The 72,089-nt window shown below is 41.6% G+C and overlaps 1 protein-coding gene and 2 long non-coding RNA genes across 4 annotated transcripts; 1 reads left to right on the forward strand and 2 right to left on the reverse strand.

Annotated features, from left to right (window-relative positions):
* Positions 1 to 30,920: 30,920 nt before the first annotated feature.
* Positions 30,921 to 41,827, reverse strand: LOC308335044. Of its 2 annotated transcripts, XR_013965962.1 has the most exons (5): positions 41,765 to 41,827; positions 31,607 to 31,668; positions 31,382 to 31,435; positions 31,171 to 31,225; positions 30,921 to 30,990 (listed from the first exon to the last, which is right to left on the reverse strand). It is a non-coding gene; the product is annotated as an uncharacterized lncRNA (long non-coding RNA). The 2 variants fall into 2 exon arrangements; XR_013965963.1 differs by lacking the exon at positions 31,382 to 31,435 and having other exon boundaries at positions 30,966 to 30,990.
* Positions 41,828 to 57,287: 15,460 nt separating this feature from the next.
* LOC308335563 lies at positions 57,288 to 59,244 on the reverse strand. Its single transcript, XR_013966045.1, has 3 exons — positions 59,209 to 59,244; positions 58,944 to 58,980; positions 57,288 to 57,345 (listed from the first exon to the last, which is right to left on the reverse strand). It is a non-coding gene; the product is annotated as an uncharacterized lncRNA (long non-coding RNA).
* Positions 59,245 to 67,205: 7,961 nt separating this feature from the next.
* On the forward strand, positions 67,206 to 67,508 carry LOC308335334 (vesicle-associated membrane protein 3-like; the record flags this gene model as incomplete). The annotated part of the gene is made up of 1 exon (XM_080792352.1): positions 67,206 to 67,508. The coding sequence occupies one exon, from the start codon at positions 67,206 to 67,208 to the stop codon at positions 67,506 to 67,508; it is 303 nt and encodes a 100-aa protein (XP_080648478.1).
* Between the last annotated feature and the right edge of the window lie 4,581 nt (positions 67,509 to 72,089).

Below are 72,089 nucleotides of genomic sequence, written 5' to 3' on the forward strand. Positions count from 1 at the left end.
CTTACTTTCTGTTATTTGAAAGTGTATTATTTTTGCCTGCGCAGTCAAATCCAGCGTGGGTCGTTCACTCTGTGTTTTGAGGTAAATAAAATACCAGAAAAGATCTACATTCTTGGACTGTCGATTCTTGGAGCCTTGGCCGGTTCGGGCAACTTTACATGGACCAATGCAGGATCGATACAATCGAATGCATAGCAGGGCTCGCAGTATAATTGAAAGAACTTTTGGCATTATGAAGGCACGCTGGCGGTCCACCTTATTCAAGGCACTGGAGGTCCGACCCGCCTTTGTGTCAGAGGTTGCCTTGGCCTGTGCGTTCCTCCATAACATTTGTTTGGCCAATGGAGATGTCCTGGAAGAAGAGCCAGAGGAGCCTGCTCCACTTGACATTGGGGACCACTTAAGAGCCCAAATGTGTGGCCAAATCTCAGCACCCAGGCAGCTCCACAGAGTATTGGGAGATACCACAAATATGATTTACAGTTTATAAATTAAGTTACATTTATTGACCATTTATGTTGTGGAAATAAAGCTCAAATGACATTGCAATGATATTACTGCCTTCTGTGATTTCATTTGTTTATGATACATACTATAAAAGTCTTCATACTCAACAGTGACCTTCAGACACATTTCTTTACCCACAATGACCTATAGTCCTATACTGTATAAAGCAAATACATATTCATGCTGGACATTTCAATTAAAGGAACAACAATCATATGAAATCAACTTAAATGTAGTGTTTAAATGAACAATATTAAAGGCCCGCTGACACGCCCCTCGGGAGCTAAGAACTGCTATCAAACAATGCTATCATGATTCTGACGTCAGAGTGGCGAGGGGCTTTCCCCAACGACTTCTATGCGGGCTCGCCGGGCTTGGTGGCCGTGGTAGCATAGCAACTTATGCTACTATTTTGGTGTCACATTTAGCTTGAATACTGGGTGAAAGTCTCATTCAAAAAAAAAAAAAATCGCTCGAAAATACACACACGGGGGGACGTATATGCTTGTTCATTGTAATAATCAATATCGCTATGATTATTTTATTTATCGCCGCGTCGCTCCGCATGACAACATACAGTCTAGCCCGTCTCAGATGCAGGCTGCACACACACGGGGGGACGGGAGGAACGACAGCAGTGAGTCAAATGTTACAGCATAATAAAAATACCTATACCTCTAATCCTCAACTCATACAGCCGCACGCACACACAGGCACTGTGTGTGTGTGTGTGTGTGTGTGTGTGTGTGTGTGTGTACACACATGCCCAGTCCCCCGTAGAGGCTCATGATCTCGTCCGCAAGACTATGCCTCGGCATAGCGATATTTATTATTACAATGAATACAAACATAAACACACTATAGTTCACTTGAACAATGTTGTGGTAACTAACTACGGTATTACAGAGTGAGAGCGAGGGTGTACATGTCAGCCTGCGGCTGAGAGGGGAAAAGAACAGTAGTCGCGCTGCGGGGCTGCTCTCACAGCGGCCAGACAACAGCAGACCGTCCGTAGTCGCGACTGTCGCGCTGCGGGGCTGAGAGGTCTCAGAGCGGGCAGACAGGGGTGTTGGCGACCGGGGGAACATGGGACTCAAGTCCAAAATTTGCGCTTGTGCTGCAGTTCCCCTAAAAAAACCCACGCCAACCTCAATTGCATTCAAACTAAGCATTTCTGGCGAAAAAATATTTTTTTTCAATTACATTTATAGCCAATATGACGCTAAATGTACCGTCAAAAACGCTAGCCTGACCTATAGCCACTTGTTGCTAGCGCCGTAGCCCCGTTTCAAACTGTTTCAAACTGTTTTCAGTCAGACCACGTGATGTGCTGTACCACCCATATTAATTTCGGGGCGTGTCAGCGGACCTTTAACAAAATCTAACCCATAGGGTGCAGCATAAACTTTCAAAAGAAAAAAAATAATAAAATTGGCATCTTTGCCAAATTGGCAGAGAACCTAATTTGGTTTCTCTGCCAACTTGGCAAAGATGTCGAGTTGTTTTTCTTTTTTCTTTTCCCTCTCTTCCTCCCTCTGATCAAACTCCCTCTGCCTCTTTTCCTGCCTGTCGGTGTATTCTTTCAAGAACTCAACCACTTCACTCTTTCTTTTGGTTGGGGCATTGGTGTGCCTGGGTCTGCAGTGGACTCGGATAATGAGCAACAGCCCGATGAGGTATCATCAGGCTGTTGTCCACTGCGGTGGAGATGATATTGAGCGGCTTGATAAGAGTCCTTGTGACCCCAATGCCTTGTGCATTTCATCAAAAAAGACCTTGTGTAATAGCAGGCCCTGTGTGTGGAGTATAAGAAAGACAAGGATAAATTACCACATTATTATATATTTTTGATGAACCTTAATTACTTATTGGTATTCACCACCAGTGTAAAGTAACCCACCCACATCCAAAATTATTTACCCTATATTTATTAGTTTCACTATAGAGTGTGTGTGTGTGTGTGTGTGTGTGTGTGTGTGTGTGTGCGTGCGTGCGTGCGTGCGTGTGTGTGTGTGTGCGTGCGTGGTGTGCGTGCGTGCGTGTGTGTGCTACCCCAACGAAATGTTGGGGTAGCAATCATAGTAATGAAACCATCTATACATTTAGTTTACTTACTCATATCCTTCCATGGAGGTATTTCTGTACCCCGTGAAATGGGAGTTGTACTGAACACGCAGTTGTATGAACTGCGTGGTTTGCGCATCGGTCCCTGTTGTTCGTACACATAACAGTAAAGTAATTGAATCAGGTCTGAGCAAAGTGCAATTGGGAATCATTTCAGCAGAGAACTAAAGTACATTTCTGCTTATTCTTATTCATCATAAGTGAGAGAGAGAGCATTCTACTTACATGTAAACTTCTTTTTAGTCATTGCCATTATTGCCATGATTGTCTTCTCCAAAACGTTTTAATCAATGCCGGCTACGCTACCCGTTCTTCTTCAAACTATTTATATTCCAACGGTGTCCGCTGTAGGCGCTGTTATTGGATAATTCCGAAGATTTCTCACAACGCTTTGCATTGTGGGCAATTCCTTTGACCAAGGTCAGCATCGACGCTGACTTTGGCAAAGGGCACATAAAGGGGCGGGGCTGAGCCCTCACTGACTTACCGATTTCAAATGGGACATCCCTCAAGCCCTCGCAGACTTCACATGAACGCGCAGCTAAGACAGTGAGGGCTCATTGAGTCAGCAAGGGAGTGGATTGGGATTGGGCCGTTAGTCCAGGAAGGAAGTGAGCCCAGTGTCCATGACATCATGCATGGACACTTTGAAATACTTTAATATCTAAAAACACATATTGCCCACATAAAAACCCCAGGAAAGTGTTTCTTGTCTCCCAAGCATCATTAAAATAAGATCTGGTTGCAAAAGGGGTGAAGTTACCCTTTAAGATTGGAAGGTAAACCACTGAACTGCTGCAGAGTATAGGAATTAAGCAATAATACACGAGAGGGTGTGGGTTAACGTGATTATTGCCACAACAGTGATGCGGTAAGGAATGAGACGAAGTCGAGTTCCTCAAGCATGAATGGTGAATGGTGCTGGTTTAACCCACGGCTAGAAGGCTGTTTCAACCAATCAGATTGCTTCCTCGAAACGACCTGTGGTGTGGTATGATGTTTTTTCCCCATGTTACTGTTAAAATGGCAGGACATTGGGAGGTGTGGCTTTTTGAACCTTCTTTGAGGGCTTCAGAAATGTTACTGGCGACGGTGTATATTTTGAATTGAACTCCCCTTCCTTCTTTTCCACTAAAAGCTTCTGCCTTCAAGTATACTGTTACATAAACACCATTATGGAAACTGAGAAACCAGACCAAAAGAAGAAGATGTGGAAAGAATTCAACCAGTTTTCCTTCCCCGTTCCGGCCCTTTAAACAGTCGTTAGGCACACAATATGACAGGGTTGAATGGGTTTTATTGGTTTCATTCGATATCGTGCAGCTCTGAGACATTGTGTGAAATTGTGTTTCGCAAGATGTCATTATATCTTCTCTGTCAGGTGGAAACCTCAAAAACCTTATGTCCAAAACTATAACTGTACAGGATTACAGACCTGCAAGCTCGGAATGCATTGCTTCGCTCCGCCTTTTGAGCTTGTGGATCTGCTACTTTTGCTGTTTTTTGTGTGCCGCTGTAGTGGGCGTACATTTACGGACAAACAAAACACAGAAAGTTATAATATGGTGATAGGCTATTGTTTAATAAAACAAACACAAACACAGGCTAGACTGAGAAGCAGCAAATATACTTGACCATTAGCTACATGGCTAATGTAATGTTTAGAGTGTTTAGAATTCACAGGACAATGCACACGTGGGCACTGGGCAGGGATCATATAGTCTTGTGTGGTTTGTGAAGGAGGTGTGAAATTAGCTTGATACCGCTAACATTTTCATCTGTCTGCTTTTAATAAGAGCCTGAGGCAGCACTATACAAAATCATATGATACTTGAGCACATTCCCTGAATGGCTGGGTATACTTCGATCTATACTTTTGTCACGGTGTGTCAGGTGAGGACCCAGAAGCAGAACCAAGCAGGCAAACTGATGCAGTCCAATATATTTATTAACATAAACTCACAGTAAAGTGTAGCAGGACAAACACAGTAACAATGAATTATAATCTGACAAGGGAACACTGAACACAGGGAGGTTTATAAAGACTAGACACAGGTGCAACAGAACAACAATCAACACTGGGATTGGCTGGGAGACTAACAGGACACAGGTGGAGAAAACTAGTAATCACAGGGAGGTGAGACAAGACAGGCAGAACAGTAACTAGGGAAAACAGGAAACACTAGGACAAGACTACATAATAAAAGTATACAACAGACTGATAACGTGACAACTTTACTTTTAAATCTATTCCCTAGTTTCATCACTGGCCTTGTGTCACTATATGTATTGTATTTCACCTACTGTATTTAATGTGTTTAAATACAGTGTTTTTAGGCTGATGAAATAAATGTCCTGGGACCATTTAGTTAGTCTTGGTTCTTTTGTATAGGTTGTACGTGTTACTGCACTCACCAGCTCAATTTCCTTGATTTGAGTGTCTGCCTTGAAACTGCAAGGTTTCGGTTTAAACCCCGGCCAACTCGTGGCAAATACTAGTAGTGTGTATACGTTGATAAGTAGTATTTGTAGTATAGGTGGTGTACACCAATCTGCCTCACGCTAAGGAGTCCTGGCTCTTGCCCTATAGTCAGAGAGTTGAAATATTGGTTGAAACATTGGTTCAACTTCTCATAGCTCCTTAATAAAAGGTTACTGTATAATGTCGTTTTTCATATCCAGATGTGTTAGTATTAAGTAATATCTGCTTAGTGTCTTGGCCACTATTCTCAGTAGCTCAGGATGTCCTCACATTATCTCCAGTATAGGCCTATGTCTGATTTTAGTACTTTATCTGACTTAAACTGAACTGTCAATTGCGGAACCTTTCTGCTAGGAAATTAGTTTTCAAAGTAGGAGAGTTGGTGTGATTAATAATTCTGTTTTCGCAATTACAAATAATGCACTTAAGGTGAATGACAGCATTCTCTCATTTTCCCATGTGCATTTTGTGTGGTTGGGTAGTGTGAGTGTCATCTTGATTTATTATACTTAATTCAAATTGATGCTGCTAAATCAAAATATTTGAAGTTTTCCCAGAAAGCTTAGGTCAGGATTTATAGGGCTTTTTTAGAATCGGCCTCAGTCCAAAATGAGTTCTCCTCAGTAATAACTCTTCTGAAAAGTGTGTGTGTCTGTCTGCCACTCGCTCGCTGCACACTGAGGCCTCGTTCACACGCACCAAACACCAATCAAGAAAATGTTTGGTCGTTTTTTTGGGCCACCCCACAATGCTTTTCCAATGGGAGTCACATGGTTTGATCAAACATTTGTGTTTGATTGCTGATTGCTGGTGGTGTTCTTGCCCCTCCCCCCTCATCAAACAAAAATGTTTGGTCAAACCATGTGACTCCCATTGGAAAAGCATTGTGGTGGCCTAAAAAAAAAAACAACAGAATGACCAAACATTTGTTTGATTGCGTTTGATATGTGTGAATGAGGCCTGATGGAAGCTGCTCTTCAGTGGCTCCTGGATCCTATAAGCTGCGCTGCTATTATAAATGTAGCCTATAAGTGTTTCAACTGGGCCTGGCCTGGCCCGGGCCAGCCCAGCCTGACCGGGCCGGGTCCCGGCGGGCTCAGGCTACTGGCTCTAATGAGGGGCACGTTCAACCGTACAACTCACCCTCCCTCGGCTCACCACCACATGGTTACCTGGACAGTGCTGTGTGCCATTAGCCAACCGTACCAGCCTCCACAACCAAGCCTGGCCTGACTTTCAGCATCTCTCAGGCCCCTTTTTTCCACCGGGGTTGAACCGGTTCGGTTCTTTCTTCCCGCCAAATATTGAACCAGTTCAAAGTGTTCCCACTGAAAATGAGTTGGTTCCGAACCATAAACGTTCGTTCCCAATGTGAACCACAAAACCGTGGTTCAGCTTTGTAATTAGCCCTTCACTAAATCCCACCCCAAAAAAGCGATTGTCCAATGCAAATCCAAATAGTTTAGCAACGGTTGCTATGCAGGTCAAGCTTTCTTCGCTGCTAACATGCCTATTGGACAAGGATGGGTTGGGGAGGGACTTAGTGAAGGGCTATAATTGCACGCAGCGCTTTGTGAACCGAGACGATATAAGTGGGTGTGTCAGTAGGTTGGAACTTGTCAGTGGGTTGGAACTTGGGAGGACGCAGACACAGTGACACACGCAACATAACATAACATAACAGATAACGATGCCGCAAAAAAAAAAAGGATCTTCAAAGAATGTGCAATGGTCTGATGAAGAAACGGGGTGTTTGTTGTCCGTATGGGCATCTCCTGAGTTTCAGGAGAAGTTGGAGAGTACTACGAGAAAGGCCAAATTATATTCGGAATTGGCAGAAGAGCTGGCGAAAGCTGGGTTCAGTCGAACGGCAGAGCAAATCATAAATAAACGAAATAAACAAAAGTCGGATTACCGCGATGCCAAAAAGGAGTTGTCCAAAAGCGGAGCGGGGTATGATAAGGCTGATGCCTTTCCCTATTATGACGTAATCGACGGGGCATTGGGACACGTATACAGTAGACCTGCAAACCAGCTGACAGGGTCGCTGAATTCAGCTACAGCATCGCTGGATGAGTCCAACTTTGCATCCTCATCCCCGTCTACTATTTCAACAGCAAATGATGATGGTAGGTTGGCGTTTTGTTTTTTTAGCAGTAGCCTATATATATTTGGACTTGGAGGTTGTATTGTATGTCGTTCATCATATAGGGCAGGCCTATGGGTATCCATCCACTATCCAGTGCCACAGTCTGAGTGGGAGTGTGGGTGTGTCTGAACCACCTGCATTCTATCCCCTGCAATCATGCCCACAGTATTTAAGACTCAGTCTCTCTGCAATCTCTGCCAGATTGTCTTGTGAACTTCCTAGCACCCAAGCCATATTCAAAGCCTTGTCTGACCTCTGTTTTTGCTTCTCCTAGACCACGGTTTTTGCCAAGCCCTTGCCGGTACTTCTGCCCTCGCTGACTGCCTTGGATTTTGACCTTTGCCTGCTACAGCCTGTTTTGAAGTTTTTGGAATAAATACCAGTTTCTGTGACTTTGTGTCTGCATCCTGAGTCCTTTCCACGTGTGCCTGACATCCAGAGTATAGTAGGCTATATGCAGCTGAACACTGTACAATGTAGCCTGCAGATGGACACTGTACAGATGTACAGTACAACTTCGGGTACTCATATGAATAGCATATGAACGACGATGACCTATAGAAATTATCGACTATATCCTGTACATTGTACAGTCAATCAATCATGCATTTGTCTCTCAAGACAGACAGAGGTCGCTGTTTCCCTGTTATTTTCCGATGGGATTCTCAGATTGAACAGGCATTGACAATTTATGTCTCATAGACATAGTTTTTCTCTTTCAAATAGTCATATTATGACTGAAACTCTAGAACAAGTTTACCATCAACATTAATAATGCACACAATTCCTATCTGTTGTATACTGTGTTATATACTGTCCATGTACCTCATGTGTGTATATATATAACCTTAATATTGTGCTCGTATATTGCTTTTAGAATTGTCCAGCATCAGTGAAGCAGCATCTACTAGCACTGATACCCCTGACATCTCTGAAAACAAAGGGATTAAGTATGCTAGGCATGCCTTTCTATTTTGTCCTGGGTTGTTGTGTAACCATTCAATTTACGCCCTTCCTGCAATTGTTACCATTATGTATAGGCAAGAATGCAATTATCTTTGTATTTATTCATTAAATAATTGTAAACCAATGCTGTTCTGTTCTTTAACTCAGAAAAAACGTAAGCTTCAAGATGACGTCCTTGAGTATCTGCAGAGTGCAGATGAAAGGGCTGAGGAGAGAGAGATGAGAGGATATGCTGCAACAGATGCAGCAGTCGACCACTTCTCTGCTGTTGGCTGGTGGAGAGGATGGTCTCTGCCATAGAGCAACCCTACTCGGGGAACAGAACCGTAACTGCAATAGCTGAGCTAGATTGTGATGATTGTGATAATTGTTATAAGAATGTTTGTTCAGTAACATATGTCCCTCCCATCTGGACTGGAGATGGGGAGACCTCTGTCACTGAACAAACACTCTTATGCCATGCATTCAAAAAAGTACTTTCTTTCCACGCACACATATCCTATAAATATCTATGCAACACCTTAAATGCACTTTAGTTTATTTAGTTCTGTTTAAAACAGAAAGGAATGAGATCTGGAGTCAGTGGTCATTCCTTACATGTGTTTGTAATATTTGTATATTTGCTGCAATTATTTATGTTCAGATACAATTTAATGAAAGAATTTATTTTGACCACTTTTGCTGTATTTTTATGTTTGTAAATTAATGTCAAAGACAAGAAAATATATTTTATCCTTAAATAAAAACACTTTACTGATGTCTACTAAGCTACAATGGTGGACCATATTTGAAAATATGAAAATAGCAATGTCTAGAAAAAGAAAATAGCATCTCCTGTCATTTCATTACATTTGGAACATAAAGTCATTAGGGGACATAGGCCATCTACTGTACAAGCTCAGAATGCGTTGCATTGTGATCAGTTGTGATTGTAGATTGGCTATTTTTGGTAAAGAAATTTGATGTAAACATGCAGGAAAAATACATCTAAAAAGGATGCAGTATTGGCAAGTAAAACTTACTTGCTACTCGAAGAGGGCGGTCGCATTTTTCTTCTCTCTCCCTCCCTCCCTGTATTCCCTGCTTGCCTCTGCTCGTGTCTACACCGTCTCTCTCGTCTAAAATCTAAATCTCTCGCCGAACATGGAATTCATTAGTTGGTCCCTGAGCGCATTTGACAAAAATAATTCGGCATGCCGGAGCTGGTGAGGCGGTTTGCGGGGAGATTTTCTGCTGGTTCTGTTAAAGATCCTTTTTATGAAAAATGGGGGAATCTTGTGTTTAAGTGTACTCGGCGTGGAAGATGTAGAAGTCCTTTACATCATTGGATTTATGGTAGCAGGCTGGCCGGTGCTATTGGGCCTTGGCCTGGGCCTGACCTACCGGAAGATTTCGAGAGGAGCAGATGAGAGTGCTCCAAAGCTGGCCTCCGTGGTGAACAGACCTGTGCAGAGTGGTGGGATCTCAGACTGCGGCACTAGTGGAGCTTAATCAGAAGCTGGACACCACCTTGGAAAAACTTTCTGAAAGACTCATTGCCCAAGACCGGAAAATGGACGTCACCCTGGAACGTTTGACCTCACTGCAAGGAATAACCTTACTGCGAGCGCAACTGAGAGGAGAAGATGAATAAAGTTCGTCTCCTCGCCTAGAAATCCTGATTAAATTGGCTTCCCTTACAGATGAAAAAGACAGTGGAGAGAAATCACGCGGCCCTGCTCCCCCCCCCCCCCACACACACAGCCAACTGAGGGTGCTTTTCGACTGAGAACCAAGGCCGTCGTCTCAACAGCTAGCTGGACTTTGAGACAACGAGACCCAGATCCCGGATACACAGACATAAATAAACAATGAACTTAACGAGACATTTCACACACATTCCCGCACCACACGCCGCCTTCACCCTACCCACCCCCCAAACCCCCACCCGCTCTGTTCCGGCTGCGCTTCACTTTTTTCCTACGCGCATGCAGCCCCTCCATCCAGAAGGGTGGCGTGTGGGTAGTGGTTTTTGTGTTGCCCAGACCTACAACCCACCCTCACACCCTCTGTGTGACCAAGGCCGAATCAGCCACACAGTATTTTGGCAATAGAATATTCTTTATCGTCATTACTTTGTAAGACATGCAGCCATTAATTATTTGAGGTGCACTATTTACAGTGCGAAATATATCAATGTTGTACAACCCTATTAAGTGAATAAACCTGGGACTACGCCATCCGTTATTTAATTGAAGAGAAACGGAAACTCTTTTGTCATTATTACTCTTAGCTTCAGTTTGTTCAAGGACACACACAGGTTCACGTTTTACCAGGTAAGAGAGCAAAAACCATAAATAGGCGGAGAGAGACACTGAATCATGGATCACAAATATAACATTCGGTTTATTTTCCTTTCCGGCTACTAAAATGCCATAAAAATACAATATTTATTAAACCCTAAAATACTAGCTGACAAACTACAAAAAGAAACAAAATAACAAAACAACCAATAAATCCTAAAATCGTCAATACAAAGTGTGCAAGAGTTTGTTCAGATAGACAGTTTTTGGTTTAGCAGCAGGGAGAGCCTTCCGGATAATTCATCATCATATTCGTCAAGGATCTGCGAATACAAGGCAAAGGCCAGTTTCCACAGAGACACTGGAGAGAGAGAACCCGAGAGCTTGTATCCAGGCAGTTGCAATGCCCACGCCAAAAAGGTTGCTGATGGTCCTGTGACATTCGTTTGTGGCCATTCTCCAGAGGGCAATGGCAACTCTTTTATCAACTGGGATACGGCGGTAATTAGTGTCTCTCCATTGAAGAACAGGGGCAAGACCGTGAGACCCGAAAGTTGCTGATAAAGTGATTATTGCTCCAGCCAGGGACAATAAAATCCCACCAAAGGTGTGCCTGTGGATAGACCCACACCTCGGCCCGCCGTCTTCGGGTGTAGATCAATGACTGCTGTGGAATGTTTATCCAAGTTGAATTACAGTTTTCTTAATTTATTTTTGATAAATAAATGAATATAGGCCTACAGGTAAAGGAAATAGTCATACACATTAGTTTTTACTAATGGACAACAAGTCAACAACACAACAATTAAGTTAACAAACCACCATTCGTCTTGCACGTAGTCTTCTCCTTGACACCAGCAGTTGATCCATACATGTTTTTTGTATAAAAATAAATGTCTGCATTAACAGCACGAACGCTCGCAGATATTCGATGCGATCAACCGTCTTTGAACAAAAATACGTTTACATGAATTGCCAACGCAAACATGAAACTATCCAAACGTATACGGATGCATCGCGGTCCAGAATCCAGCTGAGGCTTGCGGGGCATTAACTTGTATAACTTGTAACCCTACTGTGACATCACAACCTCGTGGATACCGTTTACATCAGTTTGTGTTGTGCAACGCCCTCGGGGGCGTGTCTTTTCAACATTTTGTGTTTAGGTATGAACACAAATCTGGTGGAAACGCAGCCGGTTCGCGACCGGTTCTCAAAAAGCACCGAGGTTCTGAACCGCACTGGTTCTGAACCGACGTTCTTTTGGTGGAAAAGGGGCCTCAGTCTCTTCCAATAGAGGGTACGGTATGTGCGTGACATCATCAAACCAGGAAGTTATGCAGGAACGCCTACTGAGTGGCAAAAAACGATTTTCTGGCCTTGACAGCCCATACAGTACATCCACAACATTAGATTAAACAACATTAAACAATGTTAAACTTTCACTATATCGTATCGGAACAGAGAGTTCATCAGATCAGAGGATGCAGGGGATTCCTCCTCTCGGTAAACGAGTCATGCTCTATAGTTCTGGATGTTTGACTTTGAAAATGAATCGTGGAGGAGCTGTCGAGGTGTAAATTGAGTAAAGCTAATGGGATTTGCCAATGCAGGGGATTTGATTTAAACCACTCAAATGAATGATTATATTCCAAAATCAATAATCCATGTCAAATCCAAATCCAACACCTATACTCTCACAAATTAATTATTGGCCTGGAGTTTCGGAAATAAAGGGACCATATGGTCATCAAAATAAATTGCATGTTAATGATATTTAACCTTGGAATTTGTCCAGAAAAAGGTAGAGGGGGATAGAAACCTCTCCAGGTGGAGCGAGATTAATTCTATTTTTTTACGCCATGACGTATTCTTCATTATCCGCCGTGGCGAGTACAGAATCCGCCATGGCGAGTACAGAATCCGCCATGGCGGGGACTCGCCACGACCTATTTTTTTACGCCATGACGTATTCTTCATTATCCGCCGTGGCGAGTACAGAATCCGCCATTGTTTATTTTTTTTTTGCGTGCGTTGGGGCAGGTTTTATTGTCCTAGTAGTACTATTCTCTGAATTATTTCATCCTCTTGTAGCGTAACGGTTAGCGCTCTCGCCCCTATAGTCAAGGCACTGTGCCGGGCCAAGTTCGATTCTTGCAAAAAACAAACTTTTTTTTTTTAAAGTTATTTTTTTACCCGTACATACAGTGTGTGTGCGTGCGTGCGTATACAGTGTGCGTGCGTGTATGCGTGCGTGCGTATACAGTGTACATTTATTATTATTATTATTATTATTAATATGCAGGTAATAATAATAAATACGATGAAGCACGCACGCACGCATATACAGTGTGTGTGCGTGCGTGCGTATACAGTGTGCGTGCGTGTATGCGTGCGTATACAGTGTGTGCGTGCGTGCGTGCGTGCGTGCTTCATCGTATTTATTATTATTACCTGCATATTAATAATAATAATAATAATAATAAATGTACACTGTATACGCACGCACGCATACACGCACGCACACTGTATACGCACGCACGCACACACACTGTATGTACGGGTAAAAAAATAACTTTAAAAAAAAAAAGTTTGTTTTTTGCAAGAATCGAACTTGGCCCGGCACAGTGCCTTGACTATAGGGGCGAGAGCGCTAACCGTTACGCTACAAGAGGATGAAATAATTCCGAGAATAGTACTACTAGGACAATAAAACCTGCCCCAACGCACGCAAAAAAAAAATAAACAATGGCGGATTCTGTACTCGCCACGGCGGATAATGAAGAATACGTCATGGCGTAAAAAAATAGGTCGTGGCGAGTCCCCGCCATGGCGGATTCTGTACTCGCCATGGCGGATTCTGTACTCGCCACGGCGGATAATGAAGAATACGTCATGGCGTAAAAAAATAGGTTGTGGCGAGTCGTCACCGCCACGAATTGATCTCGCTGTCTCTCAACCTCTCTCTCTCTCTCTCTCAATTCAACTGAGCTTTTTTGGCATGAGAAAACATGCGTTTACATTGCCAAAGCAAAAGTGGAGCAAAACAATCGAGATAAAACAATGCATGTACAATTAAATATAGAATATAAATAGGAATAAAATAAAGGTGTAAACTGTCTCTCTCTGACTCCATCTCTCTTTGCATCTTGTTCCAGCTGGACACAGAACATGTGCGTGCGTGCATATGTGTGTCTGCATCCGTTTTGCCTGAATGCTGTATTTCATTTAAAATCACCCTCAAGCATGAAGTGAACCTTGGCACATTAATGCAATATTTATTTACCTGCGTCATAAGAATAATCTCCGTCTTTGTCTCTCAAGGCAAGGCAAAAAACAGACCCCTCAAAACAAAATCAACCATGAGAAGACAGTAAGACCATGAGATGGTCCATATTTATAGCCTGGTTAACCACTCCCTTTTATTTCCCCCCACTTTTTATATATATTTATCCCACAATTTTGCAAAAAAAATCCCCCAATGTCAATTATCTAATGTAATCCTGGGCGCTACACTTTCGTACTGAGTTTCCACGGCCGGACGCGTGGAAGGAACATTAGAATGTTTAGAGCCAGCAGACATATATAGTGACTTAACTAGAGCGTCACAGTCCCGCCCCTACCATGGCCCAGGAAATAATTCTCCGTTCATTTTCCTCAGAAAGTATTTATTTAAAGACCTTTTAAGCATCGTACGAAGCCAACTCTTGTTGTGACAAATGACAACACACAATATTTTGGACCAAACAAATAATTACAAAGAAGAACGAAAAAAGTTTTGTTACCTGCTGATTTTTTCTACTTTCTTATTCTGTTTGGCCCGAAAAATTGTGTTTGTTGTCATGATTTGTCACGACAAGAGTTGGCTTCGTACGACGCTTAAAAGGATCTTTAAATAAATACTTTCTGAAATGTCTGAGGAAAATGAACGGAGAATTATTTCCTGGGCCATGGTAGGGGCGGGACTGGGACGCTCTAGGCTGCGCCAGTGAATACTAATGAAGTGGCAGGCACCCTATTAGGCTATTCAAACTGCGCTATATAATTCAAGTTAACATTTCATTCATTCTACTACTGATTCTTGCATTCCAAGAGTTACAGGTCGATAAACATTACAAAATCAGTACAAAGCGTACACACACACACACACACATCCCTGGGGGTTCCTGAGCCACAGTTTGATAAGATTATAGGAAAAGTCTGAAATATTTCACATAAATTGCACACTGCGTTCATGAGTCATTTTGTTCCAAAAATGTGTTCCACCTGTTGGTGGCGCTAGAACAGGCCAAGGATGGGGTATATTCCTCAGCCTAGTAGGAAAGTATGTGAGACAAATGAGAAAGAAAGTCATTAGTACCAGTAAAACAGTGGATACAACAGTGGTCCTTGAGGGGGTTCCATGATGGTCCCGAGCTAAATCCATGTACTGTACTTTTAGACAGACATAGCAGAATAGAGAATGCAATAGTGTTAAGGCTGGCTCTTGGGCCTTAACAAAGAGGGGAGACCAGACGGAGTTTAAAGCAGAAAAAAGTATTTTATTTCAAGAATTAATTAATAAATGTAATCAAACAGGTCATTTGTAACGTTCCAAAATAAGCTGGCAGGGAACACTGCCCAATTAACAAAACATAACCGAAACCAAAGTTGCTCTGGTGCTGCTGCCCTGCAGCCTACCTGAGGAGGAATGAGGAGAGAGAACATATTCACAGCAGGTGCTTTAATAGCGTTTTGGGAGGACACTGGCCAGGTGTCTCCCCTTCTGAAAATTGCAGGCTCCGCCCTCCCAATCCAGCACTGCAAGGGATTGGGTTAAAGATGTCTGACACAGAACAGCATATAGACTCCTTAAAGGTACAGGGGCCGTCACACCCCCCCCCCCCTTAAAAACAGGGTCCCAAAGGGAACCCTGGCCCAGTATACTTAATATTAATAAACAATTAGAAAAAGTGTAAATACTTTAAATGTAAGCAAGTAATAAGAACCCTACTGAGAACAACCCCCCCCAGTTCACATCTGCCTCATGCCTAAACCACACCCTCTCTCAGCAACTGGTACCTTGGAGCTTTTAAGAGAAAAGGTTAGGACATAATGCAAAACAGATCATGACTGAACAGGATTAATTGCACGGGGCCCTAGATAAGGCATCCGCCACCACATTTTCTTTTCCTTTAATATGGCGGATGTCCAACGTGTATGACTGAAGAAACAAGGACCATCTAATGAGCCTCTGGTTTGGACTGTGGAGAGAATGTAAAAATGTTAACGGATTGTGGTCTGTGTACACCACCACAGGTCCAGAACCCACATACACCTCAAAGTGCTGCAAAGACCATATGAGAGCCAAAGCCTCCTTCTCGATCACTGAGTAGTTTAACTGATACCTGTTAAATTTCTTTGAAAAAAAACATACAGGTTTGTCAATGCCCAATTCATCCTCTTGCAGCAAAACTCCACCTGCCCCCACATGGCTGGCATCAACCTGTAGTTTAAAAGGCCTTGTCATGTGTGGAGCAGCGAGGACAGGAGCATCATACAGGATTTGTTTTGCCTTTTCAAATGCCTGCTGACAAATAGGAGACCAAATGTATTTTGCATTATTCTTGAGCAGGTCAGTAAGCGGTGCAACAACAGTTGAGAAATTCCTACAGAAAGCTCTATAGTATCCAATGAAACCAAGATATCGTTGCAATTCTTTTTTTGTTGTTGGTGGTGGGTATTTTTCAACCGCTTCCACTTTAGCACGCACTGGACGCACTTCACCCTGCCCCACCTGACGACCAAGGTATGTTACTGTGGCCCGAGCAAAATCACATTTAGCCAAGTTCACAGTAAGACGCGCCTCAGCCAAGCGGCTAAACAGTGCTGAGATGCGCTCAATGTGATCTTGCCAATTATCTGAATATATGACTAAATCATCTAAGTAAACAGCACAGCCTTCTAGGTTACAAACCACTTTGTTCATTAAACGCTGAAATGTTGCGGGTGCATTGCGTAACCCCAACGGCATGACCGAGTAAGAATAAAGGCCAGAGGGAGTAATAAATGCGGCTATTTCTTGTGCGCGCTTTGACAAGGGAATTTGCCAATAACCCTTTAATAGATCGAACTTGCTAATGAATTTAGCAGAGCCGACCTGATCAATGCAATCATCTATGCGCGGCAAAGGAAAAGAGTCCGGTTTCGTAACATTATTTACTTTTCTGAAATCAGAACAAAATCTGTACGTCCCGTCCGGTTTTGGAACGAGCAGGCACGGCGATGCCCAACTCGAAGCAGATTGCTCAGCAATACCATTTTTGAGCATGTAGTCAATTTCAGAATCCAAATATTTTCTCTTATCTGGATTTGTCCTATAAAACCGCTGTCTTATAGGCTTGGAATCTGTCAATTCAATATCATGTTCAATCACATGCGTAACAGATGGAACATCACCAAATAGGCTTGGGTACTCACGTATCAGCGCCACCAGCTCTGTTCGCTGTGACTCTGATAGGTGATACAAAACATCAGTTAGACTTGACAATACCTCCGAATTTTTTAATCGACCCGACAACAAGGCAGAGTCATGATTTGGCAAACCATCCCCACAAACGGCATCATTCTCCGATGTTGCCTTCACCCCGTGTGTAACACACACACAGGACGAGTGCAACTCAACGCTGCGCTCAGCGCCTGTGGCGCGCGGGCCAGATACGGTTTCAAAAGATTGACATGGCACAATTGGTTGTGTTTCCGACGGCCCGGCGTGGCAATGAGATAATTCTGATCTGACAGCTGTTTCACCACAGTATATGGGCCCATGAATTTTGCCTGGAACGGCGAGCCCACAATAGGCAATAAAGCCAACACTTGATCCCCTGGAGAAAAAACACGCTTCTCCGCTCTACGGTCATACAAACGCTTCATTTTAGTTTGCGCCGAGGCCAATTTCTCTTTTGCCAACTCCGTAGCAGAGTACAGTCTGTGCTATCCATTTACATAATCAATTAGATTCGTCGGTCCACTTCTTTCCAGTCATCCTGTAAAATAGCCAGCGGCCCTCTCACAGTATGGCCGAACACAAGTTCATTTGGACTAAAACCCAAACTCTCCTGTGTCACCTCTCTCGCAGCCAACAGTAACCATGGTAAACCCTCCTCCCAGTCTTCACCCATCTCAACACAGTATGCGCGCATCAGCGACTTTAACGTTTGATGGAACCGTTCCAGTGCGCCTTGGCTTTGCGCATGGTATGCTGATGCTTTATTGTGCTTGATATGCAACTGCTTTAATACCTGGGCAAACAAATGAGATGTCAGGTTCGAACCCCTGTCACTTTGGACCGTGCGCGGAATGCCAAAAATAGACATGAACTGCGTAAGAGCACGCACAATTGATTTAGCTGTAATCGTGCGCAATGGATATGCGGCAGGATATCTGGTGCTCTGGCACATAACAGTAAATAAATACTTAGCACCAGATTTCGCGCAAGGCAGAGGACCTACGCAGTCCACAATCAAATGCTCAAACGGCTGAGCCACCGCTGGAATAGGATACAGCGGCGCCACTTTAATGGACTGATTTGGCTTTCCCGTTAACTGGCACGTATGACACGTTTTAATGTAGCCAGCAACGCTCTTTTTAACCCGAGGCCAGAAGAAATGCCTCAAAACACGGTCGTATGTTTTGCGCACGCCCATGTGTCCTGACTCATCATGAGCAACACGCAAAACCAAATCACGGAATTTGGAGGGAATCACAATTTGATAAATAGGGTCTCCAATGAACGCCTCGCCATGCGGCACCCATTTGCGCAATAGCACACCATTCTCAATGAAGTACCCGTGCGCAAGATTTTCCAAATCACTTTTCGGGCACACCACTTGGAATAAATCCTTCAAAGAGGGATCGGTTGTTTGTTCACTCACCAATTCAGCACGTGGAATAGCAATTGGAGTATTGGCTAAGGACAACATCAACCCACCCACAATATCACTCTGTGAATCAATTTCCCCCAGAGCCTCCTGGTCACTTGTTTTTTTCATGGCACGCGTCACAGCGCATGCATGAAAAACGTCTGGCAAAACAGTCTCATTTTCATCGGGGCCTTCGGTAATCAATGGCACCGGGACCAGAACTGGACTGGCAGGCTGAACCGCCTGATCCGCCCACACCCGTTCCCCCGCTACACCATTGCCCAGAATGACAGTCACCCCGTCAACTGGAAGCGCCGGTCGTACGCCCATGCGCACTTCACCATCAAACAAAGCCGAGTGGAACAATAGCTTGTGCACAGGGACATGGAACACAGCCATTCCCATACCCAACACAGGTAGAAATGATCCAGTGTGAGTCTCTTCAGAAAAAGGGAGAGCAGATGACAAAATGAAGGAATCAAACGCACCCGTGTCACGCAAGATAGTAACTGGCACCTTCTCTTTACCACCAAGCATGGAGAGATGACCTTTAGACATGAAAGGCAAGAACGCCTCGTCAGGTTGTCCGCCCTCTGTGTGTCAATGAGAATTCATCGGCGAGTGCTGCAGCCGCAGCTGCAGTCTTTGCTTTCTGTTCAATAATGTACATGGCGACTGGTTCTGGGACTGAGTTCTTAAACTGCTCCAGCACAACAAGAGCAGCGAGGTCATCATAGTCTTCCACCCCTGAAGCCACACACCAGCGCTCGAAATGTGTTGACAGGTCACGGGCAAATTCAAGATAGGACTTATTATTGCCTCTCTGCCAACTCCGAAAACGCTGTCTATAGGCCTCGGGAACTAGTTCGTATACATGCAGCACTGCTGCTTTGACCAGTGTATACCTTGTGCTGTCCCGTGCAGACAGTGAGGCGAACGCCTCCTGAGCACGTCCAGTGAGCACGCACTGTAACAGGACCGTCCGGTCCGAATCATCCCAGCACCGAGCGTCTGCCACGCGCTCGAACAGAGTGAAGAACACTTCCACCTCTTTCTCATTGAATTTTGGGACCAACCGTAAACTATTCAAAATGTTGCCATTGTCACCACCTGACTCGCCCCTCTTCACCTCACTCATCGTGCCATCTCTCACCAAGTTGAGCCGTGTACCCTCAACATCCAACCTTTTCATCTCTGCTTCATGTTTTAACCTTTCTATCGCCAAATCTCTTTCCTTCAGTTTTATCTGTAAGTCAGCATCCATCTCTTTCAGCTTCACCAACTCCTCGAAGGTTAGCCCAGTGGCCCCCGCGGGCACTGAGACTGCAGCTACAACCTCCTCCTGAGCCCCACACTGAGACGGCTGCGGGCTCAAAATGTGCTGCTCGTACAGCTGGTCCTTGATCATTACCTTATCTCTTCCCGCCCTTTTGTCGGGAATGTCAATGCCGTAATGCTTGGCAATTGACAATAATTGGTCCTTGCTAAAGGAATCTAGGCCCTCCTCCGACGGACCAGAAACAAAATCAGGCACCTCCATTGCAAAATCAAACCAAAGAAAACAAAACAAACCACTCAAAGCCAACGGAAACCAAAGAACGAAGCGCATTTAACCAAATAAATGCCCCAAACAAGTCAAATTAAATTGAGCCTCCCCTCTAACTGCCTAACCCAAACTTATCTAAATCTCCCCCTAGTCTTCAGGGGATAGTTGGGACAGGTATTTACGCACATGAAACGTTGGCGAGGGAAAAAGGTCTCCAGCAAGCTGGCCACCGCCCCAAGGCCAAAGAGTGCTCCCGAGCATATAGCTCCAACCCTTTCTCCCCACACTACGTGTATTATATAAATGCACACAAGTCCCAAAGGGGAAATGCGCTTTGCCTGTCAGAGTCGGCCCAACAAAAAGTGACTTGTAAACAGAAAGGTGTACTTACGTTCCTAAGTTCCGAGACCCGAGTAGCCAAAAAAACCCTCCGCTGGTTCCCCAAATGACAAGGCTCCACCCCACAGCTGCCACTGATGGGAGGTGGGAACCTGAACTTACTTTTGCTTGTTTTAACACATAAGCAACTAAACTACAAAGCCTTGTAGTTTACCAAACCGTTTGCTGTGGACGAGCCCCCATTTGTTAAGGCTGGCTCTTGGGCCTTAACAAAGAGGGGAGACCAGACGGAGTTTAAAGCAGAAAAAAGTATTTTATTTCAAGAATTAATTAATAAATGTAATCAAACAGGTCATTTGTAACGTTCCAAAATAAGCTGGCAGGGAACACTGCCCAATTAACAAAACATAACCGAAACCAAAGTTGCTCTGGTGCTGCTGCCCTGCAGCCTACCTGAGGAGGAATGAGGAGAGAGAACATATTCACAGCAGGTGCTTTAATAGCGTTTTGGGAGGACACTGGCCAGGTGTCTCCCCTTCTGAAAATTGCAGGCTCCGCCCTCCCAATCCAGCACTGCAAGGGATTGGGTTAAAGATGTCTGACACAGAACAGCATATAGACTCCTTAAAGGTACAGGGGCCGTCACAATAGATATATGGAAATGGAACAACAACAACAAACTGGTTCTAATGAGAAATAATGTAAAATAAACATGGCGTGCGGGTTCTAATATAAATAAACATAGGGCGAGATATACACGGCTTTGGGGCGACCGTTCACTTTTCAGTTTTCACGGGGAGAGTTGGAAAAGGGGCGACCATAGCAGTTAGTTTAGAGACCAGGATTCACCCTTGAAAACATTTCGTTCAGAATTAAATAAAATGTTCAAGAGGGAGTGGTTGGACAAGGCTATACCGTATTTACACATTTCAGTGAATTTGCTAACCCGTCCCCAAAGTGTCGGGGACAGGTTACAACGCTGCACTGCTGACAACTAGAGATGGGATGGAGTCAAGAACAATGGGGGCCATTGTAGCCGATAAGCCGCTGAAAATGAGCACAGAGTCAGGAGGTAAAATGCAGCCACACCGTGGTTTATTCCCAAAATAAGTTTTACAGCATGGAATATGGCAGGATACACCCAGCAAACAATGGGGCATGTCGGTGTGCAGCTCCACCATGCCCTCTCACTGAATCTAACACTGAGTGGGTGTGTGCTTCCTGGCAGCCTTTTATAGGCAGCTGAAACAATCAGTGCAGACTCTACAATATTACTGGTTAAACATGCAACACTTCTGAACCCCACATAACATGAGCCTAAAAATCTATATCACTACAGTGCAAGTAAATATCAATTATGCCCACTATTGCAAGATAAATCACATATCCCATTATCATTAGAAGCTCCAATCCATAACTCAAACACCCCCTGGCCATTTCACTGTGGTCCAGTCCAGACCAATATATGGTGCTCTGGTAGCCTGGGGACTCTTTTGCCCCGAACACACTGGAACAGAAGAAATAAGTATTAAAGTACAGTCTCACATTACATATTGTACTTATTGCCCTGACACATATTGGATTTTCATGTCCATAATACTTTCAATAAACCAGTTCAACTCATGACTTTTCCTTTGTGCGCAATTCAACTCATGACTTTTCTTTGTGTGCAAATAAACATAAATGTGCCAAATATCCGTAACGGAGGACCACTTCGTTACAGCCATAAAAATATTAAATTCCCCTTTTTAAAGCCAGTTGTAAAAAGACAAGATGTCCAAGCTGTTGCTTCTAAAAGGACCACTGTATGGTCAAACTACTTTCTACTAAATACAAATTTACTTTAGTTACAAGTCATGTTGTAAATTATGAATTGAAAACACAACTGATGAAATGCATTATAGGTGTTCATAGTAAAAATAAGTTTAATTCCACATCACACCCACAAGTTGCCTTTCAGACTGTTGGTAACCCCAACAGGATATCCCCTTATTGCCAAGGAAACACCAGTGGGTCCACCTTTTCAGGTTCTGGCATTGACAAGGCGTAAGACATGTGCGGATGTCATCACAAAGGAACCTGGTGGAGCATCTCATTTCTAAAGAATGCCATTCAGTCACGTGTTATCTGCAAACATTTATATACCATAACGTGCCATTGTCGAAGTTCAACAAACACTGGTCAAGATGCACCAGAATCACCACTACTGTAGGTCATCTGGAACAGAAGAAAGCCATTTTCAGTACTGTGTCAATATTAGCCACGTTTAGTAAAGTGTCACCTACTGCCTCCACGAACATCAGCAATTGTTTCTCAACAGCAGTTCAGACGAACGAGATTCCAAATTCTATCATCATTGTGAAGGCAATAATATTACACTGCCAATAAAGTCATTCCTACTTGAAAGTTAGTCGTTAGTCAAAAACCATGTTGTAGGGAAAATAGCACCATCTTCAGTAGGGTCCAAGTCAGGTAAAGGCATAAGCTTGTCTTTAAAAAAAGGTTATCATTTAGAACCCATGTGAAACTCTAAACAATTAGCTTCAACATGTAGTTACTTACCATTATCAGGGTGGCTCCTTAGCATCTCATAGACATCATCTATTGAGAGATTACATGAGGTTAAACACATAAAATATTTGTACAATTGCAAAAATCTAAATGTGCTTCACTAGCGAGCCTCTATGCTACTCAGAATCTGGTAAAGGGTTTTCTTCAAAGGTTCATTCAGTAAGAGAGACGGCAGTTATCATCAATGCAGCATTTAGCTCTTAACAGTAAAGGCACATTAGGGTCAAATTAAGCATTTATAGTCTTTCCAGGACAATCACCTTCAGTAGAGATGGTCTTCTCCCCATTTCCCAGACTTAAAAAAAAAAAAAGAGAGACGCCATTAGCATGATCCAAAGTCAAATTGAATACAATATAGCAACCTATAGTCTAAGGGTTTAGGATACTCAGCTTTCGATATAACATTTTCCTCAAATTATTTCAGTGAGAGAGTTCAAGAGACATCATCGTAGCCAGCGGTGGAAAAATACTTAATGTATACTGTAATGTATTCAAGAAATAGTAAAAAAAAGTGCATAATTTGAGTAAATGTGCAGCTACACCACTGTTCGTAGCCCACCATCGCCCCCACGTGCCACAATAGATGATCACATTGATTAAAGAATCACTCCTGTAGCTTCACACAGCAAATTACCTCCAGTACGCAGCTTCTCCACATGTCGGTGCCATCCAGCCTATTGGAAACAGAAGTTGGGACATTTTACAGCATTGCAGGCAGCAGAGAACAAGTCATCGTGGAATGCAAAGGGATTCAGTGGTGGGGGGGATAAACGTGTCCATGATTTAGTAATGGTGCTCTAAAACAGGCGTCTCACATCAGAAATATATTTAGTGCAATCACAGTCATTCAGTACAGGTCTGTGTATTCTCATCATTGAAAGACGCTGCAGAGTAGAGCCAGTGTAAGCAGTGCTATATCAAAAACTAGGTGGTCACAAATACAAATATTAACAATACGAGTAGAATCGTGTGAAATACACGCGTTGGTAACGCATACACCGCCTAGTAGACTAAAACAAGACAGATTTCCCATTAGATGGTTGTGGATTGGAAACCGACCGAGGCCTATATAGCTGCTATAGGCCCTGGATGGTAACGTCAAAACTGTATTCTACACAAAGTGCGCTGCAATATGACCGTTGCCTGGAGTTACACTTGGCAAAGGCATAAACAAATATCCAAATGGTACAACAAATAAAATAAATTGTTTTCTTTCCAAACCACGAAGAGTTTAGCAGCTCCAAACATGCCTGCTGTGCTAAGTGCCGAAGAAGGAAAGGAGGAAGAGGAAGTGGGTCCCACCGCTTTTTATGTCCCCGACTTTGAAGCACCGCCTCCTGCTCCTCACTCATGGTTCCTTGGGCGGTCCATTATATATATATTAGGCTCTGGGCAGTCTCTCTCTCTCTGGGAATCTGCGATCGTACAACAAACGTGAAATGTGAAATAATTGGAAAAGATTCTATTATTGAAACATTTTAACAAACACAAATCGTGTATGGGGCCCCAGCCACAAAATATTTTCAGATGGAGGTCCATGGACAAAACAAATACCGTACATACATACATACATACATATACATAATTTATATACAGCTCACTTGTGGTGCCGATACAGCAAAGCGAAAATGAAAAAACTTCAGGTGGCATATAATGATGCTTTTCGAATATTCCTGAGACTCCCAAGATGGACCAGTGCTAGTGAAATGTTTGTGACCAGTAATGTACCCACATTTCATGCTGTACTGAGGAATTTGATGTTTAGATTCATATGTGTAGACTGAGGGAATCAAATAATGTACTAATTATGGCCTTAACAGGGATCACACAGAGTGACACAGTCTTCTCCTCATGTTTCTGGAAACACTGGAGGCAATGTTTATATGTTTTTAATTGACAAGGACTGCCAGGAGTGAAAATAGCCAGTGATACATAGGATATCTCTGTGTTGTTGTTTTGTATTTACTGTTGTGTTTTTTACATGTTGTTTGTATATGGACCATTGTGTCTGAAATAAAGTTTTCAATCAATACATACATACATACATACATACATAAGGAAACAGAATCAATTTGCATATGCACGGAATCGTGGAACTAGTGATGCAAAACTATTACTATGAAAACTTGCAAAACCTGTCAGTCGTTCGGTCGGTCACGACTCCATGGTTGCCGGTCCATTACGCCTCGTGACCTCACGCCTCGTCACGCCTACAATCCCCAGCTGTTATGCCCGTAAAAAAAATAGGTCCATATAATGGGCATTCCCAAACGATGCCCTATAATACAATCCCTGTCATGCCCATATATGGAGATCCCCAATGTCATCAATATTAAGCCGATATATGGCAATGTCAATGTATGGCGATATTGTGACAGTCTCATGTGGTTGCCGCGACTGGTAAATTAAACCAGCACTTGCAAATTAACCAAGTTGGTACAACACATGGATCTCCATATGTGGAGCTGACTATCATCACCTGGATCTGAATCAACCATGAGAAGACAGTAAGACCATGAGATGGTCCATATTTATAGCCTGGTTAACCACTCCCTTTTATTCCCCCCCACTTTTTATATATATTTTTTATCCCACAATTTTGCAATTTTTTTTTTACCCAGTGTCAATTATCTAATGTAATCCTGGGCGCTACACTTTCATACTGAGTTTCCCCGGCCGGACGCGTGGAAGGAACATTAGAATGTTTAGAGCCAGCAGACATAGTGACTTAACTAGAGCGTCGCAGTCCCGCCCCTACCATGGCCCAGGAAATAATTCTCTGTTCATTTTCCTCAGAAAGTATTTATTTAAAGGTAGTGTAGACAAGTTTCCAGCCAAGATTTAAAATATATATTTTGTTGGCCTTTTTTCCCTTTATTATGATGCTGAGATGTTCTCCTGCAACAGCACACTCTCCCTTTGGCCCCCTCTGGCTGAATGCACTGTTTATATCCACTACAGTTTACTACCCGGGACGTCAAAGGGGATTTAAACTTTTAGCCAATTGCAGCGCGAGGCTGTGACTGTGTGTTCGACCCAGCAGTATTATAATGAAAACGCAATGCGATTTCATTGCAAGTATAATATTATCCCCATATCTTAGTTTCACCATTGTTCATGTGAAATAGTATAGTATGTATAGCGCATGGTTGGGTGGTCCGGCCGGCTTGAAGCTTGCATTCAACCCGTGCTCGCCAACGGTGACAAGCCGTCGCTGATCATCATAGCGATTTTTCTTCATTGCAATGAATAACCGTGGACAAAGTAGTTCACATGAACGATGCTGTAGTGGCTGGGGCATTTGAGGGGCAATATGTTTTATATGCACGATTACAAATGAAAGATAATTTAATTGAGAGCCAGTGAGTCTGCTCCACTACTTCCTACTTCCTCATTTGCGGGACTCGTCGTGTCATATCTTGTGATAACGCTACAGTTACCCTTAAAAAAACATGTCAACTCAATGTCATTGTTGTAACTATGATCGATAGAAATTCATCATTTTTAATGTCATATTTAGCCATACGAGCGCAATATCCATAGCGTCCCTCCCAGCAGCAACAACCCCATAGCCTGAAGTGACCTGGCTCAGCCAATAGAATGACGGGGGGGGGGGGGGGGGGGGGTGGAGCTGGATTTTAATTTGTTTGGAAACACTCAATCAATTCTGTGTACAAACACTGGAAACTTGTCTACGATACCTTTAAAGACCTTTTAAGCATCGTACGAAGCCAACTGTTGTGACAAATTGGCTTCGTGTGTGTTGTCATTTAATGACAACACACAATATTTTGGACCAAACAAACAAAAAAAGTTTTTCAACTTTCTTATTCTTTGTTTGGCCCGAAAAATTGTGTTTGTTGTGATTTGTCACGACAAGAGTTGGCTTCGTACGACGCTTAAAAGGTCTTTAAATAAATGCTTTCTGAAATGTCTGAGGAAAATGAACGGAGAATAATTTCCTGGGCCATGGTAGGGGCGGGACTGGGACGCTCTAGGCTGCGCCAGTGAATACTAATGAAGTGGCAGGCACCCTATTAGGCTATTCAAACTGCGCTATATAATTCAAGTTAACATGTCATTCATTCTACTACTGATTCTTGCATTCCAAGAGTTACAGGTCGATAAACATTACAAAATCAGTACAAAGCGTTCACACACACACACACACATCCCTGGGGGTTCCTGAGCCACAGTTTGATAAGATTATAGGAAAAGTCTGAAATATTTCACATAAATTGCACACGGCGTTGATGAGTCATTTTGTTCCAAAAATGTGTTCCACCCGTTGGTGGCGCTAGAACAGGCCAAGGGTGGGGTATATTCCTCAGCCTAGTAGGAAAGTATGAGAGACCAATATAGGAAAGAATGTCATTAGTACCAGTACAACAGTGGATACAACAGTGGTCCTTGAGGGGGTTCCATGATGGTCCCGAGCTAAATCTTTGTACTGTACTTTTAGACAGACATAGCAGAATAGAGAATGCAATAGATATATGGAAATGGAACAACAACAAACTGGTTCTAATGAGAAATAAGGTAAAATAAACATGGCGTGCGGGTTCTAATATAAATAAACATAGGGCGAGATATACAAGGCTTTGGGGGCGACCGTTCACTTTTCACGGGGAGAGTTGGAAAAGGGGCGACCATACCCGTTACCCCGGGGAGGGGGAGGTAGTTTAGAGACCAGGATTCACCCTTGAAAACATTTCGTTCAGAATGAAATAAAATATTCAAGAGAGAGTGGTTGGACAAGGCTATACCGCATTTACACATTTCAGTGAATTTGCTAACCCGTCCCCAAAGTGTCAGGGACGGGTTACAACGCTGCACTGCTGACAACTAGAGATGGGATGGAGTCAAGAACAATGGGGGCCATTGTAGCCGATAAGCGGCTGAAAATGAGCACAGAGTCAGGAGGTAAAATGCAGCCGCACCGTGGTTTATTCCCAAAATAAGTTTTACAGCATGGGAAATGGCAGGATACACTCAGCAAACAAATAGGGCATGTCGGTGTGCAGCTCCACCATGCCCTCTCACTTGGAGAAGATTTTAACCTCTGGCCCTTCACCTTCAACCTCCAAAGAGGTAAAGACAAAAAACCCAGAAATCAACATCATTCTGTGTTCGTTTGCATGATTATTTCCCATAAAATGGTACCAACCTCTGGAATAAATACACAGCAAAGAGTTATAATTTATCTATACGTTTTAATAATCAAAAGCCCTAATAAAATAGTGTACAATAATGTTTGGCCCTATAGTCTACAACAATATAATATGAGCCTATACAATCATAAGAACAAATATGGTTACCGACAGAAGTCAAACAAATTAGCCACCGGTAGACCTCTGGACTCTCCATTCCGTCCGTGACCTCGGTGTCACATCATTTCTAGAGAGTGCCGATTCCATGGAATCGACAGTTATTTAATATTTCCAAGTTTTGAATATAGTCCAATCAGAATAGTTCATTTCTTCAGGGGGTGAGGCCATCCTCCCAATTTGAAGTGTCGTGTTGGACCTCTTCTTCCGGACTCTGCTCCCTATGTGTGGGTGTATGTGATGTGTTTTGTTCAATTAAATGTGCCAGTCATTATGAGATCATGTTTATGTGTGTATGTGAGCTTTCTTAAATGTGACAGTAGATCAACTAGTGTGTGTGTGTGTGTGTGTGTGTGCGTGTGTGTGTGTGTGCGCGTGCGTGCGCGTGTGTGAATGTGTGGACCCTGGACGGTCCCTCCATTTGTTTGCACAGTCCGGTCGAGAGGTTGGGAGGTTGGGCTTATTTTATAACCTAAATATTTTAATAATTTCCCCCAGTGGACTGGGGGAAATTATTAAAATATTTAGGTTATAAAATACCACTCTAAGTAGTATTACCAAGGTATATTTACCATCAAGCTATTATTAAAGTATTTACATTATATATAGGAAAGAAACAGGTAATCATAATGATAAAATGCTATGTATTCATATAGGACAACTAATACATATTGACCAGGCCTCACTAAATTTAAAGTACACATGCAGCTTCATACACGTGTGCACGCCCGTGCAGGCACGCACACACACTCTCTCTCTCAGGTCCCCAAAACAGGTCAGCCCAACCTCTCGACCGGACTGTGCAAACAAATGGAGGGACCGTCCAGGGTCCACACATTCACACACGCGCACGCACGCGCACACACACACACACGCACACACACACACACACACACACACTAGTTGATCTACTGTCACATTTAAGAAAGCTCACATACACACATAAACATGATCTCATAATGACTGGCACATTTAATTGAACAAAACACATCACATACACCCACACATAGGGAGCAGAGTCCGGAAGAAGAGGTCCAACACGACACTTCAAATTGGGAGGATGGCCTCACCCCCTGAAGAAATGAACTATTCTGATTGGACTATATTCAAAACTTGGAAATATTAAATAACTGTCGATTCCATGGAATCGGCACTCTCTAGAAATGATGTGACACCGAGGTCACGGACGGAATGGAGAGTCCAGAGGTCTACCGGTGGCTAATTCGTTTGACTTCTGTCGGTAACCATATTTGTTCTTATGATTGTATAGGCTCATATTATATTGTTGTAGACTATAGGGCCAAACATTATTGTACACTATTTTATTAGGGCTTTTGATTATTAAAACGTATAGATAAATTATAACTCTTTGCTGTGTATTTATTCCAGAGGTTGGTACCATTTTATGGGAAATAATCATGCAAACGAACACAGAATGATGTTGATTTCTGGGTTTTTTGTCTTTACCTCTTTGGAGGTTGAAGGTGAAGGGCCAGAGGTTAAAATCTTCTCCACACTGAATCTAACACCGAGTGGGTGTGTGCTTCCTGGCAGCCTTTTATAGGCAGCTGAAACAATCAGTGCAGACTCTACCATATTACTGGTTAAACATGCAACACTTCTGAACCCCACATAACATGAGCCTAAAATCTATATCACTACAGTGCAAGTAAATATCAATTATGCCCACTATTGCAAGATAAATCACATATCCCATCATCATTAGAAGCTCCAATCCATAACTCAAACACCCCCTGGCCATTTCACTGTGGTCCAGTCCAGACCAATATATGGTGCTCTGGTAGCCTGGGGACTCTTTTGCCCGAACACACTGGAACAGAAGAAATAAGTATTAAAGTACAGTCTCATATTACATATTGTACTTATTGCCCTGACACATATTGCATTTTCATGTTCATAATACTTTCAATAAACCAGTTCAACTCATGACTTTTCCTTTGTGTGCAAATAAACATAAATGTGCCATATCCGTAACGGAGGACCACTTCGTTACAGCCATAATTTTTTTTAATAAAATTCCCCTTTTTAAAGCCAGTTGTAAAAAGACAAGATGTCCAAGCTGTTGCTTCTAAAAGGACCACTGTATGGTCAAACTACTTTCTACTAAATACAAATTTACTTTAGTTACAAGTCATGTTGTAAATTATGAATTGAAAACACAACTGATGAAATGCATTATAGGTGTTCATAGTAAAAATAAGTTTAATTCCACATCACACCCACAAGTTGCCTTTCAGACTGTTGGTAACCCCAACAGGATATCCCCTTATTGCCAAGGAAACACCAGTGGGTCCACCTTTTCAGGTTCTGGCATTGACAAGGCGTAAGACATGTGCGGATGTCATCACAAAGGAACCTGGTGGAGCATCTCATTTCTAAAGAATGCCATTCAGTCACGTGTTATCTGCAAACATTTATATACCATAACGTGCCATTGTCGAAGTTCAACAAACACTGGTCAAGATGCACCAGAATCACCACTACTGTAGGTCATCTGGAACAGAAGAAAGCCATTTTCAGTACAGTGTCAATTAGCCACGTTTAGTAGTAAGTGTCACATACTGCCTCCAGTAACATCAGCAATTGTTTCTCAACAGCAGTTCAGACGAACGAGATTCCAAATTCTATCATCATTGTGAAGGCAATAATATTTACACTGCCAATAAAGTCATACCTACTTGAAATTTCTTTGGTGGTCTGTCCTCGGTCAGATTCCAGTCACAGCAGGAGTTAATAAACACTGCTCTAGGTGCAACAGCATCACTGCTAGGTCATCTGGAACAGAAGAAAGCCATTCAGTATCGTGTAAATGAGCTAGGTTCAGTCAGCCTCACCTACTGCCTCCGCTGACATCAGCAATTGTTATTCAACAGTAGTTCAGACGAACGAGATTCCAAATTCTATCATCATTGTCTGGAGAGATTTACATTGCTCAAATAAATAAAACATGCCTACCTGAAAAGCCTTTGATGGTCCTCTAGGCTCTAGCCATAATACATGTCACAGCAATCTGCAACAGGAGAACATGTCAAGTAGGCATGTGGTCTAATGACATTGACATTTCCTAAAGCGATGCAGTTTCTCATCGGTTCAAAGTGAGCCAAGTTGATCACAGAAACTGCACTAGCCTACAACTAACAAGACTCCAGTAGTCAATATGGCTTACCTTTGGACACGATTGGCAACATTGCCACCGATTAGTTCCCAGGCAGAAAATGTTCTGGAAAGACATAATTAAGCAATTAGAAATAGTTTTTGACATTGACATTTCCTAAAGCGAAGCGATGCAGTTTCTCAGTTGTTCATCGTTTCACATCGGTTCAAAGTGAGCTAAGTTGATTACAGAGAAACTGCACTAGCCTACAAGTAACAAGACTCCAGTAGTTCTTACCTTTGGACACGATTGGCGACATTGCCACCACTTCAATGATCAGTTCCCAGGCAGAAAATGTTCTGGAAAGACATTAAGCAATTAGAAATAAAAATGTATTATAAGATACCAAGCATTTTGGTGACAGACTGCCATATGTCATCCAGAAGTTATGGGTTTTACCCCATTTCATCCTCTCAAACACTGGTCAGAGAAGCCTTCCCTTTTAACAAACATCGTTTGTCCAAAACATTCTAGACAAAATCTATGGCAGTAGAGTTTATAGGCAAGCAAAATATCAAGAACGGCCTGCTCCATTTTAATTTGCAGCTTACTCCACCACTAGGCTGCCCTTGGTGATATTATTACTTTGAACCAACTCATGAGCATTAAGGCAACTTACCAGATAGCAACCACCATCCTCTTCCCAGCCAGCCACCTAGTCAACACATCAAGTCATTCAATAGAATCTAGCATAAACTACATAATGGATTGTAAATGCATGATTGTGTATAATCAGAGTCAAGAGTGACATCAATGAATTCAGGTATATGCTTGTCTATGGAATAATCATCATATTAAACACCAAAGCAGAATTTTTATTTTATAAAGTAAAGCAGCTTCTATGAAAATCACCTCCAAGTCAGGTAAAGGCATAAGCTTGTCTTTAAAAAAAAGGTTATCATTTAGAACCCATGTGAAACTCTAAACAATTAGCTTCAACATGTAGTTACTTACCATTATCAGGGTGGCTCCTTAGCATCTCATAGACATCATCTATTGAGAGATTACATGAGGTTAAACACATAAAATATTTGTACAATTGCAAAAATCTAAATGTGCTTCACTAGCGAGCCTCTATGCTACTCAGAATGTGGTAAAGGGTTTTCTTCAAAGGTTCATTCAGTAAGAGAGACGGCAGTTATCATCAATGCAGCATTTAGCTCTTAACAGTAAAGGCACATTAGGGTCAAATTAAGCATTTATAGTCTTTCCAGGACAATCACCTTCAGTAGAGATGATCTTCTCCCCATTTCCCAGACTTAAAAAAAAAAAAAGAGAGCAGCCATTAGCATGATCCAAAGTCAAATTGAATACAATATAGCTAACCTAGAGTCTGGGAAGTTTAGGCTACTCGGCATTTGATATAACATTTTCCTCAAATGATTTCAGTGAGAGAGTGAGTGCAAGAGACATCATCGTAGCCAGCGGTGGAAAAAATACTTAATGTATACTGTAATGTAGAAATATTCAAGAAATAGTAAATAGCATAATTTGAGTAAATGTGCAGCTACACCACTGATGGTAGCCCACCATCGCCTCCACGTGCCACAATAGATGATCACATTGATTAAAGAATCACTCCTGTAGCTTCACACAGCAAATTACCTCCATAGTACACAGCTTCTCCGCATGTCGGTGCCATCCAGCCTATTGGAAACAGAAGTTGGGACATTTTACAGCATCGCAGGCAGCAGAGAACAAGTCATCATAGAATGCAAACACGTGGGGGATTCAGTGGTGGGGGGATAAACGTGTCCATGATTTAGTAATGGTGATCTAAAACAGGCGTCTCACATCAGAAATATATTTATTTAGTGCAATCACAGTCATTCAGTACAGGTCTGTGTATTCTCATCATTGAAAGACGCTGCAGAGTAGAGCCAGTGTAAGCAGTGCTATATCTAAAACTAGGTGGTCACAAATACAACTAGAACTGCACTCTGCCGAGTGCATACTTGCTTGTTGCACACTAGTAGGCCATAAATGGCCTACTAGTGCGCAAGCAGAGCGCGCAAGTACTTTCGACCGCTGGAAACTATCACATCTCAGTATCTCTGTGAAGGAACGTTTGAAATGTATAATCATTACGTGTAACTATTTGCTACCCAACTACTTTTTTTACAGAAAAATGAATCATTGATATGTGATGAAAAAAAAGGTATATAAACTGAATTAAAATATATTATACAGTATAATTATTTTATTACTTATTGTAAATTGTCAATTGTTTTAAATGTATTTCATTTTGTACTATAGTGATATTAATACTAAATCATGATCAGAGTAATATGTGTCTCTAACTTCAATTTCTGTAATAATACTTTCAAATTTGTTGAAATATACATGATCTAAAATACTTCCGAAATCTGTAGTTGGATTTGTATCTCAGTGATGACGTAAGAGAAATGGTCATCTGTGTAATCTGGTCCCACCAGATACCACATTACGTCATCGTTGAGAGCTGGGACCAGAGTACATGGTGTGTATATGTATGACTAGCTCTCAGTGATGACGTAAGAGATATGGTCATCTGTGTAGTCTGGTCCCAGCAGACCAGGCACAGATTTACAAATCACATTACAACTACATACAGAGTATGTAGTTGTAATTTGATTAGCAGTATACTGTGGTTACTTGGTTCCAAAAAGTGAAGCCAAGTTTTTTTCAACCGTTTAAGTCTGTGCCTGGTTTGCTGGGACCAGTTACAACATTACGTCATCGTTGAGAACTGGGACCAGAGTACATGGTGTGTATATGACGTAATGTAACTTGTAACTAGTCCCAGCAAACCAGGCACAGACTTACGGTTGAAGAAAACTTGGCTTCACTTCGAAGAGACCAAGCGAAATGATTACTTGCGCGCTCTGCTTGCGCAAGTAAATATTAACAATATGAGCAGAATCGTGTGAAATACACGCGTTGGTAACGCATACACCGCCTAGTAGACTATAACAAGACAGATTTCCCATTAGATGGTTGTGGATTGGAAACCGACCGAGGCCTATATAGCTGCTATAGGCCCTGGATGGTAACACCAAAACTGTATTCTATACACAAAGTGAGCACAGTAAGCTTATCTGCAGGACAAGTTAGTTGTTAGTCAAAAACCATGTTGTAGGGAAAATAGCACCATCTTCAGTAGGGTCCAAGTCAGGTAAAGGCATAAGCTTGTCTTTAAAAAAAGGTTATCATTTAGAACCCATGTGAAACTCTAAACAATTAGCTTCAACATGTAGTTACTTACCATTATCAGGGTGGCTCCTTAGCATCTCATAGACATCCATCTATTGAGAGATTACATGAGGTTAAACACATAAAATATTTGTACAATTGCAAAAATCTAAATGTGCTTCACTAGCAAGCCTCTATGCTACTCAGAATCTGGTAAAGGGTTTTCTTCAAAGGTTCATTCAGTAAGAGAGACGGCAGTTATCATCAATGCAGCATTTAGCTCTTAACAGTAAAGGCACATTAGGGTCAAATTAAGCATTTATAGTCTTTCCAGGACAATCACCTTCAGTAGAAGAGATGGTCTTCTCCCCATTTCCCAGACTTAGAAAAAAGAGAGAGCAGCCATTAGCATGATGCAAAGTCAAATTGAATACAATATAGCTAACCGAGAGTCTGGGAAGTTTAGGCTACTCGGCATTTGATATAACATTTTCCTCAAATGATTTCAGTGAGAGAGTGCAAGAGACATCATCGTAGCCAGCGGTGGAAAAAATACTTAATGTATACTGTAATGTAGAAATATTCAAGCAATAGTAAAAAAAATGAAAAAGAAAGTGCATAATTTGAGTAAATGTGCAGCTACACCACTGTTCGTATAGCCCACCATCGCCCCCACGTGCCACAATAGATGATCACATTGATTAAAGAATCACTCCTGTAGCTTCACACAGCAAATTACCTCCAGTACGCAGCTTCTCCGCATGTCGGTGCCATCCAGCCTATTGGAAACAGAAGTTGGGACATTTTACAGCATTGCAGGCAGCAGAGAACAAGTCATCGTGGAATGCAAACACGTGGGGGATTCAGTGGTGGGGGGATAAACGTGTCCATGATTTAGTAATGGTGATCTAAAACAGGCGTCTCACATCAGAAATATATTTAGTGCAATCACAGTCATTCAGTACAGGTCTGTGTATTCTCATCATTGAAAGACGCTGCAGAGTAGAGCCAGTGTGTAAGCAGTGCTATATCAAAAACTAGGTGGTCACAAATACAAATATTAACAATATGAGCAGAATCGTGTGAAATACACGCGTTGGTAACGCATACACCGCCTAGTAGACTATAACAAGACAGATTTCCCATTAGATGGTTGTGGATTGGAAACCGACCGAGGCCTATATAGCTGCTATAGGCCCTGGATGGTAACGTCAAAACTATTCTACACAAAGTGCGCTGCAATATGACCGTTGCCTGGAGTTACACTTGGCAAAGGCATAAACAAATATCCAAATGATACAACAAATAAAATAAATTGTTTTCTTTCCAAACCACGAAGAGTTTAGCAGCGCTTACCTCCAAACATGCCTGCTGTGCTAAGTGCCGAAGAAGGAAAGGAGGAAGAGGAAGTGGGTCCCACCGCTTTTTAGAGAAGCCTTCCCTTTTAACAAACATCGTTTGTCCAAAACATTCTAGACAAAATCTATGCCAGTAGAGTTTATAGGCAAGCAAAATCTCAAGAACAGCCTGCTCGATGAAAAGTTTAATTTGCAGCTTACTCCACCACTAGCCTGCCCTTGGTGATATTATTACTTTGAACCAACTCATGAGCATTAAGGCAACTTACCAGATAGCAACCACCATCCTCTTCCCTTGTCCAATAGCCAGCCACCTAGTCAACACATCAAGTCATTCAATAGAATCTAGCATAAACTACATAATGGATTGTAAATGCATGATTGTGTATAATCAGAGTCAAGAGTGACATCAATGAATTCAGGTATATGCTTGTCTATGGAATAATCATCATATTAAACACCAAAGCAGAATTTCAATTTTATAAAGTAAAGCAGCTTCTATGAAAATCACCTAGGCCAGTATTCATTTAAGGCACTCAGGGAACAGCCAGCAGATGCCACATGACGACACAGTAAGCTTATCTGCAGGACAAGTTAGTCGTTAGTCAAAAACCATGTTGTAGGGAAAATAGCACCATCTTCAGTAGGGTCCAAGTCAGGTAAAGGCATAAGCTTGTCTTTAAAAAAAGGTTATCATTTAGAACCCATGTGAAACTCTAAACAATTAGCTTCAACATGTAGTTACTTACCATTATCAGGGTGGCTCCTTAGCATCTCATAGACATCATCTATTGAGAGATTACATGAGGTTAAACACATAAAATATTTGTACAATTGCAAAAATCTAAATGTGCTTCACTAGCAAGCCTTTATGCTACTCAGAATCTGGTAAAGGGTTTTCTTCAAAGGTTCATTCAGTAAGAGAGACGGCAGTTATCATCAATGCAGCATTTAGCTCTTAACACTTTTAGTGCTGGCGGGCTGTGGGCTGCAGACCCGATCAATGCTGAACGATTCTATGGACTTTTGAACTTTTTTAGGGGCCCACAGCGAGGGGCCTCTTATAGCGAGAATCACACCGCATAAATCAAAAGAAAGCCTAACTTGTCCACTTCAATTTAAAAAAATATATATGATTCTACCATCTTCCATTCTGGAGATATTGACCTTTTTCTAACACCTGCTTTTGCCTGCATGCTGCTCGTGAAAAAAAACAACAGAGATATGGAGGCTTGAAGTTGACAGACATTGACAGACAGATATAAAAATGAACACAAATAATATCATATACATACTATACACTGAATGAAAGCCCTGAATGTCTACTTTTAGGAGGAAAACAAATACACATTGATCCCATGTACAGTTTGTCTAATTGTTTATTGAATGCAGCTTGCGGCCACCAGAGAGAACTTTAGAGAAAGCATGGACCTGAAGAACTATTATTCACAAAATAAGGCCTATAGCGACATGTACATACTATATACCGTATGAAACGGAAGACTCTCTGCTTTCATAAGAAAAATACTAATACTGTAATATTAATAAAAATCACACCCCTGTGAAGTGAGCAGTGCAATGTTGCACTGCTCACACAATTAGACAAACTGTACATGGGATCAATGTGTATATTGTTTTCCTCCTAAAAGTAGACATTCAGGGCTTTCATTCAGTGTATAGTATGTATATGATATTATTTGTGTTCATTTTTATATCTGCCTGTCAATGTCTGTGACTAAATGGCGTTTGTATGAGCTAAAGAATGAGCATATGGGACATTGGGACTGGAACATCTTGGGGCTACGTTACTACTGTTTTGTTTATTTTTTTATGAAGATTATGATGATGACTGATCAAGACCCCCGGCGGGCAGATGGAACGATGCGAAGACGCATTGTCATTATTTATCCATCTGTCGCTGTGTATCGTTCCAACTTGGCTCGCCGAGGTTGTTGTTGCTGCGGACTTGTAAAGTCAGAACAGCGGCGCGTGCGTCTTAGTTGTAAAGACATGATCATCATAACAAAATAACCGTGCCGTCACCCGGAGATGATGAAGGAAGGGAGACCAGACTTTAGATCCGTGCGGTGTCCATTATGGCAAGTGGCAACAAGTCCGAGCGAGCATATGTTCCGAGAGAAACAGAGTCTACACAAAGACGCCTCCTCCCTCCCTCCCCTGAGACATGCCCCTGCATGTCTCAGGACATGCAGGGGCATGTCTCAGTGAGTGAGAAACAGCAAGCCTAGCTAGATACGATCGGATGTCATGAAATGTGATCTGGCTAAGGGCTAGCTAGTAGCTACGCTCGCAATGGGGGCCGCCATTGTGTGATAGTGAGCATTTGAGCCCCTCCTGTCCTGAGTTTTCAGGAAGGGAGGGGGGAGAGGCATCTTTTTCTTTTTTTTTGTGATCAGGAGATCGGAGTGTTGTGCTACCGTTCTGTGCTAGTAGATAAAGTGCTCGGGTGTGTAGAAAGGCGATTGAAAGTAATCAATAAAAACATACTGTAAACGTAAATCTCCCGTTCCCGCATTGAAGCACTGGGATTCGAACCACGTAAATCTACCTTTACCGCACGGAAACGGTTAACAGTAAAGGCACATTAGGGTCAAATTAAGCATTTATAGTTAGTGTTGTAGTCGAGACCACCTAAAGCGAGACCAAGACAAGACCAAGACCTAGGAGGGTCGAGACCAAGACCAAGACCAATACCGATGCGAGCCTATGGGGCCGAGACCAAGACCAAGACCAAGACCTAGGAGGGTCGAGACCGAGACCAAGACCGCTGCTAGCCTAGGGGGCCGAGACCAAGACCAAGACCAAGACCTGGAGGGTCGAGACCAAGACCAAGACCAAGACCGATGCGAGCCTAGGGGGCAGAGACCAAGACCAAGACCAGGAGGGTCGAGACCGAGACCAAGACTGCCGCGAGGCGAGACCGAGTCAAGACCAAGACTATTTTTCCCTCTTATTTGATAGGTAGTATTATTAGGTACAGATAACAATCTTGATCTGAAACACTTCCGCCAAATTAAACCATGTGCATTGCGCATGCACTGAATTAACCTGTGAACTGTGACCTCACCTGTCACACTGTCCGTCAGTCAGTTTGACAGTTTCCGACCAAAACCTTTCAGATTAATGGCTATGGGCGTATGGCTCACCTTCAAATTAAAACAATAGTTTATTAGTTGGTTTTGGTTGCTGCTGTTTGAGCCTTTTAGTAAATAAATCGGTAGTGAACCAACAATGTCAATGAGGCATGCATGCACGTTATACAACAAAGGATTTGCACATGATCGTTTTTATTATAGCCTGGCCCTGACAAGACATGATCACATAAGGTGGACGATGGATGGATTTTACTTTAGGTATAGATGTAACTAGCCCTGAAACATGACTCTCGTATAATCATCATGGCAGTCATGTTTCAGGGCTAAGATGTAACGTCAGGTAGGTGGTGGTTCTTTAATCTTCTCATGATGAAACTAAACCGAGGCGATGCTTCATAGTTCATACATATGTCGCGGTCGCGCTGCAGTGCAACACGTTGTGAGTTGTAGATTGGCTATTTTCAGATCAGTATTCAGATCACCGCTCAACCTCGTTTATTAAAACGACTACAGGCTACAAGTTACAAGTTACAACACAACACACATTATTAAAAAAACCCGGAAAGCTTGCAGTCTTGCACTGTTATATATTGAAAATATATTGAAATGTAAATGCCAGGCTGTAGCCTATGCCGGGCGCTGCATGCGTATTGCCGTGCGTAACTCTCCGCCTCCCGGCCGACACTTTATTTATTTATGCCCATTGCCTGAGACTGATATAATGATCATAATAACATCAACATGTGCTCTTCTTTGGACCTGTATGAACGTCATGCAGCGCTGTTCCCCTTAACAGCTGTCTTTAATTAATTAATGTGAATGGTCTCCTCTCACTCTCTCAGTCCTTGCGATCGGGTTGATATAATAGAACGTTTTGCATCTCGTTTCGAGTGGTCTCGGTGGGGGAAGAGACCCGAGACAATAAGTCCGAGACCGAGACAAGACCAAGACAAATGAGGCGCGAGACCGAGACGAGACCACAAGACAAAAAAATGCGAGAAGCGCGAGACCGAGACAAGACCAAGACAAATGAGAGGCGAGACCGAGACGAGACCACAAGACAAAAAAAGGCGAGAAGCGCGAGACCGAGACAAGACCGAGACCACGAAAATTTGCTAACACTATTTATAGTCTTTCCAGGACAATCACCTTCAGTAGAGATGGTCTTCTCCCCATTTCCCAGACTTAAAAAAAAAAAGAGAGCAGCCATTAGCATGATCCAAAGTCAAATTGAATACAATATAGCTAACCTAGAGTCTGGGAAGTTTAGGCTACTCGGCATTTGATATAACATTTTCCTCAAATGATTTCAGTGAGAGAGTGCAAGAGACATCATCGTAGCCAGCGGTGGAAAAAATACTTAATGTATACTGTAATGTAGAAATATTCAAGAAATAGTAAAACAAAAAAGTGCATAATTTGAGTAAATGTGCAGCTACACCACTGATCGTAGCCCACCATCGCCTCCACGTGCCACAGTAGATGATCACATTGATTAAAGAATCACTCCTGTAGCTTCACACAGCAAATTACCTCCATAGTACGCAGCTTCTCTGCATGTCGGTGCCATCCAGCCTATTGGAAACAGAAGTTGGGACATTTTACAGCATTGCAGGCAGCAGAGAACAAGTCATCGTGGAATGCAAACACGTGGGGGATTCACGTGTCCATGATTTAGTAATGGTGATCTAAAACAGGCGTCTCACATCAGAAATATATTTAGTGCAATCACAGTCATTCAGTACAGGTCTGTGTATTCTCATCATTGAAAGACGCTGCAGAGTAGAGCCAGTGTAAGTAGTGCTATATCAAAAACTAGGTGGTCACAAATACAAATATTAACAATATGAGCAGAATCGTGTGAAATACACGCGTTGGTAACGCATACACCGCCTAGTAGACTATAACAAGACAGATTTCCCATTAGATGGTTGTGGATTGGAAACCGACCGAGGCCTATATAGCTGCTATAGGCCCTGGATGGTAACACCAAAACTGTATTCTACACAAAGTGCGCTGCAATATGACCGTTGCCTGGAGTTACACTTGGCAAAGGCATATATAAACAAATATCCAAATGGTACAACAAATAAAATAAATTGTTTTCTTTCCAAACCACAAAGAGTTTAGCAGCGCTTACCTCCAACATCAGCAATTGTTTCTCAACAGCAGTTCAGACGAACGAGATTCCAAATTCTATCATTGTGAAGGCAATAATATTTACACTGCCAATAAAGTCATTCCTACTTGAAATTTCTTTGGTGGTCCGTCCTCGGTCAGATTCCAGTCGCAGCAGGAGAGTTAATAAACACTGCTCAAGGTGCAACAGCATCACTGCTAGGTCATCTGGAACAGAAGAAAGCCATTCAGTATCGTGTAAATGAGCTAGGTTCAGTCAGCCTCACCTACTGCCTCCGCTGACATCAGCAATTGTTATTCAACAGTAGTTCAGACGAACGAGATTCCAAATTCTATCATCACTGTCTGGAGAGATTTACATTGCTCAAATAAATAAAACATGCCTACCTGAAAAGCCTTTGATGGTCCTCTAGGCTCTAGCCATAATACATGTCACAGCAATCTGCAACAGGAGAACATATCAAGTAGGCATGTGGTTGAATGACATTGACATTTCCTAAAGCAATGCAGTTTCTCAGTCGTTCATGTCGTTTCACATCGGTTCAAAGTGAGCTAAGTTGATCACAGAAACTGCACTAGCCTACAAGTAACAAGACTCCAGTAGTTCTTACCTTTGGACACAATTGGAGACATTGCCACCACTCCAATGATCAGTTCCTAGGCAGAAAATGTTCTGGAAAGACATTAAGCAATTAGAAATAAAAATGTATTATAAGATACCAAGCATTTTGGTGACAGACTGCCATATGTCATCCAGAAGTTATGAGTTTTAGACCATTTCATCCTCTCAAACACTGGTCAGAGAAGCCTTCCCTTTTAACAAACATCGTTTGTCCAAAACATTCTAGACAAAATCTATGCCAAAACATTCTAGACAAAATCTATGCCAGTAGAGTTTATAGGCAAGGAAAATCTCAAGAACGGCCGCTCAATGAAAATTTTAATTTGCAGCTTACTCCACCACTAGCCTGCCCTTGGTGATATTATTACTTTGAACCAACTCATGAGCATTAAGGCAACTTACCAGATAGCAACCACCATCCTCTTCCCTTGTCCAATAGCCTGCACCTAGTCAACACATCAAGTCATTCAATAGAATCTTGCATAAACTACATAATGGATTGTAAATGCATGATTGTGTATAATCAGAGTCAAGAGTGACATCAATGAATTCAGGTATATGCTTGTCTATGGAATAATCATCATATTAAACACCAAAGCAGAATTTCAATTTTATAAAGTAAAGCAGCTTCTATGAAAATCACCTAGGCCAGTATTCATTTAAAGGCACCCAGGGAACAGCCAGCAGATGCCACATGACGAGTTGACGACACAGTAAGCTTATCTGCAGGACAAGTTAGTTGTTAGCCAAAAACCATGTTGTAGGGAAAATAGCACCATCTTCAGTAGGGTCCAAGTCAGGTAAAGGCCGTCATCAAAAATATCAGGCATAAGCTTGTCTTTAAAAAACTGTTATCATTTAGAACCCATGTGAAACTCTAAACAATTAGCTTCAACATGTAGTTACTTACCATTATCAGGGTGGCTCCTTAGCATCTCATAGACATCATCTATTGAGAGATTAGGTTTGACGTGGATCGCTGACTGAGGCTGAGTGTGACCGGTGACGTCAGACGCCGGTTTGACAGCTGTCAGTGAGCGGTAGCGGTTTGCTGTCTGGCTGACAGAAACCCAAACGAACTTGTAAGTTACTAAATCTTGTGAAAGCCTACTAGTACTATAAAGAATATACAATGCCACCGAAGAAGAGTGCCGGTCAAAAGTCAATGGAGGACGACATTGAGGATATCAAAAAATCACTCAACTACGTGACGGCTGAGCTGAGTACCCTGGTCAAGCAACATGCTACGCTACTGGAACTGGTGGATGAGGTTAAATCATTGAAAAACACCATCAGAGAGAAGGACAAAAAAATAAATGCCTTGGAGAACAGAATACATGATGTGGAACAATACACAAGAATGGAGGACGTGATCATAAGTGGTCTGAAAGTGAAGCCAAGAAACTACGCCGCAGCCGCGGCTGTAGCCAGAAGCGATGGTGAAGAAGCGACGGTTGAACACCAGCAATCGCTTGAAACACAAGTAATCCACTTTTTCGAGTCGCACGAAATCATGATCGATCCGGGTGACCTTGTGGCTTGCCACACTCTCCCGAGAAAGGATCGGGATGGGAAACCCACTGATCCCAACATCATCATTCGATTTTGGAATCGGAAAAAGAAAACGGAACTAATGAAACAGTGGAAGAAACTGCTAGATTCCAACGTCTTCATGAATGAACACCTTACCAAAAAGAACGCTGAAATCGCCAGGGCTGCCCGTTGGCTAAAGAAAGAAAAGAAAATCAACACAACGTGGACCAGGAACTGCAGAGTGATGATAAAGCTAAACGGGGACTCACCAGAAACAGCCAAGGTTCTCACGGTAAGAGACATCAACGAACTCGAGTCCTACAAATGAACGGCAATCGGCCTTCTTGTGGTGTTAAACAATCCCTAAACTTTATGGAACATTATTTTTCTATTTTTTTCTGCTCATCATATTTTTCTTTTGTACATACTAACACTGAGAACCCCCCCTGCTGGTCGAAGGATTTATCTTTTTCCCTTCTACATTTTTTTACTCCTCAATCTGCATCAACTCTTATTAAATATCTAACTCGGAGTACTAGGACTTTCACTCATGACAGACTCCATGATACACAACAATAGACATGCAGGTGACAGCAGTCACCTAACTAGGATAATGGACTATGATCACATTGAACTTAACGCAGTGGATTACAGTGATCACAGCATAATTAGTCTCTCAAGACAGACTGTTGCCTCGCGTCAACTAGTCTGTCGGCAAGCAGTAGAAAGAAACGTATCACTGGCCTACAAGTATGGACGCTGTAGTTCAGGAAGTCAGCCGCGCAATCACCCAATCACATTTAGTGGGCGGGATTTACATGTGTGTGCAGCGAGGACATTTCGTCCCACTGGAAGCAAACCTACACGCTTCCATTATTATTGAACATGGCTTCCTCTGGTCAACAAACAACACCAAATAAACCTATTACGAATGTATGTAGAGTTTGTGGAGATTATTTAAAGTATGGAGTAAAAGGACAAGTATTTAATTTATTCACAAATCAGGGATTGGAGACTAGTTTGGAAGCTATAACCGAAGAACCTGTTGTTGCAGACGATCCACTGAAATCGATTTGCTTAAGCTGCAAACAATTGTTGATGAAATATTCGCGCACCAAAGAAATTTTGGAAAAGGTTGGCGATTCGGTCAAATAACTGTATGACCGAAACAATGCTAGACATAAGCGTTGTGCAACTGCATCTCCATCTCACCTCAAAAAAACGGGGAAGTGCTATCTAATGTTGTCCTATGTTGAACAAATAAGTGTAAACTCCGTCAAACTAAATGTAATGTAAACTGTGTACAGTACAAAGTATGAATAAAAGCGTTGGTTATGATTAAGTGTAATTAACTTCAATCAAATGCGTTAATTGTGTTGTGTGCTAATATTTACGTTTCCCAACAAATGACCCCTTTATTTAAGCAACTTCAGAACAGTCCGTGACGTACAAATATAACGGACGTAAAACAAATGTATTTTGCAGTACAAATTAAAGTTATAAAAGCTTTGGTTTAGTGTTCAATCTGAAAGTGAATTGATTTGGAAACCGCGGGGGCTCCTTTTCACACTGTTTCACAAATCACATTAGGATACAAAGCCTTTCAGACGTGGTATTATCTATATTTTTGCTTTAAACTTTGAGAAGGGGTCCATTACGTTTTACAGGTCAACAAGGACCCATTATCTAGTGTAATCAATGAATATAAATCCTCTTACATTAGCTACATTTATTGTCTAAATTTCAAATTGTGTTGCATATTTATAATAAACTTGATTTAATGGATGGTTGGGTCCATATGATCGTTTGACAGTACTAAAAGTACATTCAGTGTATTTTATTTTAGACACTAATCCCTTAAATACTCAGCACTTGATCAAAATGGGTGATCTATAAGGTCACAATACTAGCACTGAGATGCATTGTGACTCGTGAGTTTAAAGCTGGCTGTTTTTCTGCATGCCATGATGCAACATGCATAAGTAGTAGTACACATGGTTAAATTGTATTTTCTAGCATTATTATGATTAAATGTTAATAAACGGCATGTTTTCAGAGTCTGTAGATGCATTCTGCCCAGCATATGCTGCAGAAATGCCTCGCTCCGTCAACATTTTCACTTGCTCTTCCATTATAGAAATGAGTGGGCATATAACAAAAACGATAGCGTCCTTTAGCCATCTCTCTGGAAAGGCTTCGGAAAGTAGGGAACACACCGTTGGCCAAGCTTGATATACGAGGCTTTTTCCAAAACCAGTAGGTAAACATAATAAAACATCTCGTCGATCGATTAAATATTTCAAACAAATGTGCTGAAGCGGTTTGATATGTTCAACATTGTGTAGAACAGCAACTTTTCCTCCTCCGTTACATCCATGTTTTGTTCCGCAAAGGAATGGTTGAAAGTAGGAATGAAAACAGTGCGACACAGCGGTAGTAGTGGAACTCGGCGGAAAAGCAAGGGCCTTTTCCGGTTGATCGAAATTCTAAACAGACGTTGCCCCCAGAGTCTAATTTCGAGGAACAACAGCGGAGGCGCTGTTTTCCCAAATATTTGACGATGGGATTCTCAGATTGCAGCATAATTGACATGGAGCTAAATATTGACCCGGACATTAACTTCTTTAACAACATTGATCACACGTGCAAATATTACACTATGGAACAATATAATCACAGCATCAAACCCGATGGAAAGCTATCAATTATTCACATAAACAGTAGAAGCCTATATGCAAACTTCAAATGCATTAAGGATTTTTTACAATCATTCTCACAACCCTTCAATATCATAGCAGTATCTGAAACTTGGTTCAATGAAGAAAGGGGAATAGACTTTGAGATGGATGGCTATGAACTTACTTATATTAATAGACGGGGTAAGAATGGAGGAGGGGTGGCAATATATGTGGACTCAAACTTAAATTTTAAGATCGTAGAAGCTATGTCGCAGGTGGTTAGTAACCTTCTGGAATGCATAACAATTGAGATCTTCATGGAAAATAAGAGAAATATATTGATCAGTTGTGTATACAGAATGCCGGACTCTAGTATTGATAATTTTAGGGAGTGGATGGAAGATATGTTTTCAGGAATAGGAAATAGGAATATATTTATCTGTGGTGATACCAACATTAATCTATTACAATATAACAACCACAAAAGTACTGAGGATTTCATTAATGCAATCCACAGCATGAGTCTACTTCCTTCAATCACAAGACCCACTAGAATTACAGCTCAAAGTGCCACTCTCATTGACAATATATTTACCAATGTAATTGACAATAAAACAAGTGGGTTAATAATTAGCGACATCACAGACCACCTGCCTGTATTTACAGTATTTGATTGCAATTATAAGAACAAGATCGATAAACAAAAACTATACAGACGAGTAAGGAATGATGAATCAATTAGACAGTTAAAAAATGAATTAATGACACACAACTGGGATAATATATACAATGAAACAGATGTGGACAGTGCTTACAACACATTCATTTCAATATTTACGTCATTATACAACAAGCATTGTCCAATCAAGGAATTCAGCAAAAAATGTAAATACAACAAGTGTCCATGGTTAACTAAAGGCCTGCAGAATGCATGTAAAAAGAAGAATGCATTATACAGGGATTTTATTAGACAGAGAACTAAAAAGGCAGAAGATAAATACAAAAAATATAAAAATAAGCTAGTTAGCATAATAAGGGTAAGTAAGAAAGAATATTATACGAATAAATTAGATAAGAATAAAAACAATATTAAAGGGATATGGAACATATTAAACAGTATTATAAGAGAAGGTGCCAAACAAAACAGTTTACCTAAATATTTCATTGAAAATGATATTGAAAACTACAATTTGGAGGAGGTAGCAGATCGCTTCAATAAGTTTTTTGTCAACGTGGGTCCTGATCTAGGTAGCAAAATTCCCAATCGAGGATCAGATGGAAAGCATATGGAGGAATTGGTTGACAGAAATCCCTACTCAATGTTCCTGACTGAAGTGGATGAAAATGAAATTTTTGATTTAGTTGCAAATTGTAAAAACAAAACATCCACAGATTTTAATGATATTGACATGACATTGGTCAAACAGATCATCGTGGGGATTTCCAAACCATTTACACACATATGCAATTTATCATTCCAAAATCAAATGAAAATAGCAAAAGTCATTCCACTGTTCAAAAATGGAAGCAAACACCACTTCACAAACTACAGACCTGTCTCATTGTTGCCTCAATTTTCCAAGATACTGGAGAAACTTTTTAATAGCAGATTAGATTCATTCTTAGAAAAATTCAATGTACTCTCAGAGAGTCAATACGGTTTTAGAACAAACAGATCAACATCTCAGGCTTTAACAGAATCCATAGAAAGAATAACAGACGCAATTGACAATCATCAATATGCAGTCGGAATATTCATTGACCTTAAGAAGGCTTTTGACACTATCCATCACACTATATTATTAAACAAATTAGAGAAAATTGGTATTAGAGGACGGGCAATAGACTGGATTAAAAGCTACTTGGACAGAAGGCAACAGTTTGTGAAGTTGGGTTTGCACAGTTCAAATTGCTTGGACATTACTTGTGGCGTCCCCCAGGGGTCAGTATTGGGGCCCAAACTCTTTATTTTATATATCAATGATATTTGCAAAGTATCACATTTGCTATCATTGGTACTTTTTGCAGACGACACAAATGTTTTCTGCTCTGGGGATAATTTGGCCAAATTACAGGGTGACATCAATGATGAATTACGGAAATTAAAATTATGGTTTGATCAGAATAAATTATCTTTAAATGTGAGCAAGACTAAGTTCATGCTATTTGGTAAATGCAGGACTAACACTCAGGTACATATACAAATAGATGGGGTTGCTATTGAACGGGTGCACGAAAACAAATTTCTAGGTGTGACAATTGACGATGGGCTTAGCTGGAAAACACACATCACAAATGTAAAATATAAAGTAGCCAGAAGCATAGCAGTCATAAATAAAGCAAAACAGGTTCTAAATCTTAAGTCACTTCACACCCTCTACTGTTCCTTAGTCTTGCCATATTTCCATTACTGTGCTGAGGTTTGGGGTAACAACTATAAAACATCAATCCATTCACTTGTCATTTTGCAAAAGAGAGCAATAAGGACTATTCACAAGGTTGGTTATCTGGAACACACAAATCCACTTTTTTCACAGTCAAAATTGCTCAAATTCACAGACATTGTAGCGTACCAGACAGCAATAACAATGTACAAAGCCAAGAACCACAAATTACCAGCAAATATTCAAAATCTGTTTCATGAGCGGGAGGGGGGATATAATCTGAGGGGTGAACTCAACTTTAAAACTTTAAATCGAAATACCACATTGAAAAGTTTCTGCATTTCCATTTCTGGGGTAACACTTTGGAACAGCCTGAACAAGGAACAAAAGCAATGTCAAAGCATCAAACAATTTAAAGCAATGTACAAAAACATGATATTTTCAAGATACAGGGAGGAAGAAATTTGATTTAACGAGTACTCAAAATGTTATATTTATGTATATTATATATTATATTATTTTTATGTAGAATGTTATGTTATATTGGTCTTTAATTGTCTATATATTAAGATATTATATAATATATTATAATATTATATATTATATTATATTTATATTATATTATTTTTATGTAGAATGTTATGTTATATTGGTCTTTAATTGTCTATATATTAAAATAGACAATCTTCGGATATGTATATTATGGATGTATGTATATAGGTATATATATATGGGTGTATATATGTTTATATACATATATGTATAATCCAGCCTATTGGAAACAGAAGTTGGGACATTTTACGGCGTTGCAGGCAGCAGAGAACAAGTCATCGTGGAATGCAAACACATTCAGTGGTGGGGGGGATAAACGTGTCCATGATTTAGTAATGGTGATCTAAAACAGGCGTCTCACATCAGAAATATATTTAGTGCAATCACAGTCATTCAGTACAGGTCTGTGTATTCTCATCATTGAAAGACGCTGCAGAGTAGAGCCAGTGTAAGCAGTGCTATATGAAAAACTAAGTGGTCACTAATATTAACAATATCAGCAGAATCGTGTGAAATACACGTGTTGGTAACGCATACACCGCCTAGTAGACTATAACAAGACAGATTTCCCATTAGATGGTTGTGGATTGGAAACCGACCGAGGCCTATATAGCTGCTATAGGCCCTGGATGGTAACGTCAAAACTGTATTCTACAGAAAGTGCGCTGCAATATGACCGTTGCCTGGAGTTACACTTGGCAAAGGCATAAACAAATATCCAAATGATACAACAAATAAAATAAATTGTTTTCTTTCCAAACCACGAAGAGTTTAGCAGCGCTTACCTCCAAACATGCCTGCTGTGCTAAGTGCCGAAGAAGGAAAGGAGGAAGAGGAAGTGGGTCGACATTGCCACCACTCCAATGATCAGTTCCCAGGCAGAACATGTTCTGGAAAGACATTAAGCAATTAGAAATAAAAATGTATTATAAGATAACAAGCATTTTGGTGACAGACTGCCATATGTCATCCAGAAGTTATGGGTTTTACCCCATTTCATCCTCTCAAACACTGGTCAGAGAAGCCTTCCCTTTTAACAAACATCGTTTGTCCAAAACAGTCTAGACAAAACCTATGCAAGGAGTTTATAGGAAAGCAACATTTCAAGAACGGCCTGCTCGATGAAATTGTTCATTTGCAGCTTACTCCACCACTAGCCTGCCCTTGGTTATATTATTACTTTGAACCAACTCATGAGTATTAAGGCAACTTACCAGATAGCAACCACCATCCTCCTCTTCCCTTGTCCAATAGCCAGCCACCTAGTCAACACATCAAGTCATTCAATAGAATCTAGCATAAACTACATAATGGATTGTAATGCATGATTGTGTATAATCAGAGTCAAGAGTGACATCAATGAATTCAGGTATATGCTTGTCTATGAAATAATCATCATATTAAACACCAAAGCAGAATTTCTATTTTATAAAGTAAAGCAGCTTCTATGAAAATCACCTAGGCCAGTATTCATTTAAGGCACTCAAGCCAGAAGATGCCACATGACGACACAGTAAGCTTATCTGCAGGACAAGTTAGTAGCTAGTCAAAAACCATGTTGTAGGGAAAATAGCACCATCTTCAGTAGGGTCCAAGTCAGGTAAAGGCATAAGCTTGTCTTTAAAAAAAGGTTATCATTTAGAACCCATGTGAAACTCTAAACAATTAGCTTCAACATGTAGTTACTTACCGTTATCAGGGTGGCTCCTTAGCATCTCATAGACATCATCTATTGAGAGATTACATGAGGTTAAACACATAAAATATTTGTACAATTGCAAAAATCTAAATGTGCTTCACTAGCAAGCCTCTATGCTACTCAGAATCTGGTAAAGGGTTTTCTTCAAAGGTTCATTCAGTAAGAGAGACGGCAGTTATCATCAATGCAGCATTTAGCTCTTAACAGTAAAGGCACATTAGGGTCAAATTAAGCATTTATAGTCTTTCCAGGACAATCACCTTCAGTAGAGATGATCTTCTCCCCATTTCCCAGACTTAAAAAAAAAGAGAGAGCCGCCATTAGCATGATCCAAAGTCAAATTGAATACAATATAGCTAACCTAGAGTCTGGGAAGTTTAGGCTACTCAGCATTTGATATAACATTTTCCTCAAATGATTTCAGTGAGAGAGTTCAAGAGACATCATCGTAGCCAGCGGTGGAAAAATACTTAATGTATACTGTAATATATTCAAGAAATAGTAATAGTAAATAGTAAAAGTAAAAGTGCATAATTTGAGTAAATGTGCAGCTACACCACTGATCGTAGCCCACCATCGCCCCCACGTGCCACAATAGATTATCACATTGATTAAAGAATCACTCCTGTAGCTTCACACAGCAAATTACCTCGAGTACACAGCTTCTCCGCATGTCGGTGCCATCCAGCCTATTGGAAACAGAAGTTGGGACATTTTACGGCGTTGCAGGCAGCAGAGAACAAGTCATCGTGGAATGCAAAGGGATTCAGTGGTGGGGGGGGATAAACGTGTCCATGATTTAGTAATGGTGATCTAAAACAGGCGTCTCACATCAGAAATATATTTAGTGCAATCACAGTCATTCAGTACAGGTCTGTGTATTCTCATCATTGAAAGACGCTGCAGAGTAGAGCCAGTGTAAGCAGTGCTATATCAAAAACTAGGTGGTCACAAATACAAATATTAACAATTTGCAGCTTACTCCACCACTAGCCTGCCCTTGGTGATATTATTACTTTGAACCAACTCATGAGCATTAAGGCAACTTACCAGATAGCAACCACCATCCTCTTCCCTTGTCCAATAGCCAGCCACCTAGTCAACACATCAAGTCATTCAATAGAATCTAGCATAAACTACATAATGGATTGTAATGCATGATTGTGTATAATCAGAGTCAAGAGTGACATCAATGAATTCAGGTATATGCTCGTCTATGAAATCATCATCATATTAAACACCAAAGCAGAATTTCTATTTTATAAAGTAAAGCAGCTTCTATGAAAATCACCTAGGCCAGTATTCATTTAAGGCACTCAGGGAACAGCCAGAAGATGCCACATGACGACACAGTAAGCTTATCTGCAGGACAAGTTAGTTGTTAGTCAAAAACCATGTTGTAGGGAAAATAGCACCATCTTCAGTAGGGTCCAAGTCAGGTAAAGGCATAAGCTTGTCTTTAAAAAAAAAAGGTTATCATTTAGAACCCATGTGAAACTCTAAACAATTAGCTTCAACATGTAGTTACTTACCATTATCAGGGTGGCTCCTTAGCATCTCATAGACATCATCTATTGAGAGATTACATGAGGTTAAACACATAAAATATTTGTACAATTGCAAAAATCTAAATGTGCTTCACTAGCAAGCCTCTATGCTGCTCAGAATCTGTTAAAGGGTTTTCTTCAAAGGTTCATTCAGTAAGAGAGACGGCAGTTATCATCAATGCAGCATTAAGCTCTTAACAGTAAAGGCACATTAGGGTCAAATTAAGCATTTATAGTCTTTCCAGGACAATCACCTTCAGTAGAGATGGTCTTCTCCCCATTTCCCAGACTTAAAAAAAAAAGAGCCGCCATTAACATGATCCAAAGTCAAATTGAATACAATATAGCAACCTAGAGTCTGGGAAGTTTAGGCTACTCAGCATTTGATATAACATTTTCCTCAAATGATTTCAGTGAGAGTTCAAGAGACATCATCGTAGCCAGCGGTGGAAAAAATAATTATGTATACTGTAATATATTCAAGAAATAGTAATAGTAAAAAAAAAAGAAAAAGTGCATAATTTGAGTAAATGTGCAGCTACACCACTGATCGTAGCCCACCATCATCCCCACGTGCCACAATAGATGATCACATTGATTAAAGAATCACTCCTGTAGCTTCACACAGCAAATTACCTCCATAGTACGCAGCTTCTCTGCATGTCGGTGCCATCCAGCCTATTGGAAACAGAAGTTGGGACATTTTACAGCATTGCAGGCAGCAGAGAACAAGTCATCGTGGAATGCAAACACATTGAGTGGTGGGGGGGATAAACGTGTCCATGATTTAGTAATGGTGATCTAAAACAGGCGTCTCACATCAGAAATATATTTAGTGCAATCACAGTCATTCAGTACAGGTCTGTGTATTCTCATCATTGAAAGACGCTGCAGAGTAGAGCCAGTGTAAGTAGTGCTATATCAAAAACTAGGTGGTCACAAATACAAATATTAACAATATGAGCAGAATCGTGTGAAATACACGCGTTGGTAACGCATACACCGCCTAGTAGACTATAACAAGACAGATTTCCCATTAGATGGTTGTGGATTGGAAACCGACCGAGGCCTATATAGCTGCTATAGGCCCTGGATGGTAACGCCAAAACTGTATTCTACACAAAGTGCGCTGCAATATGACCGTTGCCTGGAGTTACACTTGGCAAAGGCATAAACAAATATCCAAATTATACAACAAATAAAATAAATTGTTTTCTTTCCAAACCACAAAGAGTTTAGCAGCGCTTACCTCCAAACATGCCTGCTGTGCTAAGTGCCGAAGAAGGAAGAGGAAGTGGGTCCCACCGCCAGTCAAAATCTATGCCAGTAGAGTTTATAGGCAAGCAAAATCTCAAGAACGGCCTGCTCGATGAAAATTTTAATTTGCAGCTTACTCCACCACTAGCCTGCCCTTGGTGATATTATTACTTTGAACCAACTCATGAGCATTAAGGCAACTTACCAGATAGCAACCACCATCCTCTTCCCTTGTCCAATAGCCAGCCACCTAGTCAACACATCAAGTCATTCAATAGAATCTAGCATAAACTACATAATGGATTATTTGTAATGCATGATTGTGTATAATCAGAGTCAAGAGTGACATCAATGAATTCAGGTATATGCTTGTCTATGGAATAATCATCATATTAAACACCAAAGCAGAATTTCTATTTTATAAAGTAAAGCAGCTTCTATGAAAATCACCTAGGCCAGTATTCATTTAAGGCACTCAGGGAACAGCCAGAAGATGCCACATGACGACACAGTAAGCTTATCTGCAGGACAAGTTAGTTGTTAGTCAAAAACCATGTTGTAGGGAAAATAGCACCATCTTCAGTAGGGTCCAAGTCAGGTAAAGGCATAAGCTTGTCTTTAAAAAAAAAGGTTATCATTTAGAACCCATGTGAAACTCTAAACAATTAGCTTCAACATGTAGTTACTTACTGTTATCAGGGTGGCTCCTTAGCATCTCATAGACATCATCTATTGAGAGATTACATGAGGTTAAACACATAAAATATTTGTACAATTGCAAAAATCTAAATGTGCTTCACTAGCAAGCCTCTATGCTACTCAGAATCTGGTAAAGGGTTTTCTTCAAAGGTTCATTCAGTAAGAGAGACGGCAGTTATCATCAATGCAGCAAGCTCTTAACAGCAAAGGCACATTAGGGTCAAATTAAGCATTTATAGTCTTTCCAGGACAATCACCTTCAGTAGAGATGATCTTCTCCCCATTTCCCAGACTTAAAAAAAAAGAGAGCAGCCATTAGCATGATCCAAAGTCAAATTGAATACAATATAGCTAACCTAGAGTCTGGGAAGTTTAGGCTACTCGGCATTTGATATAACATTTTCCTCAAATGATTTCAGTGAGAGAGTGCAAGAGACATCATCGTAGCCAGCGGTGGAAAAAATACTTAATGTACAGTATACTGTAATGCAGGGGCGGAAACTCAGTGGGTTCAGAGGCGCGACTGAACCCCCTGGCATTTTGGCAAAGGCGCGACTGAACCCACTGTTTATCATTGATCATGTTGAAATGTTGCTGAAACAATTTAATGTGTTCTTCGTTGTGAACTGAAACACTGTGTTCATTAACAAACTGTAAATAAGGTACCAACCGAAGAGATTTTGGTGACAGACTGCCATATGTCATCCAGAAGTTATGGGTTTTACCCCATTTCATCCTCTCAAACACAGGTCAGAGAAGCCTTCCCTTTTAACAAACATTGTTTGTCCAAAACATTCTAGACAAAATCTACGCCAGTAGAGTTTATAGGCAAGCAAAATCTCAAGAACGGCCTGCTCGATTTTAATTTGCAGCTTACTCCACCACTAGGCTGCCCTTGGTGATATTATTACTTTGAACCAACTCATGAGCATTAAGGCAACTTACCAGATAGCAACCACCATCCTCTTCCCTTGTCCAATAGCCAGCCACCTAGTCAACACATCAAGTCATTCAATAGAATCTAGCATAAACTACATAATGGATTGTAATGCATGATTGTGTATAATCAGAGTCAAGAGTGACATCAATTAATTCAGGTATATGCTCGTCTATGAAATCATCATATTAAACACCAAAGCAGAATTTCTATTTTATAAAGTAAAGCAGCTTCTATGAAAATCACCTAGGCCAGTATTCATTTAAGGCACTCAGGTAACAGCCAGAAGATGCCACATGACGACACAGTAAGCTTATCTGCAGGACAAGTTAGTTGTTAGTCAAAAACCATGTTGTAGGGAAAATATCACCATCTTCAGTAGGGTCCAAGTCAGGTAAAGGCATAAGCTTGTCTTTAAAAAAAGGTTATCATTTAGAACCCATGTGAAACTCTAAACAATTAGCTTCAACATGTAGTTACTTACCATTATCAGGGTGGCTCCTTAGCATCTCATAGACATCATCTATTGAGAGATTACATGAGGTTAAACACATAAAATATTTGTACAATTGCAAAAATCTAAATGTGCTTCACTAGCAAGCCTCTATGCTGCTCAGAATCTGTTAAAGGGTTTTCTTCAAAGGTTCATTCAGTAAGAGAGACGGCAGTTATCATCAATGCAGCATTAAGCTCTTAACAGTAAAGGCACATTAGGGTCAAATTAAGCATTTATAGTCTTTCCAGGACAATCACCTTCAGTAGAGATGGTCTTCTCCCCATTTCCCAGACTTAAAAAAAAAGAGCCGCCATTAACATGATCCAAAGTCAAATTGAATACAATATAGCAACCTAGAGTCTGGGAAGTTTAGGCTACTCAGCATTTGATATAACATTTTCCTCAAATGATTTCAGTGAGAGTTCAAGAGACATCATCGTAGCCAGCGGTGGAAAAAATAATTATGTATACTGTAATATATTCAAGAAATAGTAATAGTAAAAAAAAAAGAAAAAGTGCATAATTTGAGTAAATGTGCAGCTACACCACTGATCGTAGCCCACCATCATCCCCACGTGCCACAATAGATGATCACATTGATTAAAGAATCACTCCTGTAGCTTCACACAGCAAATTACCTCCATAGTACGCAGCTTCTCTGCATGTCGGTGCCATCCAGCCTATTGGAAACAGAAGTTGGGACATTTTACAGCATTGCAGGCAGCAGAGAACAAGTCATCGTGGAATGCAAACACATTGAGTGGTGGGGGGGATAAACGTGTCCATGATTTAGTAATGGTGATCTAAAACAGGCGTCTCACATCAGAAATATATTTAGTGCAATCACAGTCATTCAGTACAGGTCTGTGTATTCTCATCATTGAAAGACGCTGCAGAGTAGAGCCAGTGTAAGTAGTGCTATATCAAAAACTAGGTGGTCACAAATACAAATATTAACAATATGAGCAGAATCGTGTGAAATACACGCGTTGGTAACGCATACACCGCCTAGTAGACTATAACAAGACAGATTTCCCATTAGATGGTTGTGGATTGGAAACCGACCGAGGCCTATATAGCTGCTATAGGCCCTGGATGGTAACGCCAAAACTGTATTCTACACAAAGTGCGCTGCAATATGACCGTTGCCTGGAGTTACACTTGGCAAAGGCATAAACAAATATCCAAATTATACAACAAATAAAATAAATTGTTTTCTTTCCAAACCACAAAGAGTTTAGCAGCGCTTACCTCCAAACATGCCTGCTGTGCTAAGTGCCGAAGAAGGAAAGGAGGAAGAGGAAGTGGGTCCCACCGCCAGTCAAAATCTATGCCAGTAGAGTTTATAGGCAAGCAAAATCTCAAGAACGGCCTGCTCGATGAAAATTTTAATTTGCAGCTTACTCCACCACTAGCCTGCCCTTGGTGATATTATTACTTTGAACCAACTCATGAGCATTAAGGCAACTTACCAGATAGCAACCACCATCCTCTTCCCTTGTCCAATAGCCAGCCACCTAGTCAACACATCAAGTCATTCAATAGAATCTAGCATAAACTACATAATGGATTATTTGTAATGCATGATTGTGTATAATCAGAGTCAAGAGTGACATCAATGAATTCAGGTATATGCTTGTCTATGGAATAATCATCATATTAAACACCAAAGCAGAATTTCTATTTTATAAAGTAAAGCAGCTTCTATGAAAATCACCTAGGCCAGTATTCATTTAAGGCACTCAGGGAACAGCCAGAAGATGCCACATGACGACACAGTAAGCTTATCTGCAGGACAAGTTAGTTGTTAGTCAAAAACCATGTTGTAGGGAAAATAGCACCATCTTCAGTAGGGTCCAAGTCAGGTAAAGGCATAAGCTTGTCTTTAAAAAAAAAGGTTATCATTTAGAACCCATGTGAAACTCTAAACAATTAGCTTCAACATGTAGTTACTTACTGTTATCAGGGTGGCTCCTTAGCATCTCATAGACATCATCTATTGAGAGATTACATGAGGTTAAACACATAAAATATTTGTACAATTGCAAAAATCTAAATGTGCTTCACTAGCAAGCCTCTATGCTACTCAGAATCTGGTAAAGGGTTTTCTTCAAAGGTTCATTCAGTAAGAGAGACGGCAGTTATCATCAATGCAGCATTTAGCTCTTAACAGCAAAGGCACATTAGGGTCAAATTAAGCATTTATAGTCTTTCCAGGACAATCACCTTCAGTAGAGATGGTCTTCTCCCCATTTCCCAGACTTAAAAAAAAAGAGAGCAGCCATTAGCATGATCCAAAGTCAAATTGAATACAATATAGCTAACCTAGAGTCTGGGAAGTTTAGGCTACTCGGCATTTGATATAACATTTTCCTCAAATGATTTCAGTGAGAGAGTGCAAGAGACATCATCGTAGCCAGCGGTGGAAAAAATACTTAATGTACAGTATACTGTAATGCAGGGGCGGAAACTCAGTGGGTTCAGAGGCGCGACTGAACCCCCTGGCATTTTGGCAAAGGCGCGACTGAACCCACTGTTTATCATTGATCATGTTGAAATGTTGCTGAAACAATTTAATGTGTTCTTCGTTGTGAACTGAAACACTGTGTTCATTAACAAACTGTAAATAAGGTACCAACCGAAGAGATTTTGGTGACAGACTGCCATATGTCATCCAGAAGTTATGGGTTTTACCCCATTTCATCCTCTCAAACACAGGTCAGAGAAGCCTTCCCTTTTAACAAACATTGTTTGTCCAAAACATTCTAGACAAAATCTACGCCAGTAGAGTTTATAGGCAAGCAAAATCTCAAGAACGGCCTGCTCGATTTTAATTTGCAGCTTACTCCACCACTAGGCTGCCCTTGGTGATATTATTACTTTGAACCAACTCATGAGCATTAAGGCAACTTACCAGATAGCAACCACCATCCTCTTCCCTTGTCCAATAGCCAGCCACCTAGTCAACACATCAAGTCATTCAATAGAATCTAGCATAAACTACATAATGGATTGTAATGCATGATTGTGTATAATCAGAGTCAAGAGTGACATCAATTAATTCAGGTATATGCTCGTCTATGAAATCATCATATTAAACACCAAAGCAGAATTTCTATTTTATAAAGTAAAGCAGCTTCTATGAAAATCACCTAGGCCAGTATTCATTTAAGGCACTCAGGTAACAGCCAGAAGATGCCACATGACGACACAGTAAGCTTATCTGCAGGACAAGTTAGTTGTTAGTCAAAAACCATGTTGTAGGGAAAATATCACCATCTTCAGTAGGGTCCAAGTCAGGTAAAGGCATAAGCTTGTCTTTAAAAAAAGGTTATCATTTAGAACCCATGTGAAACTCTAAACAATTAGCTTCAACATGTAGTTACTTACCAGGGTGGCTCCTTAGCATCTCATAGACATCATCTATTGAGAGATTACATGAGGTTAAACACATAAAATATTTGTACAATTGCAAAAATCTAAATGTGCTTCACTAGCAAGCCTCTATGCTACTCAGAATGTGGTAAAGGGTTTTCTTCAAAGGTTCATTCAGTAAGAGAGACGGCAGTTATCATCAATGCAGCATTTAGCTCTTAACAGTAAAGGCACATTAGGGTCAAATTAAGCATTTAGTCTTTCCAGGACAATCACCTTCAGTAGAGATGGTCTTCTCCCCATTTCCCAGACTTAAAAAAAAAAAAGAGAGCAGCCATTAGCATGATCCAAAGTCAAATTGAATACAATATAGCTAACCTAGAGTCTGGGAAGTTTAGGCTACTCGGCATTTGATATAACATTTTCCTCAAATGATTTCAGTGAGAGAGTGCAAGAGACATCATCGTAGCCAGCGGTGGAAAAAATACTTAATGTATACTGTAATGTAGAAATATTCAAGCACTAGTAAATACTGGAATATGAAAATACTCAAGTAAATGCCTAAAATTGTGCATAATTTGAGTAAATGTGCAGCTACACCACTGATCATAGCCCACCATCGCCCCCACGTGCCACAATAGAGATGATCACATTGATTAAAGAATCACTCCTGTAGCTTCACACAGCAAATTACCTCCATAGTACGCAGCTTCTCCGCATGTCGGTGCCATCCAGCCTATTGGAAACAGAAGTTGGGACATTTTACAGCATTGCAGGCAGCAGAGAACAAGTCATCGTGGAATGCAAACACATTCAGGGGTGGGGGGGATAAACGTGTCCATGATTTAGTAATGGTGATCTAAAACAGGCGTCTCACATCAGAAATATATTTAGTGCAATCACAGTCATTCAGTACAGGTCTGTGTATTCTCATCATTGAAAGACGCTGCAGAGTAGAGCCAGTGTAAGCAGTGCTATATGAAAAACTAGGTGGTCACAAATACAAATATTAACAATATGAGCAGAATCGTGTGAAATACACGCGTTGGTAACGCATACACCGCCTAGTAGACTATAACAAGACAGATTTCCCATTAGATGGTTGTGGATTGGAAACCGACCGAGGCCTATATAGCTGCTATAGGCCCTGGATGGTAACACCAAAACTGTATTCTACACAAAGTGCGCTGCAATATGACCGTTGCCTGGAGTTACACTTGGCAAAGGCATATATAAACAAATATCCAAATGGTACAACAAATAAAATAAATTGTTTTCTTTCCAAACCACAAAGAGTTTACCAGCGCTTACCTCCAAACATGCCTGCTGTGCTAAGCGCCGAAGAAGGAGAGGAGGAAGAGGAAGTGGGTCCCACCGCTTTTTATGTCCCCGACTTTGAAGCACCGCCTCCTGCTCGCCCCCACGTGCTCGTGCTCATTTTCAGTACTGTGTCAATATTAGCCACGTTTAGTAAAGTGTCACCTACTGCCTCCACGAACATCAGCAATTGTTTCTCAACAGCAGTTCAGACGAACGAGATTCCAAATTCTATCATCATTGTGAAGGCAATAATATTTACACTGCCAATAAAGTCATTTCTACTTGAAATTTCTTTGGTGGTCCGTCCTCGGTCAGATTCCAGTCGCAGCAGGAGAGTTAATAAACACTGCTCAAGGTGAAACAGCATCACTGCTAGGTCATCTGGAACAGAAGAAAGCCATTCAGTATCGTGTAAATGAGCTAAGTTTAGTCAGCCTCGCCTACTGCCTCCGCTGACATCAGCAATTGTTATTAAACAGTAGTTCAGACGAACGAGATTCCAAATTCTATCATCATTGTCTGGAGAGATTTACATTGCTCAAATAAATAAAACATGCCTACCTGAAAAGCCTTTGATGGTCCTCTAGGCTCTAGCCATAATACATGTCACAGCAATCTGCAACAGGAGAACATGTCAAGTAGGCATGTGGTCTAATGACATTTCCTAAAGCGATGCAGTTTCTCAGTTTCACATCGGTTCAAAGTCAGCCAAGTTGATCACAGAAACTGCACTAGCCTACAAGTAACAAGACATAATTTGCAGCTTACTCCACCACTAGCCTGCCCTTGGTGATATTATTACTTTGAACCAACTCATGAGCATTAAGGCAACTTACCAGATAGCAACCACCATCCTCTTCCCTTGTCCAATAGCCAGCCACCTAGTCAACACATCAAGTCATTCAATAGAATCTAGCATAAACTACATAATGGATTGTAATGCATGATTGTGTATAATCAGAGTCAAGAGTGACATCAATGAATTCAGGTATATGCTTGTCTATGAAATCATCATCATATTAAACACCAAAGCAGAATTTCTATTTTATAAAGTAAAGCAGCTTCTATGAAAATCACCTAGGCCAGTATTCATTTAAGGCACCCAGGTAACAGCCAGAAGATGCCACATGACGACACAGTAAGCTTATCTGCAGGACAAGTTAGTCGTTAGTCAAAAACCATGTTGTAGGGGAAATAGCACCATCTTCAGTAGGGTCCAAGTCAGGTAAAGGCATAAGCTTGTCTTTAAAAAAAGGTTATCATTTAGAACCCATGTGAAACTCTAAACAATTAGCTTCAACATGTAGTTACTTACCGTTATCAGGGTGGCTCCTTAGCATCTCATAGACATCATCTATTGAGAGATTACATGAGGTTAAACACATAAAATATTTGTACAATTGCAAAAATCTAAATGTGCTTCACTAGCAAGCCTCTATGCTACTCAGAATCTGGTAAAGGGTTTTCTTCAAAGGTTCATTCAGTAAGAGAGACGGCAGTTATCATCAATGCAGCATTTAGCTCTTAACAGTAAAGGCACATTAGGGTCAAATTAAGCATTTATAGTCTTTCCAGGACAATCACCTTCAGTAGAGATGGTCTTCTCCCCATTTCCCAGACTTAAAAAAAAAAAAAAAAAGAGAGCAGCCATTAGCATGATCCAAAGTCAAATTGAATACAATATAGCTAACCTAGAGTCTGGGAAGTTTAGGCTACTCGGCATTTGATATAACATTTTCCTCAAATGATTTCAGTGAGAGAGTGCAAGAGACATCATCGTAGCCAGCGGTGGAAAAAATACTTAATGTACAGTATACTGTAATGCAGGGGCGGAAACTCAGTGGGTTCAGAGGCGCGACTGAACCCCCTGGCATTTTGGCAAAGGCGCGACTGAACCCACTGTTTATCATTGATCATGTTGAAATGTTGCTGAAACAATTTTATGTGTTCTTCGTTGTGAACTGAAACACGGTGTTCATTAACAAACTGTAAATAAGGTACCAACCGAAGAGATTTTGGTGACAGACTGCCATATGTCATCCAGAAGTTATGGGTTTTACCCCATTTCATCCTCTCAAACACAGGTCAGAGAAGCCTTCCCTTTTAACAAACATTGTTTGTCCAAAACATTCTAGACAAAATCTACGCGCCAGTAGAGTTTATAGGCAAGCAAAATCTCAAGAACGGCCTGCTCGATTTTAATTTGCAGCTTACTCCACCACTAGGCTGCCCTTGGTGATATTATTACTTTGAACCAACTCATGAGCATTAAGGCAACTTACCAGATAGCAACCACCATCCTCTTCCCTTGTCCAATAGCCAGCCACCTAGTCAACACATCAAGTCATTCAATAGAATCTAGCATAAACTACATAATGGATTGTAAATGCATGATTGTGTATAATCAGAGTCAAGAGTGACATCAATGAATTCCATAGACAATGCTTGTCTATGGAATAATCATATTAAACACCAAAGCAGAATTTCTATTTTATAAAGTAAAGCAGCTTCTATGAAAATCACCTAGGCCAGTATTCATTTAAGGCACTCAGGGAACAGCCAGAAGATGCCACATGACGACACAGTAAGCTTATCTGCAGGACAAGTTAGTCGTTAGTCAAAAACCATGTTGTAGGGAAAATAGCACCATCTTCAGTAGGGTCCAAGTCAGGTAAAGGCATAAGCTTGTCTTTAAAAAAAAGGTTATCATTTAGAACCCATGTGAAACTCTAAACAATTAGCTTCAACATGTAGTTACTTACCATTATCAGGGTGGCTCCTTAGCATCTCATAGACATCATCTATTGAGAGATTACATGAGGTTAAACACATAAAATATTTGTACAATTGTAAAAATCTAAATGTGCTTCACTAGCAAGCCTCTATGCTACTCAGAATCTGGTAAAGGGTTTTCTTCAAAGGTTCATTCAGTAAGAGAGACGGCAGTTATCATCAATGCAGCATTTAGCTCTTAACAGTAAAGGCACATTAGGGTCAAATTAAGCATTTATAGTCTTTCCAGGACAATCACCTTCAGTAGAGATGATCTTCTCCCCATTTCCCAGACTTAAAAAAAAAAGAGAGCCGCCATTAGCATGATCCAAAGTCAAATTGAATACAATATAGCTAACCTAGAGTATGCTACTCAGAATCTGGTAAAGGGTTTTCTTCAAAGGTTCATTCAGTAAGAGAGACGGCAGTTATCATCAATGCAGCATTTAGCTCTTAACAGTAAAGGCACATTAGGGTCAAATTAAGCATTTATAGTCTTTCCAGGACAATCACCTTCAGTAGAGATGGTCTTCTCCCCATTTCCCAGACTTAAAAAAAAGAGAGAGCAGCCATTAGCATGATCCAAAGTCAAATTGAATACAATATAGCAACCTATAGTCTAAGGGTTTAGGATACTCAGCTTTCGATATAACATTTTCCTCAAATTATTTCAGTGAGAGAGTTCAAGAGACATCATCGTAGCCAGCGGTGGAAAAATACTTAATGTATACTGTAATGTATTCAAGAAATAGTAAAAAAAAGTGCATAATTTGAGTAAATGTGCAGCTACACCACTGTTCGTAGCCCACCATCGCCCCCACGTGCCACAATAGATGATCACATTGATTAAAGAATCACTCCTGTAGCTTCACACAGCAAATTACCTCCATAGTACGCAGCTTCTCCGCATGTCAGTGCCATCCAGCCTATTGGAAACAGAAGTTGGGACATTTTACGGCGTTGCAGGCAGCAGAGAACAAGTCATCGTGGAATGCAAACACATTCAGTGGTGGGGGGGATAAACGTGTCCATGATTTAGTAATGGTGCTCTAAAACAGGCGTCTCACATCAGAAATATATTTAGTGCAATCACAGTCATTCAGTACAGGTCTGTGTATTCTCATCATTGAAAGACGCTGCAGAGTAGAGCCAGTGTAAGCAGTGCTATATCAAAAACTAGTAGTCACAAATATTAACAATATGAGCAGAATCGTGTGAAATACACGCGTTGTTAACACATACACCGCCTAGTAGACTATAATAAGACAGATTTCCCATTAGATGGTTGTGGATTGGAAACCGACCGAGGCCTATATAGCTGCTATAGGCCCTGGATGGTAACGCCAAAACTGTATTCTATACACAAAGTGCGCTGCAATATGACCGTTGCCTGGAGTTACACTTGGCAAAGGCATAAACAAATATCCAAATGGTACAACAAATAAAATAAATTGTTTTCTTTCCAAACCACAAAGAGTTTAGCAGCGCTTACCTCCAAACACGCCTGCTGTGCTAAGCGCCGAAGAAGGAAAGGAGGAAGAGGAAGTGGGTCCCACCGCTTTTTATGTCCCCGACTTTGAAGCACCGCCTCCTGCTCCTCACTCATGGTTCCTTGGGCGGTCCATTATATATCTTAGAGTACAGCTACACGACTCTGGGTGTTTTTGCAAACGCACATTTCTATGTGCGTTTGGGCCTTTCAGCCAGACGCAAACGGCGTTTTCGGCCACTCAAACGGAGGTTTTTGGCAACGGATAAATAAGTGGAGATTTTCGAAAAGATCCGGATGGTGGAGCTGTGTAGTCATGCAAAACGGAGTTTTTGAGGAAGGATGACGTCACCTCCCTAGTCGTGCATGTTCGTTGTTGCTTTTAACACTGAGCATGCGCATCAGTTCATGGATTGAAAAACGAACAACTTCCAGGGTGAACGCGAGGTTACCATAGAAACGACAACAAACACGATGGCAGCGCAGCCTCACCTTCTAATATAAACACAAACCCCATTCTGCTGAAATCATGTATCTAAAATGAATAGGCCTAATTTCTTACGTACTTCCCCGACTAGTAATATTTATATTTGTTTCGCTGGTTCGCGCCCCACTGCCACCACTGTTTTTACAACCGCATACTTTTTAATAGTTTTTGGATTAAGGTTGGTGAAGGATGCGTTGCTCCCCTGCTTGCGGTTATGTATGCAAGCAGGGGAGCAACACATCCTTCACCAACCTTAATCCAGTCTTTTTAATGCAACCTTAATCCAAAAACTATTAAAAAGTCTGCGGTTGTAAAAACAGTGGCGGCAGTGGGGCGCGAACCAGCGAAGCGAAGCAAAGCATATATTACAAGTGTGCGTAGTAGTCCACTAGGCTAGCGAGGCAGCTGGAAAAATTGGGTTTGTGTTTATATTAGAAGGTGAGTCCTAAAGTTGCTCACTAGACGGAGCCCTGTCTGCACGTACTACCGGGTTACGTGGGGGGATTTATTGGGAAACCAGCTCACCGCGCATGCTCAGAACATTTTTCTATTGCGTTACATATTTCTTATCGCCACCTACTGGCATGGCATGCTTGTTGGAGTAAAAAATGATCGTTTTGGGTTGTATGTGTGGACACAGATATCTTTGTCGTATGGGCCCCTGCCCATACGACAACGGAGTACGAAAATATCCGTTTTATTAAAGATTGAGTACGTATAGCCCAGGCCTTAGGCTCTGGGCGGTCTCTCTCTCTCTGGGAATCTGCGATCGTACAACAAACGAGCCAAAAGAAAATGTGAAATAATTGGAAAATATTATATTATTGAAACATTTTAACAAACACAAATCGTGTATGGGGCCCCAGCCACAAAATATTTTCAGATGGAGGTCCATGGACAAAACAAATACCGTACATACATACATACATACATACATACATACATATACATATTTATATACAGCTCACTTGTGGTGCCGATACAGCAAAGCGAAAATGAAAAAACTTCAGGTGGCATATAATGATGCTTTTCGAATATTCCTGAGACTCCCAAGATGGACCAGTGCTAGTGAAATGTTTGTGACCAGTAATGTACCCACATTTCATGCTGTACTGAGGAATTGTATGTTTAGATTCATGTGTAGACTGAGGGAATCAAATAATGTACTAATTATGGCCTTAACAGGGATCACACAGAGTGACACAGTCTTCTCCTCATGTTTCTGGAAACACTGGAGGCTAATGTTTATATGTTTTTAATTGACAAGGACTGCCATGAGTGAAAATAGCCTGATACATACAGTAGGATATCTCTGTGTTGTTGTTTTGTATTTACTGTTGTGTTATTTACATGTTGTTTGTATATGGACCCATTGTGTCTGAAATAAAGTTTTCAATCAATACATACATACATACATACATAAGGAAACAGAATCAATTTGCATATGCACGGAATCGTGGAACTAGTGATGCAAAACTATTACTATGAAAACTTGCAAAACCTGTCAGTCGTTCGGTCGGTCACGCCTCCATGGTTGCCGGTCCATTACGCCACGTGACCTCACGCCTCGTCACGCCTACAATCCCCAGCTGTTATGCCCGTAAAAAAAGATAGGTCCATATAATGGGCATTCCCAAACGATGCCCTATAATACAATCCCTGTCATGCCCATATATGGAGATCCCCAATGTCATCGATATTAAGCCGATATATGGCAATGTCAATCTATGGCGATATTGTGACAGTCTCATGTGGTTGCCGCGACTGGTAAATTAACCAACACTTGCAAATGAACCAAGTTGGTACAACACATGGATCTCCATATGTGGAGCTGACTATCATCACCTGGATCTGAAGATCACGACACTGACCTCATCAAACCCTGGATAGCAATACATGGTTTGACATATACACACACACACACATCCCTGATGTCATCTATATGCCCATCTAAAGACATGCCCCTTCCGTGTCCATATAATGGAGCTGATCAAATGCAGTGGCGGTACACCTTGATTGACCAATCGGAATTGACGACGCCACAGTGACGTCAGAGCACTGGCTGCATTTATATACGTTCCAGAGTTGCTCTCAGATAGTTATACCTCTGTCGACACCAGTCGAAGCATCGAGAGTTCACGGTTTCATAATAATTGACTTGCGCAGAAGGACTCCGTAAACGGTCAACCCGGTCGAACGACGATAATGTCGACCCCGGCCACGGAAGGTTCCGACGTGGCGCCAGGCGGGTGGAGTCACTGGCAACAAGAGGTCCAAGAGGTGGCGAAGGTCGTGCACGTCAACGTGGTCAAACTGCTGGACCGCGACCACAAGCTGTCCGAGCTGGACGACAAGGCGAAGCGGTTCGAGGATGAGTCCAAGCTGTTCAAAGAGTCCACCGGGCGGATCAAGAAGAAATACTGGTGGAAGAACTTCAAGATGACGCTCGTCCTGGCGGCTGTCGTCATCTTGGCCGTGGTGGTCCTCCTCGTCTGGTGCTTTGCATGAACAGGACCCCCACTTTGATGAGTTATGGATCCATAAAAGGTCCCTTTGTTTCTATCGCTGCCGATCTGTCAACAATTTAGCTGGGGGATGTAGTGGCAATTCTGGGCCTCGATATTGATAAGCATAGGAAAGCATCAGAAAGAAGCAGGACTCCGGCTCAAGATTCAGGCAGTGTCATCTTTATTCAGAGTTCTCAGTCAGTACAGCCAAGTGGTAGCTTTACTGCGTCCCAGTTCTCTCTCCAGCATCAATGAAATCATTCCCTTTATTCCCCAGCAAATCTTCATTTACAACAGCAAATACACATTCAGTCTCTCACTTTATTTCTTTGTCCTGTTCTCTCTTGCACTCTGTCTCTCTCCTTGCAGCTTTCACCATGTCCTATGGTTGGAGTTACGCAAAGGAGACAGACACGCTATTCTAATAGTCCTAAGATGAGAACAACACAAATAGTTACACCTTTGCTGACGGTGGTATGTTTAAGCATGGAGGCAGCTGTCAGGTCAATAATAGAAATGAGCTCAGTGGTGAATTGTTCTGTGTGGCATTCTAATATTTCCATTACAGGGACCCACTGGAACCCTCTTCAAGGAAACCCGGGCCGGTCCCCCGGACCCTACCTTGAGAACCAGATCACTAGAAAGCAGGTCTTCACCAGGCTTGGGTGGCATGCGCGGGCGGGGCTGCCCACCCACACATTTATTTTAGGGAAACTATGGAATATCAACATTGTTTGAGGACGTTTTTGAAAATGGGGGCACAAACTTTGGAAGGCAAGGCCAACCGGAATGGAGTATGAAAAATCATATTGATGCACACATGACTCCAGAAAGAATGTGTACAATGTGTGTGTTTTTCACAAGAAGTATCATAAATTAGTCTATATTTTGATGAAGGCCAAATGGCAGAATATATGTTATATATTAGCCGAGAATGTTTGTGTTTGTCTTTGCGTGGCGTCTTTGTTGTTTTTGAGCCTCTCCAATGGGTACAGGCTTTAGTTTAGATATAGCCTACTCATGGTCAGACTGTCATTAGACCGACAACCAAACCTGCATGGAGCAGCGCTTGCTCGACCGCATGTCCGACCGTTGTTTCCGCATGTCTGTCCACTGGTGTGTCTAATCTGCATGTGCATCCCTCTCCAACCTCTGGCTTTCAGAAATGTCACGTGGCAGCCAAGTCTATGTTCTTTTAAAGTTTGTATTTAAGCCCGACCAAATTTATTTTTTTATGATTGTACAACCTACAGACTGTTATGAACACATAAAGAATTTGCAGATACACAAGCTGTAAAACGACATTTTGTGCTTGTGAATTCGCATTCCTGAAAAGTAACAGCTTTGGTTATATGAGATGACAACCCGACAGACACTATTTTGGTGTCATTGCACCGCCCAAGGGGGCTGTTGGCGTAATGGTGGTGTGTGTAAGTAAGCACACGCAATCATGCAAGGAAATAGGAACTATTATAAACACTATTAGGAAATATATACCGTATAGTAAAATAAAAGGAACAAGGTTGACGTTGGGTTTTTCTTAGGGTTGGGTTGTTAGCCCCTGCTATGCCCAGCTTTGTGTGTGTTATTCTGTGAATAATGGCGACTATATAATTGGCTGATCACCCCATAGCGATGATTTCATTGGCTGAGCAAAGTACATATTGAGGATAAAAAGTGAGGGCAGAAAAGTGAAGACACAAACTGCGATGTGATGAAGAGCGCTCCTCACTTCACATTGGGGGGTGATTTCGTTTTAGGGGCGCTATAGGCCCCTATAGGCCCCCTATATTCAGCTATTAGTGTTTGGCTATTTCCTTCTTTCCTTCACTTGTTGCTCAGGCCTCGGCATCCAGCTCTTGGCAACTATCCGTGTCTATTTCCGTCCGTCTCTCACTTTCTTTCTTTCTCCTGATCTCTCTCTTGCACTCTGTCTCTCTCCTTGCAGCTTTCACCATCCTCCGAGCTGGACCTTTGTCTAAAGTCTGTATGTGTTTGTGCGTGCTGCGGCTGCTGCCACTTTGTGTGTGTGCGCGCGCGCCCCGAGCGTGTGTGTGTATTTTGTTACCTGCGTCATAGGAATCATATCTCCACCTCTGTCTTTCAAGGTGAGGCCAAACCGATGCCATTTAACAAAATCAACCATGAGAAGACGTGATGCCCACGTATCGCTGTCATGCATTGTTCATATAGTGCTGTGTGTGTGTGTGTGTGTGTGTGTGTGTGTGTGTGTGTGTGTGTGTGTAAATCTCTCAAGTGCACCTGCCTGAACTAGCTTGCGGGCTACGCATCATATTGACCATGCAGACCGCGTCCATCTTGCTAGCAAGGTGGTACCTAGTTACTAGGACCTTTCTGTTTGGGTGTATGGGCTGGCAATGGCAAATTGCATCTATAGTTACCACCTGGCTGGCAAGATGGCCGTGGTCTGCATATGGTCAATACCACAGGGGCAGCGGTGGACGAACGGTTTGCGGAGCGGTCTTGATATCGGAAGGTCGCTAGTTCGTATTCCCGGACCGGCACGTTAAAATGACCATCGCTGAAGTGCCCTTGAACAAGGCATTGAACCCCTACCATGAAATGTTCTATGAGCAGGGCCTGGCTGTAAACAAGTTCTTGAGCTTAGTCCAGTTACCCTGGGTAAACATAATAACTTTCTTTCTTTCTCCACTCCATCACACCACTAGCCCATGATTTCCATCCTGATTCGCTGTGTTCCGTGATTTGTTTCGTCACTTTTCGTGACAAAACAAATCACAGAACGCAGCGAATCAGGATGAAAACCAGGCTATAAGTTACGTTAGGACCCCAGGAATGCAGGGAGAGAGATTGAGACCCGGCAGAAGTGGCACAGGAACTTTACTTAAAATAATAACAGCGATAACCATCTTAGGATACACACCTCGCAGGGTCGGAAAGACAGTGCAATATAATACTAAGTCCCTTCACAGGGAAAGCAACATCTGACAACACAGCAAAGAACAAACACAATTCAGTCCAATGAATAAGGCCGGTGGCAATCAGCGCGCCTGCACCCATGGGTGGCAGCGTTCATTAATTAGACTAGAGTCTCACACACAGCACGGAAGGGGGAAGGGAAACATGAGGGAGGCGACCCAGGCATGCCTCACTCTGGGCACATAGTATGTGTGACACACTGTGATAATGAGAAGTTCCACTTTGAGAGAAACATTTCATGCAGGGAGAGTGGAGACCTTCTTCTTCTAATTAGACAACCAGGTGTGTCCTGTTGAGATTACAACTAACTAAGGTATATTTTTGACGGAGCTGTGGCCAAGATACCAGCAATACAGTGTTGAAAACAACATTAAAAAAATGTACTCATGCTGTAGCACTGTACTGTACATTGTACAAGCCCTCCTCCCTGGCCTGTGTGTGTGTGTGTGTGTGTGTGTGTGTGTGTGTGTGTGTGTGTGTGTGTGTGTGTGTGTGTGTGTGTGTGTGTGCGCGCGCGCGTGTGTGTGTGTGTCTGTCTGTCCTGAGCATGACGTTTAAACTGCTCCGCTGTAACTACCATTGTTAACGTAGTGGGTGCAGATTTAAGATGCATTTGCAACCTCTGCGGACTGTGTGCTTTAAACACCATCGCAAGCCTACATACAACAAGGCACTCACTGCTCACCGATGGAGTATACCAACAGCCGGTGCTGCTTGGTGGCCCTTCCCATGAGCAGCTATCGGGAAGAGAGGCGTTGCGTTGGACCTGGCCTTCTAGCGGTGTGTCTGTCCGCTGTCGAAACAACAGTGGGTGGATTTTGGGGGCGACATGGGTTCAGCCACGCAAGGAGAACGATATGACGCCGGGCGGCAATGCAGGAGTGGACTGGGAAATTGTTTCCTCTGGTGGTCCAGCCTGGGACAAGTGGGACATGCCCACGGACTGGTTGTTGGAGGGGGTTTCGAACTTAGGATGCCAACATGCTTGTTGTATCGTGACTGAGGACACATGCCTTGATTTTGTTGAACTTTTCTGCACCTGAACTTCTTATGTCCTTGTATGAATTGCCTCTGTGCATGTGGACATAAATGAATTGTGTGTGTGTGTGTGTGTGTGTGTGTGTGTGTGTGTGTGTGTTAAACCCCGAACATTCGGGGTTCGAACCTTAGCTCGTTAGGGTTGGCAATCGAATCATAATTAATGGGCTTGAACCATTCGTTTTGGGGTTTTTTTTACTCGAAAATATTTCTCTGCGAGAATGCGATATGCATAATAAGAGTACTATGTTCATGTTGTGTTTACATATTACATGTTTATTAATAATCAGGGGGGCACACAATCGATGCGCCGGTGCACATACGTCGTCAAAATGTCTTCTGCGCGTAGATCAAAGGCATGCAGGGCGCATTTGCGCACCAACATCTGAGACAGTTATATGTAGAGAAATCTGACAGGCATTCAAAATGAACTCAAATGTGATGTAGTAAGTAGACTTGGAAATAAAACTAGTGTTGACTAATCATTACATGTGAAAAGAAGCACCTGCAACTTCTAAAAGCAAACCCTTCACTACATTTCACTACATCTGTCAACTCTCTATCTACAAGTGGCTCCAGGCTG

The sequence above is a fragment of the Protomyctophum bolini genome (assembly GCF_963924005.1).
Source record: "Protomyctophum bolini genome assembly, chromosome: 20".
Classification (NCBI taxonomy): Eukaryota; Metazoa; Chordata; class Actinopteri; order Myctophiformes; family Myctophidae; genus Protomyctophum; species Protomyctophum bolini.